Source organism: Myiozetetes cayanensis, unplaced genomic scaffold, assembly GCF_022539395.1.
Source record: "Myiozetetes cayanensis isolate MyiCay16 unplaced genomic scaffold, myiCay2020 scf2-11, whole genome shotgun sequence".
Taxonomy (NCBI): Eukaryota; Metazoa; Chordata; class Aves; order Passeriformes; family Tyrannidae; genus Myiozetetes; species Myiozetetes cayanensis.
The window spans coordinates 81,300,835-81,372,923 of record NW_026087411.1 but is presented as its reverse complement, the minus strand read 5'-3'; the positions used below and the strand labels follow the sequence as shown (position 1 = coordinate 81,372,923).

Sequence of the window (72,089 nt, the reverse complement as noted above, 5' to 3'; positions counted from 1 at the left end):
GGGGAGGAAGGGAAACATCAGCTTTCTTTAGGTAGTCAGTGTGCAAGAGCCAAGTGTGACAAACAGCAACATCAATAGAAATTCAGCTGTAAGTTCACGAGGCACATTCAGCTTTCCTGCTTCAGCATCAAAGTTAAAGTCAGCAATAAGTAGCTCAGATCCCCTGTCAAACACATGTCAATGCTTGACTTTCTCAACAGTCATAAAGATGTTGGGGTTTCACTTCACAGAACTGTAGAATCATTAAGGTTGGATAAGACCTCTAAGATCATTGAGTCCAACCATTAAACCAGCACTGTCAAGTCCTCCACTAAATTGTGTCCCTAGGTGCCACATCCACGTGTCTTTTAAATACCTTCAGGGATGTTGACTCCATCAGACTGCCTAGGGTAGCCTATTCCAATGCCTGACAACCCTTTCAGTGAAGGAATTTTTACTAATATCCAATCTAAACCTCCCCTTGTGCAACTTGAGGCCACTGTTGTTCTACCACTTGCTATGTGGGAGAAGAGATAAACCCCAACCTTGATACAACCTCCTCTCAGGTAGTTCTAGAGAGGGATAAGGTCCCACCATGGGCCTCCTTTTCTTCCGATTAAACAATGCCAGCTCCCTCAGAGGTTCCTCTTAAGACCTGTGTTCCTTGACCAGTTCCATTGCATTTCTCTGGATATGGTCCAGCACCTCTTTCTTGTGATGAGGGGCCCAGAACTGGACACAGTACTTGAGGTGTGGCCTCACCAGTGCTGAGTACAGGGGTACAGTCACTTCCCTGGTCCTGAGGACCACACTGTTCCTGATACAGGCCAGGATGTCTTTGGTCTTCTTGGCCACCTGGGCATACTGGTGTATCAGAAGGTCTTATTTGTACCTATTATGTGTTATCTGGCTATGATCACAGACAGCAAAACAGGAAAATGTTACATAAACACAGAAATATTCTTTCAAGTTTTTCCTGCAGCTTCCTGGTGGGGAGGGGCTGGGGGGGGAGGGGAACAGGGAGAGGGAAAGTTGCTATGCAAATGAACAAAAGAAAAGTGAAGCAAAGGAGGAAAAGCACTCCACTCCAGTGAGCAGCAGACACAGCCCACAGCAAGAGGTGCTGCTACGGTACAACCCACTGACCCACAACGGAGGCTGTGAACAACAAGAGCTCGACAGGGTCAGCCTGCTCATTGAAAATGCTTTCTTCCAAGTCAGGGTTCCTTGCATTTTAACAAGGGATAAAATAGGAAGGTCGTAACACTTATTATTTAAAGTAATAACAAAAAAGAGGCTAATTCATATACTTGCAGAAACATATATAATGCTTGATACTATTCAGCCCACGTATGAGGTTTACAAGTCCAAATTTTCCTCTTGTTTTTTTTTCCTGTGGTGCAACTTTTCATTTATCTTATGTTTAACAAGCAATTTGGGTTATTTTTGCAAAGGTACTTAATCTATCCATGCAGAATGAAGAAAGGTAGCAGATGGTAAGTGCAGAAATGCTATGTGAACCTTTCCTCTTGTGAAAGACATGGACAGACAATGAACTGACCTCTGCGATATCTATATCATAGAATCATAAAATACACAGAGTTGGCAGAGACCCCCAAGGATTAATGAAGTCCAAATCCTGACTCTGCAGAGGACAGCCCCAAGAATCACACCACATGCCTAGATGTTGGACTAGGGAGTGGTGTAGGAAAAATTCAAGGGAGATAAATTATATATTTTGTCTTCTATTCCAGCACTGAGTCCTCTTTCTGTGGCTTGAACATAGTCTTTCCCCTCATTTTTCACCAAACTCTTTCAGTGACACTATTTAGATGAAACTTCTCATGTGCTATACATAACAAATTTTAAGACAAAGCACGCATCAAGGCAGGGAATAACAAGGCAGCCTGGGAATCAATGGATTATTATTCAGTGTGATTAAGACAACAGGGTTATGTTAAATAACTATTTTAAGATGCTATGATTCACTTTTATTTTAATTGCTTCTTGTTGAACTTGTAACCTTTCACTCCACCCTCTCCCTCTTGGTAGTTCTCTTACTGAAGTCACTTGGATCTCTGCCATAAAATATACAGGCTGCAAGCAATGGTGTAGAGAAAGCATTACAGAAAATTTGTGTGATGGAAGAATTTGGCATCGATTTCAAGGAGAAATAGAATAATCACCAACTTGGCATTTGAGTTTCTAGAAGCTGCTCCCCCCTTTTCTTCTCCAATCTTTGATCAAATACAAAGAAAAAATAATCTTGATTTAAATAACACTGCTTATAGAATCACAGCTTTTGCTACAAGGAGAGTCTCACATCTGGAACAACAGATATGTCAAACTTAGGAATGAAGTTCACTGGCACATGTGAAAAATTAATATAGCCTCTATCCATACTTGGTCTGCTGCCTCTTAGCCAGTGCTGTGTTAGTAATCACTCATTTTCAAGTACTGCCAGCATTTTTACTTAAATATTGCAGAAATCAAGGGTATGAGTACAAGGAGACCTCAGAATTGTATTCATAGAATCAGCTGGGTTGGAAAGGACCTCTGAGATCATTAAGTCCAACCCTTGATCCACTACCACCACAGTTACTAGACTATGGCACTAAATGCCACATCCAGTCTCTTCTTATGTACCTCCAGGGATGGAGAATCTGCCACCTCCCTGGGCAGCCCATTCTAGTGCCTGATTACCTTCTCTGTAAAGAATTTCTTCCTAATATCCAACCTAAACCTCCCCTGGTAGAGCTTAAGACCACACTCTCTTGTCTCACTGATAGTTGCCTGGGAGAAGAGACCACCCCTGACCTGGCTACAATCTCCTTTCAGGTAATTGTAGAGAGTGATGAGGTCACCCCTGAGCCTCCTCTTCTCCAGGCTAAATGTATGTTCACCTTCTATATCTAATAATAAGTGTTTTTAAGGCACACCTCCCCTTCCTTACCTCCCAATAAATTCCTTTAGGATTCAATATGGAACCCAGGGAAAGGAAATGGCATCGAGTTAAATCCTTACTCACATCTCTAGATGTTTGGTTTTTTTCTCTGCCTTTGATTTTTCAATAGCTTTAGCTCAAGAAATAACAAGGAATTAAAATGGACAGAGATATGGGAAAGGATCTTCCCAGAGGAGGAAAAACATCTAAAACAGTATTTCCATACAGAAAGAAAATGAGAATTTCCCAGTCTTCTCACCAGTTCACAAATACCAATCTGGTGAGAGATGGGAAGGTATTGCACACATAGAACTTTCTAACCATTATAGATTTAACAGGGGATAGAAAAGTGGTGTTGTTTCAGTGAGATTATTTTGATCTAAAATGGAAGTAAAATTTCTTTCAACACCTAAAGTCTCTGAGCACAGAGACAGCAGATATAGTTTGAAAGAATCCACTTTACAAAACAATTTCAAATGTTGCTTTTAAGAGGGTAAGACTGACTCAGCCCTCCCTGTTTCACTAAGCCCTCACCACACCTCACTTGCTTGGCAAATATAAATAAATAATGTGATTTTTGAAAGACTGAAGAAAGCCAGAGAAAGGAACTGTGCAACTTGATAACTTTAAACCACAGCACATTAGGTCACACTCAGAGGGAAAAGTAGTGAAGATCTCTGACTTTAATGCAACCAGCAATACAATTAATTTAGAGAAATCCAGTCAGTGGGAAGACACCCATATGAGTGAAAATTACGAATTGAAAACATAACTGGGGGAGAAGGGCTGTCAAAGAGAATATTATAGAACAGTGTTCACTATTGAATTATTGATTAATAATCTCACTTGACCTAGAATAATCCCAGCTCCACATGATGCCAGGTATGAAAGGCTTGAAGTGATAGCCAGTTGGACGGCTGCACAATTTCCAGGTATCTTAAACTTACCTCTACCTCAAAATATGCATGAAGCTGCAGTTGAACAGCTGATCTTTATTTTAGACTCAGATGTCCCAGCAGGCTCATTTCCTTTCAGCTCTTCAGTCATCCCACTTAGCTACATCTTGAGATATCGCTCAGCCAAGAGAGAGTATTCTAATCATCTGCTCTGATCTCCTGGGTAAGACATGCCCATATACCAGCTCGCACAGGAACTGAACTGCATACCCTGAATTCTTCACTGAGACAAAATTCTAATATTGCCTCATTAATGAAAGCATCTCTGAACTGTACACTGTTGTTCTGCAACACGCACTTCATAGAATTCATCTGATACCGTTATCAACTCTCTTGGGAAACTATAAAGGTAGTTTAAAAACTTGCTGATCTTTATTTCTCTAGCACATCTGAATTATCAAAATGTCCTGAAGCAGAAGAAAATCCTGTGTCTCAAAGCAGCAGTCTGGTTCAACAGAAGGAGAACTACATAAAAGAAAAAACAAAAAAAAAGGAAAAGGCAACAACTGAAGTCATTGATCTAATACTTGGAGACTTGGGCTGGACTTGGTGAGTGCTCTTCACTCCAATAGCCTGTGAAGTTAAAATGACAAAGATTTCATTTAGACATCTTTCTGTTGGCACCTACAATAAAGCCACTCTTGACTGTTGCTGTCATGCTATGAACCACGGGTCCATAAGACTTGAGAATTCATTTTTCAGTTCAGTATCTAAGAATCCAAATGGCAGAAGTTAGAACTGAGAATTTGGAAAAAATTTGAGCTCTGAGACTGGAAACTGGGAAAAATAATACATCCTTACCACAGATGTTATTATTACTTAGCAATTAATGGATAGAACACAAAAATTTTGGGCACAGTTTACTTAATGCAATCCATTTTTTTCTTCTGAATACCTCAGTCCAGGTCATTCATCTACTTAGGCAAAAAACATCCTTGCAAATCACATAAACAGCAAGAAAAGTATTTTCCAAACATAAAACTAATGGCACCACTTGGGTTTTGGTGTAACAGGTAGAGCCAAGACAGAGAAAGTGCCAGTGCCTCTCAGAGCAGCTTCTGTTCCAAATTAATCCCCAGGAGTTCCCAGGTTGCTTGATATATCAAGAGAGCTACAATGGTAATTCATCCTTTCCGAGTGCTGCTGACTCCAAGGCTGTAGCTGCTCTCAGCAGGATGGCATTTATTTTTCAACAAACAGGAACTGCATTTTCAGTTATAGTTTTACCTACCACAAGAACACTTAGAGCCTGATCCTGTGAAGTGGTTATTGATTTCTGCAAGGTGAGAGAATAATCCCAAGGGAAACAAGAAGTATCTCTACTTGGTTTATTAAGACTTGAAGTTTTAGTCACGATATTTTACCAAGCAGATAGTCCACCTTGATGACTGAACTGCATAAAACTTCTTTGCATCACTGAGCAGGGATTCTCATTCAGCCCGAGCTCCTGCTGACAAAGTCTCATCAGGCATTTATTCTAGCTACTAAGAGCTATCTGTATCATTTCATAGACAGTCTGGATCAGCAAATACATATACTGATCATTAGGAAATTTAAGAACACTGACTGGAAAATAAGACAGATTTTTTTTTCCTCATTCCTTAGCTTCTTGCCCACCAGAGGTGTTCTTTTCACTGTATTGGTAGTTTTCCAATCACTGATCTGTTCAGTACATTTGGAAAAGGTTCTTTCTTCTTGAAACACTCACTGTGACAGAACTTCACTATTAGAATTTCAATTGCTTACAAAATTATTTTCTTCATGCAATTATTTCTTAGCTTTCACTGCCTTCCTCAAATTGTTCAACTGCAATAACAGTTCATATATTTCCATAGCCTGCAAGAACACAAACCCTTACAGACTCTGTTTGCCTTCTGCATTGACCTTGAACTGTTGTCCCCCACCCACCTGAAGGAAAATTCTACTTTCCCATACCTATGCACCTGTAGTTGTATAGAATACATACATATTAAGCTCCCTGAATGGACACAACATTACCAACCAAAGCACACATTATAGATGCTATTGCAGAAAGACTTACAAGAACAGGCTTCATCCCCAGAGATCCAGGAAGCAGATGGAGAGGACATAAGAGCAAGGAGAGCAGCCAGCTGTAAGAGGTGATAGGAGTAAACTGCAATTAGCTGCTTTGAGTGTGTCTCCAGGAGTTACCACTAAATTTAAAGGGCTAGCACTAAAAACACCCTGTTGAAGGAATGCTTCTGAAAGAGAATAATTTTGTGTTAATTAAATGTATGAACCAAAAAAAGGAATAAAAATCTGTCAGAGGAGAGAAGAGTGCAGAACAATGTCTCAATGTCATTACACATCCTAAAAATGGTGGTGGTGATTCTCAGGTTTTACAAAAATCAACAGGAGACACAGCATTATATTTTGTACATTGCTTTAGTTATGCTTACCCTCATCATTATCTTATTTTCTCTATTATTTTTATTATAGTTATGTTTAGACAAGTGAATACGATTTACACTTCTGGGAAGGGCACTTTCCAATAAAACTCCTTCTTCCTCCTTTTTTTTATGTGAAGACTTTTTCTGTGTGTTCTGAGAATATTAGCAGTGGGAACAGGTCATGTGTAGTTGGGCAGGGACTTTCAAGTCTATTAGTATAACTCCTTAGACTTCATATCCCCAGCAAATTCTAAAATGTAGAGAACATGGTGAAAACATAGACCTCTAAAACGTTTGTTTCCCTACATTGAGGTCACCACCAAGTGCTATTTTTTGAATACCTTCAATTTAGACTCATGATGACATCCCTGTTGAGGATCTGGCTCAAAAATTACTCTGGGTCCTGAGAAATTCAAAGACAAAGGCAGGAGAGTTGCTGGTATACAGGGAGTTTGCAGTTAATCCAGCTTCATCAAATCTACCTCTATGAATCATGCAGTTTATCAAGTGTAGGTCTCCTCCAGGTCATTCATAAAAGTGTTAAACAAGACATCACCTATTTGTAGGAAAAGCACCTGATATTCCTTCCAATTGTTGCCATTAATGAAAAAGAGGAAGGAAAATATGGTTTGGCATACCTGACAAAATTGCTGGCCATCAGGAAAGTCTGGAGTTATCATAAGGTGTGCATTTACAGAGAGCTTTACAGTCCACGTGGCTGATTTCAACCTACAGCAGTCCCTTGCAGACAGCTTTGTTGGCAGCCTAAGAGTGAGTGGAGATGAAGCCTGTAGAGGTGGTACAGTCAGGATGTACTCCATACTGCTTCCTGTTCCTACTGCAATAACTTCCCAGCCTATCCATGCTGACCTACTATAGCATGAAGGCTTTTCTGGAAGACAAAGGTTTTTCAAAGCAGACATGGGCCTCTCATTCTCACAATTCTCTTGCTTCTGCTTATGAGTTAAAGGACAGTGATTCGCAATCTCAAGAGCACAGAAAAAACTCACATCTGGCCGATTCCCACCCAAGCATTGTTACTGACTATCCTTTGGGTATCTGGCCGAAGCGTTCTAATTCAGTATAAAAGGTTATTTGCTTTATGTTTTAATTTAGCTTTCTTGTATATCTTCTGTGCAGCCACAAAAGCGCATTCTTCTATTTTAAATCAAGTAGAAAATCACCATCTTGACTCCAGTGTAGAGGGTGAAATATCAAAAATATCAGTATCCACCTAAGTAATTTTTAATGAATTGAGTCCTTTGTCCAACAACAGATGAATTTGCCCCTTTGGCAGAGTAATACAATCTAATCTGTTCTTATTTTTGGATTAATTTCAAATACTGTCTCTCTGCATTTGAAAGCTTTCACTTATCTTTCTTTGTGCTATTTTTCTTTCTTAAAATAAATCTTAAGCCCTATTTTTACCTTCATTTCTAATTTCCACTTGGGGGGAAGATATCTTACTATAAAAGGAAAGAGTTAAATTGTTAAATACTTGCCAATGTGTAGTTTTGTTTACATTTACCTTGCAGAAATATAAATAGCATGTTTCTTGTCCAGTCTTAAAGGATGCAGGCCTTGGGATATTCAATCCAGGAGTTCTACTCTGACACACATATTTTTTATTAGACCACGCCATCCTTTTACCCTCTAGACCTTCAGGGAAGTAGAAGATGGACATTAGTGTTGTTAGATTCCCAAAAAAAATCTAATGTTCACGGTTGATTTATGCAGGTTTTTAATCTGAAAAGTTTGGGCTCCCTCTTTTCATTGTATATAACAGCTCAAATAATAAAAACAAATAAATACATATTTTATATGTTAAATTATATATCATAAAAGTCTTTTAAAAAAAAGACAAAATATATTTTGAGTCCATCTACTCTCATGAACCTTTTTAGTTTTCCTGTCACCTCACAGTTCATGACAAATTCTTTTGTCTCCTTTTCATGATATGCAGCTATTTCTGTTTCTGTTCACCCACTGCCAGACTCTGACCTCAGTAACATTGGTGGTGTTCCAGTGTAAATCCAGAGTGGCCCCCACTGTCTGGATGAAAGTCTGATACTCTTGGATTGATCCAGATAAAACAGTAGTAATGCTTGCTGGCAGAAGGCAGCATTTTTGGGGATTTGACAAGGACTGTGACCAGACTTCAGACTGAGGGCAAACATGTATATCCATCTGTTGTCAAGACAATCTGCAGTCCCAGGGTCTGTTGGGTTTGGCTGAGAAGGGTCTGCTGTTGGTCCCTTGGGCAGGATTCACAGGCTATGTTCTCAGGATCCTGCACTCCAGCTTTCTTTCCCACTGCTCTCTTCTGTCACGGGACCAGCCCTAACCCCAGCACACTGTGCAAGAGCTCTCTGGACCAGCTTCTTCCTCTTTGGCACAAGGCCTGTCCTACCCTTAGGCAATCATCTCTTCCAGATAGTGCTCTGCAGTGGACTGAACAGGAAGGCTGTGCCCTCCAGAAGAAGGGGACTTTTTCAGGATGTTGCAAGACATTGTAGCACAGATATACAAACTCCAATCCAAGCTGCTTAATTATCTTAGTCACACCCATGAAGACTATAGAAAGTGTAAGAAACTTTTAAAAAGTGGAACCAGTATAGTATCATATACATTAAGCAACACAGACATTAACTCCAAACTATAACTTTGAGCTTTCTGACTCACTAACGGCACCATCCCATCAGTGTCTACAGAGGCCAAGACAAACAAAAACGGTTGTGCTCTGACTAAACATCTCACTCTTCAAGGAAGGAGCTACTGATGTAGAAGTGCATCTTGGTGGGATTTTTTATGAGAAACTGGAACCTTTAACAAAAGCCATTTGACCATACCTGAACGTGAGTCAACATTAACAGCCTGGGACAATGAAAATCTGTCTTTATGCTGCCCCGTCTTTTCAATTTCACACAACTCTTTCACTAAAGAAAAATGTTACCTATTATACCTACAAGAGCATTGATGCTTTTCCTGCTTGACACATCCAAAGATATACAAATTTATCTCATCTAATGTAGCCTTTCCTTTTCTGGTATTCCCTACAATACTGTTTGTATTCCACAGGGCTTTTAAAACGTCTTCTTTTACTCATCTTGCCTTCCTGACTTGCTGAGCCTCACTTCTACTCTGTTTCCATTTTAGTTTGACTGTGTACACAAGTCTTGCTTCCAAGGTCCTCACACAATTTTCATTTCCACATAGATCCTGAGTCTTAACTGAAGTCTGTGTCAAACTGTAATTTTTCCATTATGTTTGGAATGGACTTCTAATTAAGGAAGAAATTTGAGCTGCTTACATTGCTAGTATCTCTATGCCAAATAAAATCAATATTAGAATAATTATATCACAATAACCCAAGAAATTCCTGAATCTGTGGGCTGGCAGAGGAAATCCAAGGCCACTACATGAAAGTATGACATGACTGTCATTTCTATGTTTGTGCATGCCACCCTAGTGAACAGTAATAGCTGACAGGCACTGGCTGTTCTGGCACCCTCAGAGGGTGGTATTTCTTACCGTGCTCAGTGAACCCATTACTCATCCGGGAATTGTACCCCTCGCATGTTTCTGCTCTTTTCCAAGGCACTGTTCCATGAGTCAAAGGCCTGACACAAACCTATTCTGACAAGTCTGAAAGGGAAGGGCAACTTCACAGGAATATCCCAAACTCCTGTCCAGGGTCTGCATTCAATATCTCAGCCAGGGATTGGCCCGTAACCCTCACACTGTGAACCACCTGCTCACATGCTAAACAAAACTTTCAGGACTATGACAGCAGCATACTCAAAATGTTATTAAGCTTGAAGAGAGTCAAACTATATGTGTCCTCCTGTTTTCATTGATTATTTCTTAAATATCTATCAAATTACCGTAAGCAATCAAAAGATATCCAGTGCAATGATTTTTATACCCATTGACCTTCAAAAAGTGTCATGGACTCTAAAAACCAGAATCACCCTCATGGCCTGTTACTGAATCCCTTGCTGTTCCTCTGCAAACAGACATCAGTCAGGGTAGCTGTCTTGCATTTCTGCTGACTTTGGAGCTCTTAAACTCTTTGTATGGCTCTAGGTCTGACTACTGCAACTATCTGGATTAAGATCTTGCAATGTGCTCTGTAGCTTCAATGACCCCACCAGCCTGACTGCAGTCAGCAGAGGACAGCCCAGTTTGACTTGCAGTGGAACACCAGTGATGCTAGTGCTTAACATCTGCTTTGATTGTCTAGAGACAACATAAACTGCAGTTTTGTTCTGTAAATACTGGATGGCTTGGACTCATTAAATCTGCCACTGGGGTGCCATCACTGCACTGGGTAATGTGGCCACAGGAGCTAAAGTCCCTACAGTTTAAAGAGAAGAACTTACCATTATGATTTGGGAGGCCTCTTGTCTTTGCAATTTATTCTACCCATTGGAAATACAGCATCTTCTATCATTCACTTTCTAGAAAAATTTCATTTACAGGAGTAGCCAATGGAAGACACAGGCTGCTATTTATTCCTCACCAATGACGTACTGTTTAGATGATTTTATTTCTATAGAAAACCTATGTGAAGACTTCTGCTTTACTGGTCCTGTACCATGATTCCACAGTAGAGTACTTGAAGGGAAAAAAGAAGATAGAAACCTTTAAAACACTTATAACAGTTAAAATCAACATAATACAGAGGGATGCCTGCACACATACACTGCAGACAAGAGTGCAGAGGCAGCTCCTGGTGCTGTTCATCTGCACCCTGAAGCACGACCACATACCCACCTTCACCCCACCCATCTCCACCATGCCTCTTCTTTCAGAGCCCGAGCAGGCAGAGACAGCTTCTCTCTATCAACATAGATCCACCTTCAGACTGCCAAAGTCTCACAAGGGCTGATTCAAGCAGTGTAGGGGGAAGAAGGATAACATACACATGAAGTTGCTGCAGTCTGGTAGCCTGACTCCTGATCTGCACTATTCTTTCAATCATCACTCAACAGGATCAACTGCTCATTGCATCCATTACACACTCCTCTTTTTCTCTGTCCCAGTTCAGGAATCTATCCCTATTTAGCAGAATATTAGTATGCAAAGTCAAATGTCCTTAGAGCTGTCAAAGGTGGAGGTGGACAAGTAGGTGCAAGGAGGTGTCATTATGGTACACAAGAGCTGGCTACAGAACTTCAATATGAAGTGAGGCACCAAAGTATCCTAAGAACTGAAAATGATCTTTGGAGATAGCAAATAAAAAGTCCAGCTTTACTCAAAAAAAACCCAAAATACTTTATGACAGGTTAGCAAAAGAAGAACCAGCTGTGAAGCAGAAATTAAGTTACTGATTAGAACAAATCAGTTGCCCATGTGGGCAAATACAAGCTATTTCCTGTTCATGCAGTCCCAAAATAAACCTGAAAAATGTCAGAGGATTAAACTCATCTCACTTCATTTTAGCTACCCAGAAGCTTGATTTCTAGTATCAGTTGCACAAAGATGCACTCTGTAGCCAAGAGGAGACACACAGAAACCTCCAGCTCTGTGTCCTTCCCTGCTCTCACCTGTCCTGCTGGAAAGGATTGGGTTGCCTCTTTGCTCTCTTCTTACACTCTTTTCATGGGAGTAAGGGACTGCAAAACTGCTGTTTCTGGCTTTCTAAAGCTCTTATGTAGGTGTCTGCAAAAAGTTATGCCACTGGCGCATTACATCCTACACACCATTACTTGGTGGCTCTATGTAGTGCATTTTTTTGGAGTCACACCAGTCAGAAATCCCAGGAGCAGAATTACATTTTAATTTTCATAGTAGCTATGTTGCAGCTAATTGGAAGATACTTTGCAAACTTCAAGGAGATAACTGAAAATGCCAGGAGGAAGCACACTGCAGTGACTGTTAATGTCTGAGGGGCTTGTGTTTTTTAACTCCAAGACCCATTTCACAGAAGTGGCAGTAAGCAGTACTACTGCAAAGCTTTGACAGTGCGTCATTCAGTGGTCTCATCATGATTCTTGCTCTCAACATGAGGTCACAGCGTCACTGGTCCATGTGCTCCCCACTGAAGCTGGCCAGGGAATCCTCACTGCAGGCTCACAGCTGTCAAGAGGAGTCTTTCAGCAAAACGAGTAACATGTCATCTGCATCTTTGCTCACACTCCTATTCCCTGGGGACACAGAGGACTACAAATGAGGCACTCAGTGGAAAGGGAGAATAATTGGAAGGGAGCATGAATTTCTGCATCTTTGTTCTTGCTTCCAAACAAGCAGTAAACTCACTCTGGGATCCCTTGCAAAGACTGCATGAAGCAGAGGAAACCAGAAAAGTCTAAAAAACCATCTTGGCTCTGCTAATATCCATGAGTTAAAAAGCAAGACTGGGAAAGAGTCTACCAGAAAGTTGTTCACCCATCAACAAAGATGTTGTCAAACAGATTTGTCTAGAAGACTAACATCTCCCAAGATAGGTGGTGACAAGTGTTCACCTCTAGAGCCTGTCTATGCACAAATTAAACTCAGCAGGCTTATGCTTTGTGCTGGAACTTTACATAACGTGTAAATACACACATAACTGTCTTCATCAAGAGATTACTTATTTGTATTCCCCCACCCACGCCTTTCGCAGCAACAAGAAATCTCTTCTATATTGAAGTAGAGGAGTGTGAACTTTAGTCCCAGGCGTCCTAGACAAACCCTTCAGTCTGCACAGGTCACTGCAGTTTACACAAGGCCCTGCATGTCTCAAATCTGTGGCACATGCACTGATGGTGTACAAAGGACCAGTGAGACAACTCTGTCGCACTGAAGTCCTCTGTACTACTCCCACAGCCCACCAAGGTACATCAGACATGCATCACCTGTAAATATAAGACCTACCTAAGTGAAAACCCCCTTTTCCCCACAAATCCTTACACCTGAGTCCCAATCCATCTTGTACAAAGCTGCTGTTTCTAGCCGTTTTTAATACTTTAGTTATTAAGGTAAAAATATTTGTCCCTGTCTTTCTAACAGTCTCTCTTTAGGTACTGGAAGGCTGCTCTAAGTTTTCTCCAGAACCTTCTCTTCTCCAGGCTGAACAACCCCAACTCTCTCAGCCTGTGTTCATAGGAGAGATATTACGGCTCTCTGATCACTCTAATGGCCCTCAGCTGGACCCACTCCAACAGATCCACGTGTTTATTGTTCTGAGGACCCCAGAGGTGGACACAGCACTCCAGCTGGGGTGTCATATAAGAGCAGAGTAGAGGGACGGAATCACCTCCCTCAACCTTCTGGACACACTTCTTTAGATGAAGCCCTGGAAAAGGATGGCTCTCTACTATGTCTGGTATACAGCAGCACTCAGCAGTGGTGTGACTTTTTTCAGGCTTTAACAGTCCACTGTTCAGATCCACTCTTCGTTAGATTTTTGCACTGATCATCTGGAACTATTAAAGGACAAACGAGTTTTACTGATCAATTCTTCGCTCTCCAGTGGTCAAATCAGCTTCTCCAGTGGCCAAATCAGCTTAACATGGGAACCTAGGTGTCTCAATTTTTAAGATACTGTCACCAGTAAACTCTCATGAAAGCAATCAGCCCCTGCTGTTGTTTAATACCCAGCAACCACACCACAGAGGGATCTTCTGAGAGACCAGGCAAGCTAAACAGATGTTTCATCTTCTTCATACTCAGGAGAGCTCTATCAAAAGCCTACTGGTACTGTTTTTGTCTTTGAAGTACCCTCTCCTGAGGTAGTCTATGCCAAGGATGTACAGAACCTTTGGGCCAGTCACAATGAGTTGTTTTTACCACTCATTCCCAGTTAGGCTTACCTCAGTTTCCAACACAGACAGGTCTTGGAATAATCCCATCACTCCGGAAATACAACTGGATTCTGCCTTTTTGCAAGCTGATTTCACTAGGGCACACTATATGCCAGTGTCCACTAGAGCTTTATGCTTCCGTGAGACTAATGTGCCAGACCATTGGATTCACACAGTTCAGTAAACCAGGTTGTCCCTTTCCTCCACCTGGCTGCAGGCAGGGCCCCTAGTACTGGTCAGTCTTCATTATTTCCTTGTTGTAAATGCAAAACAGAAGTCCCTTCAACAAGGTGAAAAGTACCAACAGCTCCACTCAACAGATACTGGAGCAGTAATTTTCCTGAATGGATAGTTCTTGGCTGTTGTTTTTCCTTGCAGTTCCTTTATCCAAACTTCTAGTCTCCATGTAGGTTCCCCATCCCACTTCATTGTGCACTCTACCTGGTCACTCGGGAAGAGTCAGCAGCATTTTAATCTTTAGGAGGAGAGAGCTGCAAGCACAGAGCAGGAAGACCACATAAGGTAATGGAGACTGAACATACAAATGTTTGCATCCATTCACTACCTTCATCAGGCAGTGCTGGTGTGGCTGAGGTGTGGTACAGCCAAGGTACCCAACTTGCCAGTGCTCTCAGCACCTTGGTTTTTTCATCAAGTGCAAGAAGGAACCAGGGTTGGGCATTAAGGAACATCTTCTGCTTCTCTATCTATTTCTTCACATCGCCTTTGTCGGCCCAAATGGTCAAGCTGTAAATCTTTGCAGCCTGGGTGTGACACCCAAGTTGTGACTAACAGGATTAGTCTTCAGTCTGACAGGATCAGCTATCTCCAACTTACACAAATGCACCTCAAAAGGTTGGAAGAGAAAAACCAGTTAAGACAGTACGGTTATTTCCCCCAAGACACTGTACAGTTTATTAAGTGCATGATTGGCTTTTTTCACATTACAATGCATCCAGCTCACAGATCTTTCACCAAGGTAGCAGAGAAGGAGAGTCAGTAACCATGATGGTGCCAGAAATTTCAGGTTCATATGTTGAATGATGGATCCTGCTAGTACAAAGGCTTCTGAAAAGAAATCCAAAATGTATGTATTTCCAGAGTTGAGAACACAATGAAACACTGCTTAAATGAAACCCTCTTCCCACCCTAAATCTCACACTCAATACATCTCCTAAAAGCTCACCTAAAGCATCAGTTTCAGAAATGTTTCTAGGAGGGCATGAGTTATCTCTTTATTTTCAGGTAGACTATTCAACACTTCTACCATCCCCTGAGCTGGCTAGTATGAGGATGTACTTCCCTGATCTTCTAGGAACAAATTATATAGGACTGGCATTATTTGGTCTTCCAGGCTAACAGTAACAGCCATTAGTGAGGGTTTTGCTACACAGTGTTGGCCTGCTGACTTGGATCCAAGGCAAGCTGTGTAACTAAAGAGTAAATCACCTGCACTGCACCTCCAGAAGTTTTGCATAAACAGAAATAGGGTTTTTTGTTAGTTTCTTCTAATGCATTGATGACTTTTCTGTGAGCGTGTAACCAGATCTTTATGAAATGATTGTAACAGCAGCCCGGAGTAATGGGGGGGGGCGGGGGGAAACCAGTTTTTATTCTCTTGAATAAAATGTCAAAGCATGGATCAGACTGGCTGAACATCCAGAAATTCTTTCCATCGGATCACTGGATTTGCCAGCCATTCTAGGATGTCTTTTTCAAAAAATGAAGATGACTTATGAAATTGTCTAGCTTGAGTAAAGACAGATACTGTTTCCAATAGGAGGGGTGAGTTTATTTTGGATTTTTATATTATCTGTTTTTAAAGTCTTACATTTAGGGATGGTTTTTTTTTCCCAAAATAATCAAAGACACTTTATACCATAGCAAAAGGTCCCTAAAATTATCTTGTTTGTTTGTTTAAATGACACATTATCTTATTCTTAGCATTTAATATAATCCTTTTGCAGTTCATCAAATCTTGTTCAAATTGCTGATCACATAAAATTCCAAAATATTTAAACAGAGACTAGGAACAGCACAAAGCTTAATAAACAAAGTATGAATGACCAGCTTTATGGGCAAAGAGAAGTGCTCATTTTGGGGGGAAAGTTGATTATCCTTACAAAGGGCAACTGGAGAAATTGTAGCTTTCATGGTAAATGGCTCTTTAGTAATGAAACTGAGAAGGATTAAAATAAATGATGTACAGTCTTCAAAGACTTACCTTAACCTTTCTCTTAAGGATCTGTGTGTCCATGTGGCAATCAGAACAACAACTGACAGGTATGAATTACTTACTAAATTTGATACTGCATTTAGCAACTATGGATGGTGGTGACAAAATTGTCGGGTTTCTCTGCTCTGTATGCACACTCAGCAAAGCTTCAGGAAAAAATGAATGAACATTTGGAGAGCCTATGCTGTGCATGCTTACAAAATTTGAAGCTTGAAAAATTAGAGAAGTGGTCAATGAGAATAAAAGCTGCTGCACATATGCATATATATGCATATTCATATATGCATATATGAATATGCAGCATATACATATACTTGCTGCACATACATGCTGCACTGAATAAACAAGAAATATTTGCCATCTGGAGAAGTCATAGATGAAAACTGTCTGCTGGAACAGCCATAAACCAGTAAATCTGATATTATTTTTCCTACCTTTGTCACTAGAGTTTCTCAGTGTGTCCTTCTTTGGCAATGCATTGTAGTGTCAAGACACTCAACCTCCAAAGCCCTCAACGTCTTGAAGTTATTGACTCTCAGATGAAAATACAGCACATCTGGCAGCATTTGCTCTGCTGGATGCAATCAAATATCTCAGCCTGAACCCAAAGGAAAACTGCACTCCTACTAAGCAGTCACCAAACCCTCAAACTAGTTCTTTACAGAGAGGATAATCAGGCATTGGAATGGGCTGCCCAGGGAGGTGGTGGATTCTCCGTCCCTGGAGGTATTTAAGAAGAGACTGTGGCGCCTACTGCCATAGTCTAGTAACTGTGGTGATAATGGATCGAGGGTTGGACTTGATGATCTCAGAGGTCCTTTCCAACCCAACTGGTTCTATGATTCTATGATTCTGGTTAAACCAAGGCTGTCCTTCCACTTCACTGTGCCCATGCCTTTTAATGCCTATGAGGATCACATCAATGCAATATATCTTATACAGCAGCACTTCTGCACTGCATCCTTCACTGCTTAGCTCAGGAGGTGACACGTGGTTCAACTCAGCCTGGCTACCGCTGTTTTGGCAGTTCCTATGGTAGTGCACACACACTCCTGTTTCACCTTTGTGAGAGGCTGGATCTCTGCATCAAGCAGGTTAGGAACTGAAGAGCTTTTGGCCTGAGACTCCGACTTTTAAGGGCAATGCACTGTGCCATGGTGGGCTGCACCAACCAACCTCTGAAACCTGCCAGACTTCAAAGCCGTGGGGAGCCAAGGCTTTGCTGAGTAGCCTGGTGAGTGGGAAGAAACATCACTTCTCTGCCAGCCTAGCCAGAGGATTCCAGCCTGAACAGAAGGCAAGGATGAGCTACTTTTATAGGACAGGAGGATTTGGAGAAGTAGAAAATCACATGATGGAAGAACAGGAGAGGCCAAATCTCAAGAATCTCATGCTTTTGCATTCACCAGAGGAAGAAGATGCTAGGTTACTCATTGTAGGTAGCAAAAAAACTTTTCTGTAACAGGAAAGTTAGTGCATGTAGTGTATGTAGTATATAGTGTATCATACAGGCCATGATTTTCCCTTGTTGCCTGCTTCTCCAGATGCACTTTTCGGACTGAAGATAAAAAGTCAACTGCATGAATATAGCAGTAGCTGCTTTTATTCAGTCATTCCCAGGAAAACCAGTTGGATGCTTCAGCAAGGCTGGTTTTGTCAGAAGATAGATTTACAAAAGAAAGGTTTACCTCAAATGACCTTAGACTAAAGATGAAACCCACTGCCCTCTGTCCTTCAGTTTTATAACAGTGGATTTCTAGATGGGTAAACAAGCCAAGACCGAGCTGTTGACACCTATTCCAGAACGTTACAGGACAATGTTTTATGTGCAGAGACCATCTAAGCTGAGTACTTGAAATAAACTTAAGTTTCTAAGATTTAGTATTAGCAACTTGTCCATAAGAAAGGTGATATTTCAATTGGCAATTTTCAATTGCAAATAAAATACTAGAGCTGGAAAAAATACATATTGGAATTCACAAAATTCCCATGAAAATGAGAGAGGAAGTCTTCTCCTAGTTTGAAGTTGTATGTGGAAAAGACATTAGATATTGTCATAATCTGAATTGAAGCCCGATATCTTTTCTCCTGTCATTAATGTGGAAAAATCAGTGACTTAATGGGTAAAAATAATGTCTATATGAGCTGCCTTCAGCGTTTTATTTCAGCTTCTCAGAATGTGGAACTTCAGGTACTGCAGTGGAGCACATCACTGGAAAATTCAGCCTAGAAATGCAACTGTTTGAAGACACTACACTAGGGAAGCATATAAAATCTGCCTGCTTTTTTTCTTTTCTTCCTTTTTTCATAGCAGGATTATAAGTTCATTGAGATCACAAGGAAAGACAAATAACACAGTCTTTTGGTTAAGATTCAGGTATTTAGACGAACACTAGATAAAGATCCAGATTCTGAGATGGCAAACTAAATTCAAACATTCTCATATCCACCTATGAGGTAGGTGACAGTCGGTATCTCACACAATAAATCACCAGAAGAAGGTCCACAGACTCTCATACTGCTTTAATTTTATTTGCCTACAGTGTCAGAAGAAATGCCAGATGTTCTCATCTAACAGAAGGCAGTATGCACTCCATATTGCATGAACATTATGAGTAAGAGCAGGAGTGTAACCAGAAATCCTACTTGGAGTAACCAACAGTCAAACCAATTGAGTTCAGTAGGTTTTTGGGTCCAATATCTGAGTCCTGTGGATTCTTCCAACTCCTGGTTAGCAAGAGAGGAGAAATTAAATGCATATTTGGCTCGAGGAAGAAAAGACTATTGTGGCAACTGAACAGAAACGATCGTGTACCAAACACACTGAGATCTGGAATACGAGGATGTTTGAGGACTTCTCAAAAGAACTGTGGGCATCTTTGAGGAAGCTGAAATTACCAGGAGTCTGCAAGTAACCATGCCCTGGAATACTGGACATCCATCACTGGCAGTGAGGAAGCAGAGAAAGCTGAGAGCACTGTGCTGTTACCAAAATTGGTTTCAAAAAAACCAAAAATAGTTGTTTCAATTACAGAACAAGAAACAACTCCAGATCTCATCGAAGCCAACACAAAAATCATTGGGTCTGGGCATATAGATCTGCTTTTCTCACTATTGAGTTCTCCTTGCTTTTCAGAAAATTCAGATCGCTTTTAGTGATATTTTAATTTCTCATCAACATGCTACTGTTACTTCTTATTTTTAGGCAATTCAATAACTATTCAATTTATAGAATTAAATATTGTCCTTGGTGCAACTTTACGTTTTGTGCTTATTATTTTTCAAATTTCTCAGTGCTCATATTTACAGAACCATAGTGATGCTCAGTATTTCACATTCTCCTATGTAATGCCACCTGCTACCATTATCATTTTACCAGTAAGAGCTCAGGATTATATCATACTCTCCAGTACACTCATCTGTCTAAGGGAAATTTTCAGCTCAGTTTTCACTGTGAAGAAAAGAATTTGCTGGATGAAGTTCCAGATGTGACAAAGTCTGGCACTCAGGCTCCCCAATGCAAAGTACAGCAAAGTGTTAATAGATTTTACTGAGTAATAAGCTTGAAAGGAATAGGGGATTTAAGCCATCCTTTACTGGTAGAAACTCCAGACAAGCGGGTAACTCTCAAAGGTTTTTTGTGAGGCTTTTTGGTGTCTCATGTCCTATTGAATTTTGCATTTGTATTACCCTGAGCAAACTTCTGTGGTTCTCATTACAATTTATGTATAACCTGCACTGTTTGCAGCCAAGGCCTAAAGAGGGGAACAAATCTCTGAGGAGTTAAAAGTGGCAAAAGGGTAATCTGACCCCAGAGGCGAACAGAAGGAGAGTGACTGGGAACAGGGCTGGTTCAGGTAAAATCTGAACTGCTACCATGACAAATAACTGGGGACACTGGAAACAGTCTCCATCAAGCCTGTTAGAAAAGGGACAAGACTAAAGATGCCATGTCATTGGAACAGGCTCTCAAAATTAGACTTGTATCCATAAAAACCCAGATATTGTTTTGTCCTCTTTTCTACTCCCCCTGTGAAAGCCAGCATCATCTGTGGAGAGTACCTGGATCTGGAAGAGTGATTTTGTGAGAGTGAGATGCCCCTCTGACAGTTTCCATCCTTTAGTCCTGTTCTGTGAGGTCATGGGCCTCCAAAGACCTGTTATTTTTTAATAGGTAGTTGGTTCTTAGGTTCTTGGGTCAAAGGCTGTGAGTGGAATGACAGATCCAATGCGCATTGTGCATATCAGAAATGAACACATTCTGCTCCAAGAAATGGTTTCAAAGTCTGCTCAAGCATCTAAGGAGGAGGCAAACAAAATCCATTGCGTGACTGGGGTTCCTGGTGTAGCTGGAAGTTAAAATGCAGTGTGAAATGCATTTCATGGGTGAGCCTCTGCAGCATCTCATAAACTGCACCCACTGCTCAGTGTAGTAGCCTGACTTTGTTGTTCACAGGTTACTAATAATTATACTTTCTTTGCAGTTTTCTTCAGCAACAGAGACCTTCAACCACAAAATAACACTGCAGAAATGGGAGGAAAAAACCACCTCAAATTCTGTTTGGGGCAACTGTCGCCCTCAAAATAAATGGGAGAGGAACACTTGGCAGCCAGGCACACCAAAACCATCAGGACACCCTATGCAGGACATGACAAAAGAACTGAAGGAGAAAGTTTTGTTACTGAGCTATGCTGGGCAGCATGGGGAAAATAAGAAAAGCATAAAAAATTATTTCAAGTCAGAAAAACAGCAAAAAGTGCAAAGAGTGGGAAAGAAAGGGAGAGATGGGCATTTATTGCACCCTTTTGGGGGAGCTAATGATCAGGACTAGACTTGGCATGTAACTAAGGAGCTTTCTTTTAAGAAAGGGTCCACAGTACAATATAAGAGAAACCGTGTAGGGGACATTGCAAAACAATTTCAAAAACAGAACACGATGCAGGAAGCAAATCCTCTGTATCTATCTTCAGTAACTATATGCAACTCTGCAGGATTGAGCTCTGATATGCCAATTCTCACACCAACATAGTTCAAAAGAACAAAAACCCAGACAAGGAATGAGTCACTTTGATATTATCAGTTCGAGTCTCATCCCTGCAGTCTTCCCCTGAACTAGTGTCCCTTGCTCAATCCTCTGCTTCTGGATTTCACATCATCTCTGTGTCTTCTCCTGGGCAAGAATGAGCTTGAGGTGGAAGGTGCTGCAACAGTGCACAGGTACACAGCCTCCTCCCTGGCAGCCAGACACTTACTGGTGCAGCCATGCCAAGCAGACAGCTGCACACCAGAGTCACAAGACAGAGGCATTAGGAAATGAAAACTCTGCAATAACATTTGATGTCACTTCTCTCACTGCTTTTTCTCAGTGCCTTAAGCAAAAGGCCTGTACCTTAAACTGGTTTCACCCAGTTTCAGTGTTGAGGCTGAGAAGTGCTCAAATTCCATGGGGCAAACAGACCTGCTGGCTTGAAGTCCTTATTCTGCTGATCCTTTCTCTCTGTGTCTCCTGCACAGTTTTTAAACAGAAATCTTTTCACTCTTCATCTCCTGCCAGGTCCTGATGATCCCTTGCCTGTACCTATCCTCCGCACACATTTTAGTTTGAGATATGAAATGTTAATTATCTGTCAGCTTCAGAATGTGATGGATCTCTCATGGTTTAACCCTGGTTGGCAACTCAGCCCCACACAGCCACTTGCTCATTTCCCTTAGCTGGATGGGGGAGAAAATTGGAATGGTAAAAGTGAGAAAACTCATGAATTGAGATAAAGACAGTTTATTAGAGAAATCAAAAGCCATGTACACAAGAAAAGCAAACCCAGGAATTTATTCACCACTTCCTATTGGAAGGCTGGTGTTCAGCCATCCCAAGGAAAGCAGGGCTCCATCGTGTGTAACAGTGTCTTGGGAAGACTAAAGCTGTCTCTCCAAACATTCACCCTCTTCCCTCTTCTTCCCCCAGCTTTACCATAGGGTATGGGATGTTCCTTTGGTCAGTTAAGGTCAGCTGTCCTGGCTCTGTCACTTCTCAAACTTCTTGTGCCCCCCCAGCTTCCTTGCTGGCGGTGTGGGACAAGAAGCAGAAAAAGCAGAAGGAAAACATCCCTGAATTATCAATTCTGTTTTCAGCACAAATCCGAAGCATAGTCCATAGTGGCTACTCTGAAGAAAATTAACTCTATCCCAGCCAAACCAAGCACCATCTCCTTCTGCCTGGTACTGGCAAGGCAGTGTAGGACAATTGCTTGTAGCTGCCTGACCAGCCAGAGAGGGCAAAGGACTCTCAGGGCAGAGGAGCTAACTTGAAGGGTTTGCTACAAGAAAATATTTTAGATATTTGTTTGCTCTAGCTGTGAGGGCTCAACAAAGAAGAGTTTAAGGACAGCTGAGCAAGGGGACGTTGTAGAAACACTCTTTCTGGCTCTTCCCACCCCATGGAAATCTCATGCAGTTTAACAATACCATAAGCAAGGTCCGGCACCTAGGTCGGGTAACCCCTGCTATCAATACAGTCCAGGTGGTATACAGATCAAGAGCACACCTGCCAAGAAGGATTTGGGGGTGCTGGTAGATGGAAGGCCACACACAAGACAGTAATGTGTGTTTGCAGTCCAGAAAGCCAAGTGTATCCTGGGCTGCACCAAAAGAAGTATGGCCAACAGGTCCAGGAAGATGATTCTGCCCCTCTGCTCTCATGAAACTTCACCTGGAGTAGGGTATTCATCTCTGGGGTCCCCAGCACAGGGAGGACACCTGTTGGAGCAGGTCTAGATGAGGGCCACTAAGATGATTAGAGGGCTGGAGCACCTCTCCCGTGAAGGAAAGCTGAGAGAATTGGGATTGTTCAGCCTGGAGAAGAGAAGGTTTCTGGGTGGCCTAATTGCAGCCTTCCAATTCCTGAAGCGAGCCTACAAGAAAGATGGAGAGAGATGTTTAACAAGGGCATGTAGTGATAGGAAAAGGGGGAATGGCTTGAAACTAAAAGAGAGCAGACTTAGATTAGATTTTGGGAAGAAATGGGCCCAAGTTGCCGACCAGGGTTAAACCATGAAAGATCCATCACATTCCAAAGCTGACAGTTAATTAGCATTTCATATCTCAAGCTAACAGTACACAGTGTGTGCAGAGTATGGGAACAGGTAAGGGATCAGTATATCTCATCTTTACTGTGAGGTTGGTGAGGCACTGGAACATGTTGCCCAGAGAAGCTGTGGATGCCCTGTCCCTCGAAGCTTTCAAAGCTGTGTTGGATGGAGCTTTGAGCTCCCCACTAGTAACACCGAACACACCCTCGGAGTGGAGGAACAGCCCTTCACTGCTTTACATCCGTCCCTGCCCAACAGATACTCCCAACAACTGGTTGGGACCCCTGAGAGGAGGAACTGAGCAATCCAACAGTTGTGCCAGGTACTCGTGGGGTTTGATGTGGTTTCTGTGCACTCCCCAAACCACCTGGCTCCTCGGTGGGAAAAAAAAATTGAGCGGCAGCATGTTTGCAGCATCATGAGGGAGGGGGCCAAAGTCTTCGGCACTTCCTTGGAAACACTTCCACAGACACGGTGATTTCTTGCTAGGAAGCTAAAAATCTCCATGTGGTTTTTGTGACAGGAGACGTCCCTTTGTGGATTATTGCCAAAACTCAGAAGCCTGTAAAACAAGCTGGGAAGTGTCCGCTGGGGAAAGAAATCCTCCCACCTTTCATGAGAAGTTAATAAATGTTAGGGAAGAAATCTGAAGACATAATAATGCCTGTGAGGATTAACTTTCTCTTACAGCAGCAGTGCCAGATTATTTATTGGAGATATATTTTTCCTATTTGAGGTTTGTTTGAGGGTTTTTTTCCTTAAAAATAGGTAACCAAAGATTTATGAATGAAAGGCATACTGGGGAAAAAAAAAATCAACCTAATACACAAAATTAGATTTCAGTGTCAAAAATCTTAGATTTAGCACAGAAAGAAGAAAGGTATTTCATTCAGGCATCCTGCTGCAAAAAGGAAGACCACTGAAGATTAATGAGGAAATAAATAGGATTAATATATAAGGACTAAATAGGGAGGAGGTTTGGACCATAAAAGAGGAACATACAGTTGCTCTTGCTTTGCCACCACAGGTATGAACTGAACTGTATTTTATGACTTTCAAGGTGAATTGAAAGTGATTGAACAGCAAAGAAACTTTCTGAAGAGTTTTCACTCATGGTCCTCCTGGGACTCTTTCCCTCAGAGGTGGGAAAGGCTTCATATGCTAACTCTGCAGACAATGTGTTGAACAGAGGAAGTCCCTGTAGAAAGCTTTGTTGGCACGTTTTCTTCCTCTGAGTGCAAGACAACCAGTGAAAAGGACTTGGTTTTGCACAGAAGTTACTGAACTTCTGCTGAATAGGCCTTGCCTTTTAAATCATATAATTAAAAGCAGTAACAAAAAACTTAAAAGACATTATCCAGTCTTTATATTCTCACTGCCACGTGTGCACACATACACTTGCTGTCAGAAAAATTTGCTATTTCAAAACAAATTTACCACACAACTTCAGATAAATATTTAGACTATGAAATGTCAAAAAGCTTAATATAATTTGTAGTCTAGAAATTGCATTTTTTATTTCTATATTGACTTCATTTTTTAAAAGAGCTGAAGTAAATTTAAAATAATTTGTTCTGTTTCAGATGGAATAAAATAATTCAAATGAAGTTAAGACAAGATGAATTGGGTAATTATCATTAAATCACCTGTTTCAGTACCAATTTTCTCCATCCTCTACTCCTTCTCTTCATTTTCAAGTGTGCTAATCTAAGCCATTTCCCATTCCCATCTGCTTTCTGATATTTTGTCCCAGAACCAAAAAGTGTTTTGCTGACCAAGCTCTCAACTTACTCACCATCTCCACTCGTGACATGGGTTGCCCATAACCAGGGGTGCCCCCCACGAGTGTCTGAGACTCTCAACTCTCTGGTATGGTAGTCCACCACCATTTCCTTTGATCTCTTTCCCTGCATACTAGGGGATGTTCTGGTTTACTTCAAATCCCTAGCTGGGTGCAAAGATAGGAGATGTGTTTTAATTGCTCTGGTCACTATATCCAAAATCAGGGCTGCCATGGGGGTAGCTACTGGCGTGCAGTGTGGTCCAAACATGAGAGTGGCATTTCTTGTATGTCCAGTATAAGAAAAGAGCTTAGGCAGGCCTGCCTGAGAACCCTGGCCACCATAAGTCCCATCATAACCATATCCCAGATTCCCATCGAGTAACACCTAGTTTCTTCCGACAGCTCCACCAAAATCCAGCTCTTCTTTGTAGGAGGAAAGTTGGCATAATTCAGGTCTATTGAAAAAAAAATTTCATAAGTCACTTTTCCCCTGGTGCACATCTAGCTAATTAAGTGTACACCATGGCTACTGCAGGAGTCAAGGCCAACCGCGACTGATGACTCTTTGCCTGACCACACCCATTCCAGGCTCTTCTTGCCAGCACTCTGCAAGGGCTGTACACCCTGAGAATGAATACTGCCCACAAAGCTTTGAGGAGAGCAGAAATAAATAACAAAATAGCAAGCTGTACTTTCCATTGCAAGGACAGGGCAGGAGGCCTTCCTCAGTCGGCATGCTTTTTGCTCTCCTCTGTCCAGACAGAGTAGAAATGACATCACCTTCAAACTATGTAGGGAGTCTGAGCCATGAGCTATCACTGGTCTTTGGGAAAGACAGCTTGGACCAGTATGAAAAGGACATTCTCAGTAGTAGACTGGCCATACCTCTGATTAGTGAAGCAGTTGCTTCCCAAGAAATCAGGGTGGGTTTGTTTAAATTTGCCAATTTTTGCTTTTACTATGTCTATGAAAAACTGAATCAAAAATTGTTGGTGTAAAATAAATAGGTCTTGGCCCAACCATTCCAAACAAGAATGTTTCTGTCTATTGCACAACGAAAATGAGCAATATTTGAAATACTTTTTTTTTTTTAAAAAAAGTTCTCTTTCTGGTCTTCCTTGGCATGCTATTCAAACTATACCTAACAAACGGATTCATTTAGAAAGCCATATGCCTTTCACAAAGCAAATACAGTTAGCATTTGAATAAGTTTCTATATTTGATGCTAAACTGGCAGGGAAAAATGTCCAGTAATGTTTATCACAACATCAGAGACATGAGCCAAACTTTTGTCAATGCACTACATTATACTTTGGGGTGGAGGGGTGGAGTTATATATTTAGAAATAGCTTATATTAGCCTGAAATTTTACTGTGAAGAGCTACATGGAGGAGATCACCCACAGGCTATCATCCCTCCCAGTGGGCAGCACAACACAGTGCAATGGACTGGCAGGGGCCACAGCAGGGAGTCCCAGCCCTAATTCTGAATATCTTGCCTTTTGTGGGTTTAAGCCATATGTGAACTCACGAATTTTTGATGAATGTTTCACACCTGAAATGAAAACCCTGAAAACAGGGATAAAAAAAGGAATGATGAGGAAAACACAGACTACATCATGACCACAGTCCACAGCTCTCATGGAAACTGCCATAGTCACAGGCTTATAGCTGAGTTTCAAATCTTCTATTGAATTACAGAAAGGGCTGCTATTAGGCTCCTCACCCCTCAACAGTGGTTTGCCATCATTAAACCATCTTTCTAACAAGTTTTGTCCATAAACTACTTGGCATATCAAGATTTTTATAAACAGTTTGAATTTTTCTAAGCAATTTGATATATTCAGGAGTTAATACACATTCAGTGAGACTGTGTGTCCCAGGATAATGATTTCTTCCTATTAGTTTAGGGTTTGGACATTGTAGATTTGTGACAGTATTATGGGGATAATACTGCTGGATTCAATTGTCAGCTGGTGAAGGCAGCCCTGCAGAGTGGTCAAGGTTGGCTTGTTAACAAAATTCCTGAATTTCATGCATTTGTCTAGTAGCCAGCCTAAATGAAAAAAAAAAAAGAAAAAAGAAAAAAGAAAAAGAAAAAGAAAAAGAAAAAGAAAAAGAAAAAGAAAAAGAAAAAGAAAAAGAAAAAGAAAAAGAAAAAGAAAAAGAAAAAAAAAAGAAGAAAAAGAAAAAGAAAAAGAAAAAGAAAAAGAAAAAGAAAAAGAAAAAGAAAAAGAAAAAGAAAAAGAAAAAAAAAGAAGAAAAAGAGGGGTGGCATCACCTTCACAGAAATAAAAAGCAATAAACCCAGTCAGGACACCCACTCATTTAGGGGAAGCTCAGTTTCAAGAGATGAAACTTATGGGTTGTTTCTTCAGCAGATTTGTTGTATGTGGCTCTGCAGTCATTTAATGTTGCTGCACATTACCTCACAGTTGTTTCATTTCACCTACTGAAGTGATTGCAATTCAAGATGGAGGGAAGAGAAATGCACCTGTGTCTGCAGTGACTACAGAACTGATTTCAGGTCTCTGATAAAAATGTATTGCATCAAGTACACAGCTTTTTAAGAGAGCAACTAAGTCTGGTTATTCATGAAGGCAAGCTGAGATTATGACATGACAGGCTTAGCAGGTGAGCAAATTTACAGAATTCTGTAGTATTTCATGAAAACTGCCTCTTTAGAAACACTTTCTGCAGTGTATATCCCATTTCTCAGAAAACAAGAGCTTGCCTTAAGCAAATGAGTTGACTTACTGTGAGACAGCTAAAGGAAAAGAATAAGCTCATTGAAATCTCCACAGCAAGAAGCTCTAAGGGAAGGGACTTACACAGGGGTGTTTGCACAGTGCCTGGTACAATGGGTCCTAACCTGGTCATGCCCTTTGATTACTGTTGCAGAGCAAACATTCGACAACAAAGAACTAGCAAGTATTGCTAAGGTCAAGCTCAGCCACCAAACCTGCATGTTCCCTGAATGTCTTCTCAAGTAGAGGCAGCTGCTACAGCTGCATCCAAAGGCTGGCTAGAGCCAAAGGAAAAATCTACTGTCCCCACCAGCTTCTGCTCAGGTGTCTGGTGCATTGGCCAGAATTTCCTGTGATGCTTCCTGTCCCCCGTGGATGTCCCAACTACTGTGGGAGGGCATTTTTGTGATGGTGAAAAATCATTATTCCATAGAAAAGACTCTCATGGAAATTTATTCAGACACCAGTGATGGAACTTTTGGCAGTGGACAGCACCTAGTGGGCACCTTTCTGCTATGGAGAATATCCTCTGAGCAGTCAAAGAGCACAGTTTAAAGAGCCCTTCCATGTGCATTGGTCAATAATGTTTACCAATAAGAACTAAAATGCAAGTAATGCACCAGATGATCTGTGGCAACTATATCTGCCCACAAAACAAATGTATTATGTTCAATGTTGAGTCAATACTGTGTGCATTTCATTGAAAGATTGACAGTAGTTCCTCACCAGCACCTGAAGCATAGTAGATTATCTTTGGGATGGCTCACCAGTCCAGCCTTGCAGAAGCTCTGCACTGTCTTCATAAGTAGCCCAATCCAAGGCAGACACTGTAATCATCATTTGCATATAAAATACAGATAATTTTCCTGGGGACAGAGAATGATGGGTGGCAAGGTGTGTCTGTGAAACCCTGGTGACAAATGGGTGGATGTCTGGGTTTGGTTTTGGATGAAAACTGGTTAGTTTCAAGTTCTTGGAACTTCTATGACTTTTTAGTGACTTTATGAAATGTGGCATAGGTAAAGAGCTATGGTGGCTGTAACAAAGCAGATGCTGCTCCCAGAGCATCTAGTACACAGCACAAATGCCTCTTCATGAACACACAGGGGTCCACGACTTCAGCAAAAACAGTCAAGAATGGGTTCGGCAGACTAGAAAGTCCCTCCTTGAATATTTGACATTAATAGTGACAGAAGATTGGGAAGAATTGAAAAGTATGTTGGAAAGCTCAATCTACAGAAAATGTGTTATTCAATTTTACAGTTCCATAAAAAATGCAAAAGAGCTGTTTCACAGCTGGGGAGAAGGAAGACCAGCCTCTTGGTTTCACTTCCTCCACTGGCTGACATTTATAGGATTTCACTTATAAACAGCACTTACATAAATCAGTCAAGTCACAGTTCACACCACTATCTCAAAGCAGACAACGAGCATGTATTTGTTGCCTCCTAAATGACAAAGCCTGAGGTGAGGAACAAGAGACGTGCATGCTTCTTCAGTGGGTAATTTAGCCTAAAGCCCAATGCCTGGTTTGCTAAGAGTATGAACAACCTGCTGAAATCCAAATAAAAGCCTGCAAGATGAGGAAGAGCTTCACTCACTAGTTTACAAACTGACATTTTTAGTAAGTAGCTTGCAGTGCATTTTCTCACTGATTGAATCACAATTGTCATTTTGCTAAATTTTTAATTAATTCAGCTCTTATTCTGCACTTGAGATGGCCAAGTAATTTTTTGTATAAGCCTGTATGAGTAATTCCCTCTGTCATGAAGAACTGCTAGTAGACAACTTGGATTGAAGCATTTCTGAAGAGCATTTCACAGGACACCCAGAACCCCTGGTTACATAGAAATGTTCCACTTTTCTTGCTGAACCTCAGCTAATGACCCATCTAGCACCAACCTTACATCAGTGGCTCTCAAACACCAGTGACTAGCAGGATTGTCGACAGCCCAAAGAGCATGTGGTGCTGGTCTCTCCACGTCTGCTGCAAGAATCAGGATGCACAGAAGCATCTAGGCAGCAGAGAAGCAAGCACAGAACAGCAATGCAGAAGTGAAAGTGAGAGAAATTACTCAAGAACAAAAGAATAAAAAACAGAAGGTCTGTAGCTTTATCCTTTCATCAAAGCACGAGTTAAATTAAGATTGTTTGCAATATAGAAAGTTTTTCTTGCCAATACTTTTCCATATTAGAATGCAGTGCAGGAACTCCATGGATGTCTTGGACTGAGAGAATAAGCCAAGGAAGGGAGTCACAGTAAAAATTAAGGCCATGCAGTCATTGCAGACATGCAAATCCTCTTTGAACACACATTCACTAAGGAACACGGTCCCTTGAAGAAAATTATCACAGAGCCATGTACAACTCCCTCAGGAATGCCTGCCAGGAAGGCACCTCTCATCACCTTTTTTCAAACTGCAGAAAGGTAACCAGATACACACACTGACAAGGATGAGCTGGATGTCTCCAAAGTATATTCATTGTCTACTGTCTTCAGCTGTGACTTTAGAAGTAACTCCATTCTACACACTTCAAGTGAGGAACTTTAGAGAAGAAACTCTGCGTGGGTTGGATACAGAGAGTTTCACTTTTTAAAGGTGCTGGCTGTTCTGGATTTCTCCTTTTTCAGGAAGAAAACTTAACTCAGTAGAGTTGTCCACCCAGAACAGTTGCCCACCCCCAAGTCAAACAGGAGGAAAAGTATGTTTAAGAATACTACTCTCTTGAAAAGCATCAATTTATGTCCTCAAAGCCATACCAGGAATCTAAGAGATGTTTTTACCAAGGAGAATACCCATGTTTTGCATATAATATTTAGATGTGTACATAGGACATAGTTTTTTACCCAAACAATGCAAAAGAAAAACATTCTGGCATGTACTGGCATTGCACATCCTAGTGCAACAGCCACATGAAATGGTGGAATTGTGCATCCACGAAACAAACACTCTGGACATCTTAAGGTTGTGTAAGTGTTTTGGAGATGAGTCTGTTCATCACATATTATCAGGCCTTTGAAGGGTGAGTATTTCTAAGTATTTTGAAGTGAAGATTTTGATTTTGTGCTCTTGATCCTTACATGCAGACTAGAGCCCCACTACAGAGCTGCTTCTGACATGCATCTATAGAGATTTAGGTAATTGTTGCAAAACTATACAGCTCCAATGCAACTAATTTAAAAGACATGTAGATGTGGCACTTAGAGACATAGTTTAGTGGTGGACTTGTTACTGATGGGCAAAAGGTTGAACCTGATGATCTGAAAGTCCTTTCCAACCTAAATGATTCTGTGATTCTACGAAAACTAGAAACTCAGCCTCATTCCTGCATAAAGGGGTTCCGGGAGAATTTTTTTTAAGACAATAAAATAAAAATGTGCTGCTGCAGCCAAGAAAAACTGCAGAATGTTACTTATCTCGACAAGAGACAGCTTCTCTGATCAGCCTCATTTTAGCAGGGTGAGCAGAAGTTAAAGACTTGAGCCATTTCTCCTCCCTTTCTGTAAAGGGAGCATGTGCTCCAGCTTTCCACTGTGTTGTTGTTCAGGTGATTCCCATTCTCACCCTTTGCTTCTGTCCTCCCTCTTCTTCAGTCCTGAACGCTTCCTTTCCCCAGAAAAACACAACATTCTGAAGTAAGCCATCAGTTGGCTGCATCCTCATCATACTCCTCTTCATCCTACTCCCTGGGAAGGAGGACTCAATGCTCCAGACACTCAACTGGCTTTCAAAAAAAATCCCACAAATTTAAGCAGAGAAATGGGAATTAACTCATTTCAAAACATAAGAGCATCCAGCTTAGATTTTGAGAGACTCATTCCAAAGCATAAGAGCATCCAGCTTAGATTTTGAGAGACAAGCAAAGACATTTGGATTTAGGTGGTTTCTAATCCCACAGTTTCCATCTGTGTCTTTGGGCAGTCGCCTTTGTCAAACTGCCTAAAACATTTTCTAATTCAGCAAGTTAACAGGAGGAAAGGTTAGGCCACATGCGCCTCCGTTTCCTGGCATTAACCTGGGAGAAAGTTGATGCCGTATGGTCAGGAATGCTGAGAGCGTCCTCCTCTCCTGTTCAGGCTGGACAGTTGTCCCATCATATGCCCAGCAGGTTTCAAAGGAGACAATGGGCAGAAGGCACACAGCAAGGGGGCTGCTCTTGTGCCTGGAAAAACAAGCAGTCCCAGCAGCTTGTTTGTCTAGGTTTTTTTCCCAGAGGAATACAGGTTCACTCATCATTACAATAAGCATATTCACACTCACACTGAGCCAGTCTGAGACTTCCAAGACCAGCACCGTGTATGAATGAGCCTAGTAAGAGCTACATACTGCAGAGTCTAAGTCAATGTTTTTCAAGTTTGGGTCAGTCTGAGGCACCGTGGCTGAAAAAGTATTGCAATGAGCATTGTAAATTAATATTTTATATTCCCTTGAAGTGCTTTTTGAGGAAATTAGCCTTCATTACTGAGGCATCTCTCCTGTAAACACAGAAAACAGAAAATACCTTTGCTGACAAGGACAGCATTGTAGGGCAGGGAAGAAGAGTAAACATTGAATCTGATGGGAAGAACTGGGCTGATTCAGCAGCTGAATCAATGAGGCATATGAATCCCTAGTCCCGAGCAGCTCCCCAAGCTGCAAAACCTGCACCACCCATTAGAGATGGCCCCACCTCTACAACCAGGGAGCAGCACCCTATTGCCCCCCCAGACCTACCAAAATGGTCAGGTGAAGACTTTAGCCCCAACTGAAAACATCTCAAGGACACCAGGACCCCCACATTACTGCCAGCATGGTGGTTAGTGGTGCACAGGTTGCAGGCAACACAAGATCCTGGTCCCGGGATCTAAACTGTGAGGGCAGCATGGGCGTGGAGCTGCCACGGCACTGTTTTACTTTCTGTGTTTTGGACCATTTGCACAGCCCGACCAGTGCTGGAGTGAGTATTTTTGGCACTGGCTGGGGAGGTTCCTCTGCAGCTGAGTGCAGCCAGCCAAACTTGGCTGGCACAAGGCAGGGTTTTTCAAAACGTTCTGTGCTCCAATCGGAAAGCAGCCGAATGCTACTCTTCTCAGAAAAGTGCTGCCCTTGTCCTTTTTTAATGAAAGCAAACTTGGTATTCAGTAGGAGCAGGCCAGAGCTATTTCAAACACGGAAGACAGCAGACACAAATCAATAGAAAAAAATAACTTCTTTTTATTTACAAAAAAAAAAAAATCCAAATATTGGATGCTGTAAACAAAATTCACAATCTGTTCCCTCTAGAGTCTGTTTTCCATCAGCTCTTTTTCTGTCTGTGACAAAGCCTATAGTCAAAATGTTCCAAAAGAGCAATCCAAGGAGCAGTTTGCTGCAACAGGATGCCTTGCAGAAGGCAACAGTTATAAGGAAATTTGAGGGAAAGCAAATCTGCACAGACTCCTACAGACTGCAGGAGCCTGCAGTGCCTTTAGCCAAGCTGTCTTGAAATTTGCAGGCTTTTTTTTTTTTTTTTTTTTTTTACTATTTATTTTGTTAGCAAACCACTATTACAACAGCAAAACAGTACACTGATTTTCTTTCTTGAAAGGGAAACTCTCTGCATAAAGAAAACCATACAAAAGAATATATGCAAATAGGAGTTGAATATGCAAATACAGTTTTTTCTCTTCTGTGCAGTTTTATCTAACACACTCTTTATTTTCCCAATTTAAAAAAGTGACTTTTTTGAACCGGTAGGAGCTTCTGATGTGATGCAAACCAAGCATTTAATAAGAGCTGTTTAGAGGATTTGTGTGAAGGCCTTTGTGCAAGATAAAAAATATTTTAAGTGCAATAAGAGAAACTAGAAAAATATCATCTTTTTGGTCTTCTAATTGCCCTTCTATTTCTAGAAGAAATGTTCTTACATTTGGGACGACAGCTATATCTAAGGAAAAAAAAGAAAAAAAATCCCATTTCAAAGCTCTTGGTTGTTTCACGATCGTTACATTTAACCAAGTTTAGTGCCCCATTGGTTAGCAGGAAATTCAGCTGTGGCACAAACAGTTTTACTGTAATCAGGTCAGTGTCTTTAATCAGTTCAGCTCTTTAAAAGGGGCACTGTCTCCTGTAGCACAAGCTCTAACCTTACAGCTGATTGGATGGGATAGATGAAGTCCACAAAGCAAGAAGGCGGTTGTTAACTTTAAAAGTACCAGTGTGCCGAAGAGGAGGGGGAAAAAAACAGTTAAAAAGAAGTCAGACTTTATGGAGTGGAAGGTGTACAAACCACAGAAATAAGCCAGCTTTGAAAAAGGGTTCTTATTTTACTCTTGGCCTGAACTCATACTTTCTTCCCACCTCTCACACCAGGTACCTTTTAAGCTACCAGTCACAAAACAAAGCTCCAGCAGTTCCACCACTTGATCATCAACATATGCAAAACAGATCTGGAATACCTATATAATATATATAAAAACATATTATATATGTATCAAAATGCAAATACCAAAAGGCGCAGTTTAGCTCAGAGCCCTGCTGTATGCACTATAAGGTAACTAGATGCTGTCAAACAAAACAAAACAAACAAAAAAAACACAACACAACAAAATTTGAGCTGAGAGAAATTAATTCAAAACTTTCTTTCAAGCAATGGCAAAAAAAAGGGTCCTTCAAAGGAAAAATTTGTGTCATGTATTATCAGCATTCTGTGGTTGTGGCACAGCTATAGATTCTCCAACCCTTTTAAAGAGTGGATGACTCATTTATTTGCTGCAAATAGTTGTGGGAGAGAAGACATACCACATTACCAGCTGATCCTATTTCCCCAGCCCTCCCCTCGCTTCCGCTAGCAAACCGGGAGCGGGAGGCAAGGGGAGCCGGTGGGCCGGGAGCAGCCAGCCCAGACCCTCCAAGGGACTGGAGGGAACCTCGCTGGGACAAGAAGCCGGTGGGAGGTTGCAGCCACCACCAGAGGAAGGGAAGGTGGGGACAAGATCTGCACGTCAATGCCGGGAACGGCAATAAACCAGCTTTTACGTTTCCTGAAGGACTCACGGGGAAGGTGCTTCAGTAAACAAATCGGGTTCCTATTAAAGTGCCTGCAGAGTGAAAAGTACAAAGCGCGACAAAAATAGATGTACCTTACTCTCTCCATAGGGAAAACACACTGCCAGAACGCGAGTCCTTTCCCTCTCCCTGCCCCTGACTCCAACAACAGACCCTGTCCGGGACCAGACAGGGCACAACCGGTTTTCCTTCAAAAGCCTGAATTCCCTTCCCCCCCCCCGACCCCGCCTCAGCAAGAAAAAAGCAAAATATCAGAGTCAAGTGTCACTTAGTCATTAGGTTTTTGAAGCCCAACAAAGAATTTAACACCTTCAGAGATGGCACTGAAGTGAAAACAACAGCAGAGGTTGGGTTTTTTACCCCCTGCTGATCTTAGGGAGAGGAAATGAAAGTGAATAGTTATTGTTCCAATGTAAAGTGATTCCATTTAAATAAAGTACAGTACTAAAATTGTAAATGCAGTGTGACAACCAGATCAAAGATGTTTAATATTTGCATAAAAATATATATATAATATATATATAAAATATAATTTTAAGCAATCGTGCAACACTCTTAAAAAGGGTTCATTTCACATTTGCTAAATTCTAGTGGTCCTGGAATGCATAATGCATTCTATTAAAAATACTCCTTTAAATATTAACAATTAGTGTTCAAATAACCAACTAATACAATATTCTTTAGCTGTCAAGGGGTTTAAATAAACCTATCTTTGATCCACGTTCCACTGAATTACACATCATGGAGGTATGCAGTCACAACATTAGTGGGTTAAATGTCAAAATGGCATTACAGTACAAAACAGTTTAAAAAATCAGCTAGTCATATGTTTCTCCATCTGTGGAATTATTATGGCTCACAAGCAACCCACTGAATTACTGTAATCCTTGTTCTTGCAACCAAAGACATTATCTGAATCCCACCTTAATCCTGACTGGTTCATTTACTCCAAATTTCTCAGGTGTGGGTTAAAAATTCACTGCAAGGTGCCCACTGTCCTATGGCATCCTGTTGCAAACTGGAAAACAAGTAGTACTTTATTTAAACATTCCTTAATTGCTACATTTTCATAGACCACATTAATATATATTGTGTGTGTATATATATAGATATACACCTATAACATGTACATATATACACACACAAACATATATACACACATACACACACGTACCTAGGATAATAGCACACTGACATAACATTAACTCTATACAGGTACTTGCCGAGAAAAAAAATAGGGCATTTCCTCCACCACTTATTCACAAGCTTATGGGGTTTTTTTGTTTTTAATCCTTGTGTCCCTGATAAAACAAAATGCATGGTTAAACCACAAAACTATATTTTTTTTTCCTCACTTCAAATTTTATGAAGGTATCAGGCACTTTTGATTACTATTGGTGTGTACAAATATAGGAACATCTTTCTTTTCTTTTACATATATATATATATATATATATAATCTACTGTATTTTCTTTGCTCGGATAACCTATTTGAGAAATCTTTGGTCCTTGAGTATATTCTTTTTGCCACAGCTGGTTTTCCAGCATTCTCACATTTTTAAAATGTGAGGCATGCGCACAGCTGGAAATAATGGACTTTGTCATCGTACGTGTTTCTGTTTTTATAACTGTACCAATCCACTACCGTTCATTTGGAGCAAGCTGTTTCTGGTAAAGCATTCTAGTCAAGCAAGCTATACATTCTACACGGTCAATCCATAGACGGCACTTGCTGCAAGCCCCAAATGCAGTAATTCCAATATACAATTTTATTCAGCTTATCTCTGCTTTATGCCTCTAACTTTTAATTCCTGAATATACAAAGAATTGTTTTTTGTGATTTTTTTTCTTTTTGTTGTTTTTTTTGTTTTGTTTTGGGTTTTTTTGTGTGTTTTGTTTTCTTTCATATTCTCCCTTTTTCAGATCCCATTCTAGAGTAAGAATAAAAATAAAAGAAAATAAGGCTTTCCCACCTTCTCTATGCCAAAGCTATGGGAGCAGATATTGCCAACCCATATTGTCATCAAGCATTCCTCCCTCACTTATTTCAGGGGAAGCTGGTTGCTTTTAATGACAGGCCTCTTGTGCTCTGGGGTAGGATCCAATTATTTCGGGGTTCTTTCTCGATCATGCTCCCATTATTTATTAGAAGAACCACAAGCTTTTCCCAAGCTTGAAAACTAGAGCAGATCATCATTGCACAAAACACCCCATTTCAAAGGGACCCGTTGCCCCTTCCTATGTATTAGAAAACGTTCTCCCCACCAGGTCTACTAATTTCGGTCCTTAATTACAGGGCAGCCAAGTAGAGTATGTGTGCTGCTGGCAAGGAAACACCGTCTGAACCTGGGCAATATAGTAATTGCTGAAGTTGGCATCTGCTACGTATGGGGCTGGCTGGTAATAGCAGGTGACATTGGCCACATTGGGGATGATATTTTGCTCAGCTAGGACCCGGATGGCCAGCATGGTGATCAGATTCAGAGTCTGTCTCCTCTCATGTCCCATCAGGCACACTGTGCTCTCGTTCACCACACCGTGAAGGGTCATGAGATAGTCATACTTGCGGTCCTCTAATCCCACAAAGTGGTTCTGCAAGTAGGACTCCAGCTTTCTCTGCTGTTCTCCAATGTCTGAGAAGTCAATGAAAAACCTCGAACACATGTATCTCTGCAGGGACTTAATCTCAGATTCAGAGGCAGCCCTAAAGCCCCTTACCAACAGGTTGCAGTACTTCAGAAGACCACCTCCTCTGATTTCTTCTGGGTTTCTGGTGGCAATTATCTTGTTGCAGAGGTGATCAAAGGCTTCCTGGAAATCCCCATAGACGCTCTCACCAATGATAGTTGGGTGAAAAGTTTCAGTCATCGGATTCTCTGAGCACTCATAAAATAGCAGCAGGGAGTCCAGCTTGATTTGAAAGGAATCGACACTGAATTCAAACTGCCGCCTCAGAGAGTCCACAAATTTCAGCTCCACATTTTTGCCACTGTTGTTGGACAGGGAGATGAGACTCCATCGGTCTGAATCATTGCATACTTTTACCATTTTCTGCACATAAGCCTCCTATAATTGGAAAGACAAAATGAGCAAATCAAGACACAGATGCAAGGAATCTCCCTTTCACTGCATTCGCTTGTACCCTAAAGCCCCCCCAACCCTTGCATTTCGTGAAAGATTTCATGGAGCCTGCAGATACAAACTGGAGAAGAAATGCTTAATGTAAGAGCTCAAAATGCTATCACTGCAAGAGGATGACAGGGAAGGGTGTTCTTCTGGGACTGTGGCTTGCAAGGGAAGCATATAGCAACACTGCTCCTTTCAGTCACTTTTAAATACATCTACACACTAAGCCCATGGCACACATGCCAAATATACCTGCACCCACACGCAAAAGGGCGCTACTACAAGATAAGAAATCTTCTTTATCTGTTTCCACTTCTCTCTCTCCTCCCCACAAAAACAACTTTGCAAATGTTCACTCCCCTCAATCCTTCCAGTGCAGGTTCCACAAATCTGCCCCATATTTTAAAAAAAAAAAAATCCATCTAAAAATCTGAAAGACATCTGGTATTCAGCCTAATCAACTCAAGCAAACTGTCTTCAAGGGGAGGAAATATGCCTCCCCCCTAGGTACTTAGCGCACCTGAATGCATGCCTGACAGACGGGGTTTCCTTCTTGCAGATATAAAATCCATCTATGCTCCCCCTGCACCCGGGAACCGGTCCAGCACACCGAGCTGCCGCCGAGCCGGACTGGGAGAAAGGTGTGCAGCCCCTGGCACACACACGGCCCAGGTAAAACAACTGAGAGGGAGGAAAGGCTAATTAATCCTGAAGAGCCCTGGCCAGGGCACTTCATTGCAAACTCCTCGATTTTAAGCGCGAGGTGAAAAACTCGGTCAGGGTCCGCCTGGGTCGCGGGATGTGGGGGAGAGCGGCGTCTCTGAGTCCACCCCTCCATCCCCAGTGGGAACGTGCCCACTTCTCGCAGGCAGGCGCTCACACTTGCCCACTCCGGGCATCTGGGCACAGGGCAGGTTTACCTTGAGGGTGAGTGGCGTGATCTTCTCCTTATTCACCCCCTCGGGTAAGAAATCTAAGAGGCAATCCAAGACCACGTCCTTCACAGTCTGAAATTCGGCTTCCCCTTTGAGGTCGGCGCAGAAGATGAGGTCCAAGTCCTTGTAGCCCAAGCCGCTGTCCTGGTGGAGGACGTGGCTGGCGGCCGAGCCATTCAGCCGCACGTCGCGCAGGCCTATGCCCTTCTCCTCCAGCCTGCTCCTCACCACCTTGACGATCTGGCGGGGCTGCATGGCCAGTGTGGGGAAGTTGCCGCGGCCGTGGATGGGGATAGTCTCGCTGAGGATGCGGTCCAACCGCTGCACTTGCTCCCAGCTCAGCACGTTGCAGTGCGCGCTCTCGCCGCCGCCCGCGGAACTCCCGCCGGGGCTGCCGCCGGCCTTCTCATCGTCTGCCATGGTGTGCCGCCTCCCCGGGCTGGATCCAGGCACCGCTCCGGCTCCTCGCCGGCCCCCCTCTCCCTCCGCGCCTGGCAAAACAGGAGGAAAAGCCAGCGGTCAGCAGCTGCGCGCACCCGGCTCAGGAGCTCCGCTCCCCAGCGGCCGTCCCTTCCAGCGGGGGACACACCTACTGATTAGACTAAAAAAAAAAAAAAAAAAAAAAAAAAAAGAGAGAGGGAAGGGTGGGAGAAAAAGCCCCCCGAAGCCGGGCGGTGCTGCAGGATAGAGGAAGGCGCCCGACCTGCAGAGACGCTGCTTGCGCCGCTCTCCGCGCCCCCGCCGGGGCAGAGGCCGCCCCGCACCGCCCAAAAGGCCGCCCCGCTCGATGCCGCCGCAGGCTGCCGCCGTCTCCGGAGCTTTCGTAGTCCTGCCCGGGAAAGGTCCCCAGTAGTTTTTATACGGGGTTTCTCCGCGCTTCCGGGGCTCCGAGTCACGGCGCCCTCGTCCCGCCCCCTCCATCTGCATGGCCGGCCCGGCGGTGCCCCCGGCACGCCCACACCCCGCGCACCCGCGGCCCGCCCGCCCCTCCGCGCCGGCGGAGCGCCCAGCGCCGCGTCCCGCACCGCCCCGCGCTGGGAAACCCGCGCAGCGCAGCGCAGCTTCCCCGGCACCGCTCTGGGGAGGCAACAAGTGCAACCCCCTTCCCTGCCCGCGCAGGGGGCGCGGCCCCTCCCGCTCCCACCGTGTCCAGATGCGCGCCCTGGGGCACCCAGCTCTGCGTTGATGTCCATTCCCGATTTTTCCCCCCTTGCCCCCCCGCTTCCTCCCCGACATTCCCGGTCATTCCAGGCGCAGCCAAACTTCATACCAGAGCGACGGAATTTGGCAAGGGCCCCTCTCCAAGCAGATGCCGAGGATCCCGGGCCGTGTGGTTTGCGCTGCTCGGCTCCTGACCGAGATTTCCAGAGCCGCCTGCGGCAGCGCAGAGACACCACGCCGTGCCTGCCCGGCCCCTGCCCGGCCCCCTCTCCCCCGCCCGCCCGTCCTTCTCCTCGGAGCGGAGGGGAGAAAGAAATCCCGAAGAGCACGAAGGAGCCGGTGCCTTCCAGGAGAGCATCCTGGCTATAGAGTATACTTGGGTAACTGCGGAGCGGGAAAAATAACGTTTAAGACATGCATATTATATAAACATTAGTATATAGTTTGTTTCAGTTACGTTTTCTTTTGAATAACAACGGATGTACCTGCTTCTTTTTCACTCCTTTAATACATGAAGATATATACAGATACTATTTAAAATACGTATAGATACTATATACATGTAGTTATTACTTAAAATACAGACAGATACTATCCAAAACATAGAGATACTATTTGAAACAGGCTAAACGCTCGCACACACACAGACACGTACAACCCGCACGCAGCAGCACCCGGGGACCCCGGGGCCCGCCACCGCAGTGTAGACAGCGGCTTGCGCGGAGAGATGCAGGGATGGGGAGAGGGATGGGGGGAGGGATGGAGGAGGATGAGGGGGGCAGGACGGTGTTGCGTCACTGCTCGCAGCTTTGTGACGCGCGGCTGGAAAGCAAATGGGGGTGCACAGAGATGTGACGCGCGGCCTCCCCAACCAGGCACCTCGCCAAAGCGGGGGCGGGGGGGGAGGGGGGCGACAGACCCCGACGGGGTTTACTGCCTCCTCCCCTCCAATTTTAGTGCCCCCCCTCCATAATCTCCTGCTTTGGGATTGAGCTGGGGATATGGGGGAGTGTTCCACTCCTCACGGGGAAACACTTGAGCCAGGCGAGCTGGCGCGTTTTATTCCCACCTCAAAAAGCAGAAGCGGGGGTCTCGCCGAGCTCGGCGCCCGCCCCGTCAGGGGAGACCCCCCGACCCGACCCAGCCCGGCCCGGCCCAGACGCGGGGCAAGAGCGCCCCCTGCCGAGCGCCGGGCGCTCCCGAGGGGGCGGGCGCAGCCGCGGCCGGAGCGGCGGGGGGTGTTTGTTCTGGGGGCGGCCTCGGCTTTGATTCACTGCCCAGATTCCCTATTATTTCAGCAGCACATGTCTGCTCCTGACTCTGGAGCAGGGGCGACTCCGCGCTGTTGCCCCACCACGCAGCACCGCCGCCCCCTCTCCGTGCCATTCACGGGACGAAAAAATTGTTTGTAGTGCTCTATGACAATGCATGATATGATTAAAAAAAAAAAATAAATAGGGCAGGAAGTTTTTAAAATCCAGATGTGCACAAGTGACTGAAGCTTGAGAGTAGAATTAGAGTCCACTGGCACACTGACTGGGGTTTGCTAACTAATTTCTTTATTTAAAATAAATATTCAGACTAAGAGGCCTGCTGGCAAGGGAGCCTGGGCCACTGGCTACTGCAGCTGGGCACAGAGAGCCCCCACTCTCAGCCTGGGTGCAACTGACAGTGCATTCAAAGAGGAGAGTGCCAGACAATGCCCATCTCCCTGCAGGGCAGAGAAATGCTCGAGTCTCCCCAGACCCAGCTGGGTCACAGCTGAGGCCAGGGGCTTATAGGGTTCCCACGGGGGGGCAGGAGGGGGAGCTGCCTGCTTGCAGCACTGAGGCATCTATGCACTGCCTTCCGTGCACAGTTAGGAAGATCAGAGAGGTTGAAGTGCAACCCCATGCCTAGACTGGCATCGCTCAGGTGAACCACAGTTCACTAGGGCACACCATTTAAACTTTCAGAAGGAATAACTATGGCCTTATTTATAAGCAAATTATCAATATCAGTAATCAGCCAGATTACTGATTTCTAGAGCAAGGGCAAAGATCAGACCTGGAGGCTTATCCCGTATTAAGCCAGGACACATCCAGGAAACTGAGACTGCTTCATGGTTGGAAGTAGTGAACCTTTCATTTCACTTGTGTTTGTCAGCATGTTGCAATGAAATTTTAACAATATTTCAAATATTGCAAAATGTATCAGTGAGTTTACACTGGATTTAATGTTGGAGTTTACACAGGATTTAATGTTGTTTTATACAGACCTTGTTTCACTTCCCCTTGAAGTGTGGGTTTTAACCTCTCTCGAGTCGCTAATTCTTACCCACTTAAAAAATCAAAATGGGCAGCAGTTCATCCTGGGGAATACGGATTTGCTAAAGACAAGGTGAATGTGTCCCAGAAGGAAGACCTTTGCACTGCTGGCCCTTGCCAAAGGAGCAAGGCCAGCGCAACACTGCCCTCACCTCACCTTCTGTTTTTCAATGTAAGCACCTACAAATCACCTCCTACTGACTGGAAAGAAGAGAGAAAATTGTTTCCAGTCAGAACCAAAGCATTTACACTTTTCCAGTTCAGAAAGGTATGTGCTCTTTGTATAGATTAATAACTATTTGCACTGATGTGCAATTCTTTTCACTTCTCTTCCCCTAATTAGTGGACACTAGGTAAAGGATGTGTTGTTTTGGGGTTTTTTAATAGCTGTCTAAATATAAGGGAAATATATACTCAATTATGAAAGCGCAAGTCACTTTAAATCAGTAGAAATCATTAAGAATTTTAGCAAGAAATTGAAATAGGGTATATCACCTTACAAGAAATGCAGAAATATTTGCATGATTTACAGCTACTGCAAATAAAAGAATTCATTCAGCCCATGAACATGCTCTGTCTCTTTAATGACAACCTTATTTTTGGAAGGAAAAGGTGAGGGAGTTAAAATTGTCAATGTGAGCAGTAATTCTTTAACAGAATTTTGATTCTATTACTCACACAGGTTGTTTGTACTGCCCAAACAATTAGTAGAAACCCAAGATGTGTGATGTGAATCATGTCTTTCTGTATGTCTGCACAATATTTTTCACTTAGTCCCTTCATCTCACCCATACTCTCAGTCCTGCTCTAGAACAAATGAAATTTAATAGAAATACATGTGTTTCTTGTGTATGCATTTGTGTATATTTCCTAATAAAGTCCTCAGTGTGAGATGTTAATTCAGCTTGGCCGCATAGCAGAGAGTGCATTCTCCAGGTGAGTTCTGCTGAATTTAAGAATTTTTTATTGACTGAACTACATGTATCGTGACTGTAATGTCATTTTGTCTCCCTTCTGCCCAAGACATGGTGCCTAAAAGAGGAACATGTTCTCTTTGGACAAAAAAAGAACAAGAAACTGTGACTCTTCAACTGTCCCTATTCTAGGAATTAGTGCCCATTTGCTGCGCAGCAGGAGCAAAACTTCCAGTTTAGTTTTTTCCAAGAGGAATTGAGTTCATGTGACACAGCTGCTCTACCAACACAGCCAACATGTGTTACCTACAGACAGTCAGGGGATTCACTTCTGAGCAGCAATACTACTTCAGTCCAAAAACTAGTGTTGACTCACCCAGAGGTGTTTGGTTTTGTTAAAAACATAACAAGTATTAATATTTCTAGGTAGCACTAGGTGTTAAAAAACATCACTAGGTATTAAAAGCAGTAGCCTTCTGTCTTGCATTGACTTGGCAGAAATGAAGAAGTCTAGGAAGTCCAAAATGTTTGGAAGAAAAAAAATTTGTCATAATTGTGTAATGAAAAGTTTAGTAATATAATTCCTCCTTTTATTTATTTCTAATCCTTCTATTAAGGACAGTTATTAACTGAGGACAGTTCTTAGTTGGAGACAAATGGCAGGTACCAGCACGATGGTTTTCCCTGTCTCTTGACAATGTTAAAAATGCATATAGATGTTCAAAAGAATAAAAAAGCAATAATCTATAGCAAGATGGACATCGAGAGCCAGGTGGCTGGATATGCAGCGTATCAAGTATGGATGAACAGGCTGTGCAAGGGGAGCTCTGGGGCCCCTCGGCAGCCCTGGCTGCAGTGGGAGCACTGGTATTTGCACAGGGATATGGCAGCCCTGCAGCTTCCCACCCAGGCCTGGCACAGTTGCTCTCTCTGTCCCTATTCAATAGTGCCTTAGCATGGCTGGCATGGTCTATCTCATACAGAGGCCAACAGCAACTAAAACATTAAAAATGAGATCTTGACCTAATTTTTTGTTCCCTGCTTGCTAGACATGGAAAGACATTGCTGGGCAGCAATCACCGGAAAACTTCTTTATGTTATTCACTGTGTTGCTACACAATTATCTTGCTGGAAACAGCAGCTGTATGAGGAAAGAATATTCGTAGCTGTTCTCTACCCAGACAGTATGCAAATGTATCAGCTCAGCTCCAGATACAAACTTGTGGAGAGTGTAGGCTGTTGTACCTTTTCACTGCCTCCTCATCACCTCATGTGCAGCTGCTGGCACATACTCTGGGCAGCTGCCAGCTCCATCCCGCTCCCCACAGAGTACAGTTGGATGCCTCTTCTCTGCCGGTTGCTACCCCAGACCAGAGAGTGGGGAGATCTCAAAGAGGCATCAGCCAACAGGACAAAAGTTCAGAAAACTTGACTTGGATGGGAAATGCTGGGAATTACTGCAGGGTTATCAGATCCAAACAGAGCCCAGCCCACGCTGAACCTTGCACCACACATACACATTCTAAAAATTAGTTTAATGAAAGTAGTCCACAGTAAATGGAAGTTTGCTAGAAATTACTTTGAGTACCAAAATGTACTGTTATTGACAATAGCACAGAACAAAGTACCTTCAAAATTAACTGTAAGGCCTTGCTTATACCAGATACACTTGTAATCCTTTCCAAATTTTTTTTTTGATTTATATATTTCCTCAGAACTAGTCTGGGCAAAGTTTGAGCATGGGTGTGGAAGTAGAGCTCAAAGGATGGTTTTGGGTTTTTGTTTTGTTTTGGGTTTCTTTAATTATTTTTTTTCTCACTAAAGTACTCAAGTCTGATTTAATTTTTTTTTTTTTCCAAGAGCAAAGCAGTCTTCTGATACCTTGATATTCTATAGTACACACTGGTTTATTTCCAAAATTTATTACCATGCTTGACATTTTGTGATGGAATAATCAGTACTAGGAATTATTACTGTAATTAGCATTGAGTAGTCAATACTAAGGTTCTTTGAATAAAATAAAAATCAGAGTCACTAGCAAATGGTCTTTCAAAGACAAATAAAATAAATCTTTGTGCTTTCAAAGTACTACTGTTTTCTCAGTTTTATTTTTCTTCTGCCAGATTTTACTGGAAAGATGTTTTACTCATCCTGGGAAAAATGTCAATGTTTGGTCTAAATACTGTGATATTTTGAAAAGGTGAAGTTTGAAGAAGGCCAAATTATCAGAATTTTCTGATGAGCCTGCCAGTAACTTTTCTGCAATTCTGCTGAGAACATGTATTAAATTAAATAGTAGTGCTCAACATGTGCATTGCTGCAGCAACCACTGGCCAAGTCAAGAGATCAGGGCACCTAAAGGTTCATCTATCAAAGGACCTATTCCTGCCTCATCTAGGTAGTTCGTAGTCTAAATACACCAGTACATAGCAGTATCTTACATTAGACAAAATCATCAGCATTTGCTCCTGAGTAGGATTTTTCAGAGCTGGAGCTGTAATCAGACACAGGAGATGGCAAGCCTCTCACCTTCTCCACGCCAGGCCAGCAGCCATTCCACTTACGCTGAAAAGCATAAGATGGTGTGCTCCTGGCAAACCCTTTTTCTCCACTTCACCTGCATAAAAATAGTCATGCTTTTAGTTTCAGTTACTTTTTACACTCAGATACTGTTGTGATTTTGCCCATATTGACCCTCAGGATCTACATGTGATAAAAATGAACTATACAAGATCTAGGTATTCCTAGTCATATGGCAGCCAAGAATAAGACTTTTCTTTTTCTTACTTTTTTTTGTTGTTGTTGTTAAAAAGGCCATATTTTTCATTGTTATGTAGGAGAGTTTAAAGCTTTGGTCTTTCTACCCCCATAAGAAAGACATCCCCTCAATATTTCGTGTCTCACGCATTCATGCAATCCTAGTTGCTTGTGACTGATAGGATTTTATGCTGATTTTACTTGTCATGTTTTGTTTACCTTACAATGCATTAAGCTCACATGGGAATACTCCAGTGTATTTCAGCATTCTGCCATTTGTTCAAAGGAGATGGAGAAACTCATCCTTTCAGATTTAAACAAGCTGTCCTGCTTTTGGAACAACAAACTGCAGAGTGAAAATACACAATGTGAACTAATAAAAATTGGGTTACTGTTCATTCAGACAGAATTGGTTTCACAGAGTCAAAGCCATAATTTAGTTTCACCTACTACAAAACAAATGCTGTTTTACCAAGTACTTTCGCTATCAGGACTGTTACTCCTGATGGAGTCAGGGCACCTTTCAATCTTGATTAAAGCCTATAAATGCTGGAAATTAACTGGTTTGCTACTGAAAATGTGTTTCATTACCTAATTAATCTCAATGTTAAAAATGTGCATTATGTTCCTAGTCAAAGGGCATATTTGCACAGAACAGTAGTGTCTGTGTTGAGTTTGCTATACACTGAAATCACATTCATATTCCCAGGGCGCAATTCTTTGCAACTACAAAAAAATGAGATATACAGATTTGGTGCTCCTCCTGTTTAAAACTACCTGTTGAAGTAATACTGACAAACTTTTGCATAGAGGCACAATAAGAATTCCTTAGCTGGCCTCTCACACAGCTTTGTATCTCACCCAAGACTACCGAAGATGGCAGGCTGCTGTTAAACAAGGCCACCTGTTCCCAGGGAGGCAAAATGTCTTTGTTTAGAGCAAATACATAACCACTACCCATACTACAGCAAATTTGGGTTATCTAGAGTTGTATGGGTGGGTCTTTTGTTTAAAGGTAAAGAGTCAAAACTCTTTCCCAAAAAATGTAATGTCTCTTCACTTTAAAAAAAAAAAAAAAATTAATCCTTTCTTCTTTCCCCATCACAGATGATTCCCAGCTCTCTACATGCTAGCGATGGCAGCTGGAGCAAGAACCTGCTTTGGAACCACGCTGCTGTTGCAAACAAGAATACAGTGGTGTGCTTTGCCAGAGCACCCACCTACAAGACTCCTTTTTTCTTTCATAGGTCTACTTTTCATTCATGGGAAACCCTGCTCCTCCGCACCATGTATGGCTTTGGTATGCTAGGTTCAAAGAGCAGAGTAGTATAAGAGAAGAGTGTTTAGTCAGAGTATGTAAAAAATGAACTAGACAATTTACCAAATACATTCCACAGTAAAAGAAGGGTATTTTGAAAAACAAACAAACAAACAAAACCAAACAAACAATACTTTTTTTCCCCCAAATTAGAAAGGGAAATATGTCTTGGGTGCAAAAAAAAAAAAAAAGAAAAAAAGGTGTTTTTTCCCATGCAAGATTTTTCCTCCAGGAATGTGAAAATTATACAGACTGGTACCCTATACAGGTTGTCATGTGGCAGTAAGCCCTGCCTCCACATCACCAGGAGGGCAGAGAGCCACCTCTGATGAGGAGAAGACTCCAATCTGTGCTGCCAGCTCTCTTGCTGACACCCTGCAGGATCCCAGATGGAATGAGCTGCATCAAGGGCCATTGCCTCTCACAGCTGCAAGTTACCACCAGTCTTTGTGCAATGCAAGCCAGGGACCCTGGGGCTCCAGCCCTTCCTGAGCATCACCAGAGCATCGCCAGCACTATTTACTGCTGGGAGGGATGGGCAGCTGCACGGCAGCAGCTGCAACCCAGTCTTTTGTCCCAGTTCAGAGGGGGATACAAACTCCTGCTGTGCAGGCAAGAGAGCTGTTGCTTTCCTGAGGAGCAGTTGTCAGAGCACAGCAATCTTCACTGCACTATGCCACTGAGGCGTGGGTTTTGAAGACCTCAGAAAGCAAGATCTAGGAGCTGAGAGCCTTTTCCTGACTGGAAAAGGACCAGACCGGCTCCAACAACCAGCTCCTGCTGAGTTTGTAGCTCAGCTGCTGCCCCGCTGCTCAAGAGGCAGAAGCAGGCTCTTCCTCAGAGCAGCAGCTTCAGCTCCTCAGCCCTGCTGAGCTCAGCACTAGCCCAGCTGAGCTCTGAACCATAAGCTGGCTTTGTGGACAGATAAAAATAGTAAGGCATGAATAACATTAACACTGAAATAAGGGCAACTGTCACATTTCTGTTCTTTTTTTACCGTGAAGCCCTCACAATGCTAAAAGGGCAGAGACTAGAAGTCCAAGTGCAAAAACTCTCTTAGCCACAGCACTCCATGGTCTGTTTAGGTCTGACTTGTTTCTGGACAGGCTCCTTGGGCATGCAAACTTTCAAGTGGGCTCTGCTAAGGAATAAGGAGGAGGCATCACAGCATGTAACCTCAACCCACCACTGGGATTGTAGAAAGGATCTAAACTGGGAATGGAACCTTCCTTTCCATCTCTGATGTTTAAATGTTCCCTGTCATCTTCTAAAACAGTTTATCTGAGCCAGAATGCAGAGAACAGTTTGTGAAATTTTGTCCTTTTGAAATAGAGCCCTGAGCTTTCCTCCTACTCATATCCAAAACTAATCTTATCCCAAGCAACAGCCTCAGCTCCTTTACAGCCCAAACTCCTTCTCAAGTCTTTCTGTGACATTAAGGGATTTCTTTTGGTTGTACCACTGTGTGTCTGAAATGAGTGTTGTGCGTTACAGTCCTGTGAGGTGACCTGGTAGATGAAAACACAGTGAATGGCATGCTAATATCATTAGTCTATTTCTTGTTCCTCTGCTGAGGAAATTTTCAAAATTAACCCTCAGAGGTTCTTATTTATCAGCATAACATTTGTTTCATTTGCCATTGCGTTCCAAATATTGTTTTGCCCTGAAGACCTGTTGTGCTAACTCAGAGCTTCAGAGAAAGATTTCTATTCCACTGCTATTATTCCTACTAGAATAATAGGGGAAGGATTTTGGCTCTAGATACACAAAATTTTATGAAGAGTCAATCTGCTTTTACACAGAGGGTCCCACAAACAACCCTGGATTATTTCTTGAGATGGTGCTCAGAAGAGAGTTGATTCCAATGCAAGAGGGGTGACTCCCCATCAGTCTCTTCCCAACAATCCCAGTACCCTGTTTTGGTAGGAGCCTTGTGTCTCTGGGCAGCCCAGGGATGAGGCAACTTCTTAACGAAAAAGAAGTTCCTGCGCTAAGTATTTCTCTGGCAACCATCCAACATAATATTTCACAGCAAGGAAGGAGAGGTGCATTGTCCCTTTTCTTCTGATTACATCACGCTGCATGCCCACTTGAATCAGTTAATACATTTATGTCTTTCTATGACGTTAAGTGTCTGCTGCATAATTTACAGCACTCTGTTACTTTGAACATTTGCACCTTAATTGCTGTTAAGCAGCAGATGCCCAATAAATTTTGGTATTGCATGAGTCCTTCCAGGATCTGTCTTAGATTACATGATCTTTGTAGGTAAACTTGTAACATCTTAAAAGCAGCTGATCCCCTGCAGGCAAAGTGACTTGGTGTTCCTGTTAATCACTTTTAATCACTCATTGCCTTCCTCACCTTAATTTCAGTGTCCCTGGCCACAGTTGTCCTGGATGTGCACGGAGACCCAACAAGCCCTATGTAATGCTGTGCCAGCACTGTGAAGAGGCAGGGGCATAGGCATCCCGCATTGCATTGCTATTGACCTCATGGCAAGTCAAACAGGAAGGCCAAAGCAAGGCAACAGGGCAGGTGAGCAGACAAACAGAGGAAAAAGCCCTGAGGCTCAGGAGAGTGAGCTGATCAAAAGGCGGTTACTAGGAACAGAGGAATCCCAGATCTAACTGAGGAAAATACCAAGGCCTTTTCTGCTTTGATGGGAGCTGCAAGTGTTCTGCCAGCTTTCATCTCTGGCTACCTCCTCCTATGTTTTCTCTTCCATGGGTGGTATGCTGGGGACTGGGAAGGAAGTGACAGGAGGCACTTCCAGCAGCTATGCTACTTAGCGGTACTTGGCTCTGATTATTTATGCTCTCATGTTCTAAAAGCAGAGAATTATCACATGCCCTTTTAAAAAACACACCTGGTGAATGCACAAAACCAGGAGTGAACAAAACTGCTGTCTGCTAATGAAAGTATGGAAGTAGTGGGTCAAAAGACAGCCAGAAAATGATTTCCCCATTTTCCCTCTAATAAACCATAATCCTGAGCTGATTTGTTTTTAAGGAGTTCTGGCATTACTCCAAAGGGCTGCATTTTCCAGAGATGAGCTATCCATTTCCTCTGGTCTTTTTAACATGGCTGCAGCTGAACTTCTAAGCCAGATCATCCCAATTTGCCAGGCATGAGATTATTGACGGTGTGCAAAATGAGGAAGAGAATTAAAAATAACCATGCCAATAGCTGTGCAGTCTGTTGGTTTAAGGCTTAGAGGTTTATGTGTCATTTGGAAGTACTTGAGTTCCAGAATAGGCTGTTCAGTAAGTCTCTGTTGTAGGGAGACACACAGTACAGATCTGACTCCTTTGCTTTTCACAGATCAGCTTAGGATATAGAGGCATGAAAAAACACCAAAACACTCATTTTAGAACTGAATAAGTCAGTGCTTTAACTGCACCTGATGAAAGTCAGTAGTGTACTTGGGTATAATAAACTCAGCTTAGCACAGATTAATTGTATTATGCACATGTTAAACTGTATCATATAATGCAGCATAGCACACACATGGTCCTCAAAGGCAGAAATGAGTGACTCCAGCCACACAGAAAAGATGCTGATGAAATTTCAAAACTCAGATTTCCTGATGGTTTATTTATTTTTGCAAAAAGGCTTTTTTTTTTTTTATGTAAGCATTTTTGGATTCTTCCTTTTCATTGCTGAGCAAATGCTCTACATTTAAGTGCAGTTCATAAACCTTCTGTACCCACTAATGAGGAAAACATTTGCAACTTCACATATCTCTTGTGCTATTGAAAAGAGGTTCTTTAAACTAGTTTTGGGCACTTTAAAATACGTTAACAATTCATCACAAAGCATGTGTAATTTAATGTATCATTTTGCATCCAGATATCGGTAGCTTTTCTTAACATTAAAAGAGTTGCTACATTTTGGTCAGCCTGCTGCCAACCCAGGTAAAGAACTCTTCATTATCTTTTGTTTTTAATTATACCTACCTAAGGCCTGGGCCTGATATGCTTAAAGCCTATGGTAACTCTTTAGCAGGCAGTGGTCCTTTAGAGGGGAAATGAGGAACGTTTAGCTATTAAAAACAGTTTTTAGTGGAGCTGATGTCCTAAATTAGTTACTTAATAATTGCCCCTTCTTTTCCTCTTGCTAGCTAACATGCATCTTCTTTTGGTTTCTGAGATGTCCAGAGTGTCAAAACCAAACTTCCTCCTTGCCTCGAATAATACAAATGCAGCAGTCACCACTAAACATCTGGCGATTACACCTGAAATATCCACCAAGGATTTGCTATTCTGATTCTAAGGAGAGGGAAAAACCATAAGTGGTTGGGTTTGTTGTTAGTATTCAACAAACAAAAATACTTCAGTAACCTTAAGAGAGGACACAGGATTTTCTTTCTGCGTAGATGATTTGACTTCTAATTATTTAGTTTTTATAGGCTTCCCCCAACCCTGTTCCTCTTCACCCTGAGCAGAGTGAACACACATCTTTACAGCCCCTGCCTGTTCCAGCCAGCATCCTGGCAGTGGCATCTGCCCAACCTTTTTTCAAAGCCAGGTACTGTAGCTGAGGTGTCCAGACACTGCTGGTGCCAGGGCTCTGGCAGCTCTAGCCAGAAAAGAACCCTGGATAGGTGACATAGCATCCACATGAGTGGGTTGTTTCAAGCAGCTCAGGCAAAAATACATCCATTGTTCAACAGTCCCTAGAACAGCTAATCTTGTTTCTCTAGGCCAACAGCTGTCCTATTAATTGTGTATTTTTCATAGACGTAGTTCTACAAATTCCATGTGATACATAAAGATTAGTAAAAAATAAGGTCATTCTTCCTCAGCCTCTCTGCTCTGCTCCCAGGATATGCCTGTTGGCAGGGTGAACCTTGCCTGTCACAGACTTTGTTCACTTCATACAGACCAAACAATAGAGCACTGAGAGGCATAATGACGGTGACTACTTAAAGGCAAAATAAAAGGGAAAAAATAATAAAAGAAAAGCACCTATGAACCTATTGGTGCATGTATAGCTCACCCAACATGGACTAGAACGACCAAATACATTTCTGCTACCTGATTTATAGTTATTGAATGCCCTACCCTTTATCTACTCATGTATTTTCCACAAGGGCTCACCTTCCATTTCATTTAATGTAACCCATTGATTTCAAAACTTGACATAGGAAAGGTCTCTCTGGAGCCTCACAATTATAACATGTTGTGCAACCTGAGTATCATCCATTCTGATAGAGACTTCCTGCCACACATTGGGTTTCAGTTCTGCAGGCCTCTGCTATGCTGAAGGACCATTTACACAAATACACCATTGGCTTTGTCTGCCTCTCCCATCTGCAGTCACACCAACCGGGGACTTGGGTTTCTGACAAGACACCTGGGCTCTGGCATACCAAAACACAATGCCTTGCAGGACAGGAAGGTTTGGGGGATGTACAATTTCAAAACCATCTGGGTGCTGTAATACCTCTGATCATGTCATGGGGAAACACTGAAGAACAAGATGGCATTTGTGTGCTGGGCCCCTTTTTTTTTTTCTCTTCTACCTTTCTGCTCAAGTACAGTATGTCAAAGTTGCAAAGGGTTGTCATTCATAAGAGTAATCTGGTGCCAATCCTGTAAAAACTTCCTTTTAACAGAGATAAGATAATTCAGTCTAACAGTTCTTTAACTAAATAGGATTAATTAGCAGGAAGCTGGCTGCTTAATTCACCACTGACCTGTAAAACCTGATAAGAATGAGGTCACTGGACATAACAGAGCTATTTAAGAGTTTAGGTCAAATTCTAATAACAGAAAACTTCATTTAAAGATCAGTCTGATGTAATCAAACTCTGGGGTAACAAAATATTACTTATTAAAGAGACATCTAATCCTTAAAATCGTGTGTGCTCTGTATACTCAAATGCATATTCCTTCCAAAACAAGCAATTGCAACATCTAAGCACAGTCAGTGGACACCTGACTTTGACATTCAAACCAAACCCATCAAGTTTTACATCCATTCCCCCAAAATTTGCTATATAAGGCTCACTTTTTGTGACCTTAAGAATTCACAGGATCTTCACATTATGAGAATCTTTTTTTATGTTTCACTCCTTTGAGCACATCCTGAATAATCGCCTTGATTAAATGAAGCTTGTTTAAGGATCAGAAAAAATAAATAGTGTGCACGTATTTCCATAGCTCCCCAATTTCCCTCCAGCTTCTACCTAAGTTTTCACTACTTTTTTTTCTGACAGCAGGTTTTTGCAAATGACAGTTTCTATTACTAATACACATGTGCATCTGTATCATTTTTACCAAAACAATGTTGCTGTTTTCCCCCAGGAATCTCCTATTTCTTCCCCAAAATTATATCCTGTCTCTTCTCCACATTAAGTCAGGAATATCAGGCAGGGTTTCAGTTGATTTGCCTGCTACAGTGTGCACCATTTTTGAAAGAACTCGGTCCAGAACCATTTACAGATCAGAAATATCACCTGAAGGCACTCTCAGAAACTAACTGGACCTGTTTTGAAACCTTGCAGTCCTGTAAAAACCAGACACAACATCTGGGGTAAGGAACTGTCAAAAGAAAAATTATTGATTTTATTAGGCCAAGGTGTGTTCTAATTCCAAAGCAGAGAGAAGAATGGTTACACCTTAGCGGCCCATCTGGGAACAAAGAGATTTTCCTCTTTATTTCCCCCCCCCCCCCTTTTATTATTCCCTTCTATCTTCAAAACCTTCATGTAGTAACTGGCTAGTGTCCCACCTTTACTTGCCAAGGAAGTTTGAACATATTCCTTCAGATAGCCAAAAAGGTTGTTATGGTTTGAAAGAAAACATTTCTTCTACCCAGGAGCTCAGCACACCATGTCCCCATTTCTCCAGCCTGCTGCCAATACTGAAAAGTGAGATTACTTTTCAAGCCCACAGCTCAATAACGAACAGTTTTGTGTGTCTACTACAAAAGATCAGGAATCCAGACCCACTTTTTTATTTAATATGCAGAGCTAGATTCTCAGCTGGTATAAGCTGAAGCTACTCTACTAGTGCAAAGAAAAATATACTGATTAACACCTGCCAAATTTCTGCTCTGGATATTATGTTTGCAGAGTAAATGGAATAAATCATGGAAACTGTACTTAGTTTTTCCATTTTGAGACATTCTTCTGCCAGTTCACCAGGGGAAAACATTGTCCCCCTTAATAAAGTGCTAAAGATTCAATTTAAAAAATGTAGGGCCAAAATGCTTCCAGAAAACTCAAAATATTTTCTGGCACCATTCATCACAACTACCTCCACAATCACAGAGACAATGGGATGAATAGTTCCTTGTCTAGGATTTTCCCCTCCTGTCTAGTATCAATATGCCAGAACTGGATGTATGTGTGAAAGGAGGGATGTATTCACACACACAGTATGCTCCTTCATTTTACCTAGTGTTGTCTTTCTCTCCAGCATACAGGGCTCAGGCTACTGGAATTCCCATTAGTTCAATCTATCCAAATGGCCAGATGATTCATCAGCAGAAAAGGAAAACATTTAAACTTTGCCTGCCTGTTATGTTATTTGTAAAAAGTGTTGTACATAGAAAAAAACCCTCCAGATGTTGCTAACTTTTACTGAATTAATAAGTCTTCCAGAATCAGAGTGTAGAAACTACATTTAAACAGGTAATGTCAAGGGTTATTAGAGATGAAAACTAACACTGCTTCTTAGTCTTATATGGAAGTTCATATACTGAAGCTCATATTTTCAGCAATCTGCTTCTCATGCAACATGGGGTATGGATGCAGCTACTTGGTGGTATATTCTTAATGCTTTGATTATTTTTTTTTTGAAGTAGACATACAAACCACTACAACATGCACAGTGAGTAAACAAGTACTCCCACTCTGCCAGAGAAGATAGAGATATGTGCAAAGTGATAGCACAGCTAGTTTACTTTGAACCTCTGATTAAATAGGCATTTGTACCTTTTAATAGATACCTGAGCTGGCAAAATGACGGGGAAGAAGGCAAGACAAGGGAAATTTTGAGAAAGACCGTGAATAGTCCTTCCAGTCACTCCTGCCTGCTTGGGACAGGGGAAGAAGGAAGCAAAGACAGAAAGGGATTATACTCATGTTGCTACAGTCTCTACACGAGTTGAGAAAACTCTTCCAAAAAGCGGCGTGTTGAAATGGATAAACTTCCAGGATTTCTGGTTCCTACACGCATACCTCTGTCATCCTAATAAAAAACCCAAACCCAAACAAACTGTCAGCTACATGAAGTCTCATTACTTGAGATTAATCCTCCCCTCCATGCTCCAGTTGCTCAGGCTATAGCTGGAAAAGGTTTAGTAGCCTTAGAGAAAATCCAGGCTATGCCAGTTGCAAAACCAATCCTAGATGAGGACCAGGAATTTAGAACCAACTGAAGTCTGCTGACATGCCTAGTTTACACAGCATCTCATGTTCAAACTGATTACTTACCTCTTTCCCACTGACATAAGCAGGACTCAGACAGCTTGGAGATTTTGTCAGGTGCCAGCAGGTTCATCCATGATGATCTGGGCCTTGCACTCTGAATTTCTGTTGTCCAGAGCAGGCTCATGCCCCAAGCCACAGCCAGGACTGGTAAACTGGATCACCTAATGGGCAACCTTCTGCTGGTGTCACCCAGACTCCTCAGACACTTCTCTTTGCATTCAAACTGTTGTTCAGGCTCCCCAAAAGCACAGGTCCCCATCCTCCCCTAGCATGGCCCATGCCTCAGAGATACCCTCTCAATGCCCTGAGAAGGGACATCCACCCCAGGCTCCTCCTGGGCACTGTTAGGGCACCTATGAAGTAACTAAATACCCAGTGTCCAAAACCTGGTGGGAATTTTGGACTTCCATGGTGGTTTAGTTTCAGAGACACACACACAGCTGTTGGGAGGTCACTGCTCCAGCTCTTTCACATCCATGTCTATTTTTTTACTTCCCTCCTGCCCAGGACGTGTTACATTTGTCAGCTCTGTCAGCACCAAGTTTTTATTTTCCCATTTCGTTCTGGTCCCTTGTTACCCAGTTCACCTATTTTCCTCCTGCCTTTTCTCTAGCCTCATGACATCAGTAGCCTGGAACAAACACTTACTTCAAAGGTGGTGGTGGAGCCATCAGCTGAAAGCAGATTTTTTTCCCAAGCCTTGAACATCTGTCAGCAAACATTGTGGGGGAGTACTTGTTAACGTAACAGGTTGTATGGAAAAACACAGCCATGCCTCTCTCCTCTCCCCACAGTCTTCCTTGGTTTTGATCCACTGGGACTGTCCTTCATCTAAGGCCTACAAAATGGGTAAACAGGGATGGTTATCAAATCAAAACGAGAGGGAACATTTTAGGGAATAGGCTGTACAAAAGACTGCAGGCAAAATCCCCACACTGCTCTGGCTAGTTTAAAGGGCAGAAATCAATGCAGCATGCTGCTGCTGTCAAATCTATAAGACATAACCTCATTTATTACTCATCATGTTACCCCTTATGAGAAAATGAATGAAAATAGTAAAAAACATTAAGTTTCAAAAGAGAAGTCCAGAAAGGTGTGTGATGTACTCCTCTGGGCATGTGCTGGTGACTTGTAGGATCAGTTCTGGCTCAACTCACATGTGACAAACCCCAGTGGTGAAAGATCATCAGAATATACAAACCCTTTAACGTGTCTGTTGACATGTACTAGTTTTACGTGAGCCTTTAATTTACTTTCATTACCTTTTTTAATTTCAGATACAGGGTGCAAAGAAATAAGCTGCACAAGTTATTATACCCAGGAGAATAACAATCTCATGTGCAGGAGCAGCTCTGGGTTTTAACTGTAAGGTATTTGACTAAGTATAGTTTATTTAACCTCGATGACCTTTCATGAAGGTGCTTTCTGTTCTGCTGCAGCAAAGGAAAAGTAAACATTGTTATTTTATTAAAACTATTTATCTTAGGGTATAAATGACCAGTACCTTCCAGGCATCACTTCTAGCACATACACTCTGAGTTTGCACTTGCACAGAAAGTGTTTTGATTTAGAAGAGATATTTCCCCAAAATCCAGGACCACTACACTATGGTGGGTCCACAGAGCACTTCACAGAGTACGCTACTCCTCCCCACTCACAGATATGTTGCAAAGCACGTTGAAACCGATGTACGACTTTCCACCCACTCGACTGGGCTTCAGACCAGGATAACTACACCTTGTCTCTTTGACTCCCTAGTGAAATTGGCACTAGCCCTACCCAAACCTGGAAATTGCCCGATACAGGCTGACTGGAACTTGCACGATCCTGGCTTAAGAGCAGTTACCTTTGCCATGCCAATATCCAGCCTGTTCTGTATGCTTAGTTTAGTGGGGGAGTTTGCTGTTGATAATGTTTTTACTGAGAAATGTTTGCTGTCATAATTCAAGAACTGGCTTCCTGAGCTATGAAATGTCTGCACAGAGGAGCTCTAGTAGGAATTACTGCTCCTCAGGGGTGCAACCAGACTTGGGACTGTGTGGAGACGGCAATGGGAAAGGAAGACGGCAGGGAAGAAAGGAAGGATGACAGGGAGGGAGAGAATATTAATAATCATATTAATTCCACTTCTCACTTACTGCTTTCTGGACAGTTTTTCTGTAGCTGGAGTTCTGTCATACCAGGCAAGGTCCACCCACTTGCACTGCTCTCTGTGTCCCAGTGCCAGAGAAGTGCTAGCAGTAGTAGATGACATATTTGTTTTGCACTGTGTGTGCCATAAATAGCATCAAGACATCTTACCATGTTCCAGGACTGATTTTGTCCATTTGCTGTTGCTGTTGTATGAGGCAAAAAATTAAAATGACCATGAAAACGAAGAGAAAGCATGTGACCTTTTCACATAGGCTCTGCCTATGTGCCACCTGCTCCCTTTTTCCTGAGACAGAAAGCAGCAAGCTTTGACTGGATTTCTGGTTTTGGTGCCAGATTAGACCTGTAGCACTACTGCAGGTGTCCAGGCTGTGCCACTCCATCCCAGATGGAATTTTTAGCACTTCAGCAGCCAGATTCTAGGGCAGCATGAGCACCTTTGTGCTCTCATCTCTGAACAGCACAGTGTTGGTAACTTTTCCATTGACTTTTCTTAGCCTCCACATGTGATGGAGCTGAGTCAAATGCAGACCTTATTTCCCAACCAGGTCATGAATCCATTCATTCCTTGGCTCTGTGAGATACATATGTATAAAATTCTGTTACAGTATCTGTGTTTCCAAAACTACTTTGCTTTTTGTCTTTGTTCTGAGCTCTCCAGCCAAGGTAACACTTGGTTCCAGGTGAGCAGTCCTTCAGCCTTCAGGTAGAGTTGTTCTTGTTGGAAATGTTCCTAACGAGAGTGAGCAAAGCCCTCTTTTTACACCTGTGTTTCCTCAGTAGGCAGAACTAAAAATGCAGCTTTGATTTTTTTTTTTCTCCAAAGTCTTAAAGCCAAATTAAATTCCAGAAAAAGTAAAATCTGAAAGACTCTGAAGGGTTAAAAAAGCTGCTGTCTTCCATCTTCTCTTTGCCTCCAGAAAGGTGAGATCTGATTTTTTTCACTGGATGCCAGAATCAGTTTTTTTCAGCAGAAATCCTTTGACTGAGTGAAATATGCAACATCAGACAGTTTTCTGCCTGAGAAAAAGTGAATCATTGCTGCCTTTATTGCTCATTCTGTTTATTAAAACTGCTGGGCCAAGATTTATTTTTAATGAATTCTGATTAGTCACAGCCAGTGATTTCACAATTCATGTTAGTAATGTAGGCATTTGTTGCACTGAAAACAGCTCATTTGCTTATTTTCTGGAAGACTTTTTTTTTCAACTGACTTGAAATTGGTCACACAGACCTCTCCGGGATTTTTCAGGCTAAGTATATTTGTTCCCATGGATAGAGGCCATATGTCAAAACTCTTTATTGTCACGAAATAAAAAAAAAAAACCTCACTTTTTTTTTGCTAAGTCCTTTCCTTTTTTTTATGTTTACTGTGCCTTGACATCCTGCCTCATTAAATCATACCTCATCCTTGTGTTTTCTTTGATATGAATGTGTGTGTAAGGCAAACCACATACTTTACAGATGGGAAAAGATAACATATAAATCAAACTGTATGCCAAAACAGAGACAGTCATAATGAAGGTTGTAGAATAATGTGTCTGTATTATATCTTCTTCTAAAAAAAAAAAAGAAATGGAGAGATGAGTGGAAATCAATGTACTCAGTCTTTAACCAAGAAAAAAAAAAAAAAGCTAAAATTCTGTAGAGTTTTTTTAGTGAAACTGGAGCCTTTGAACTGGCTGTTAGAATGGTAAGCTGTTGCAAAGCAATGCAGAAGGACCACACAGCAGGGCTGGGCTGACAAGAGTCCAGTGCCTGGCCAGTGCCACTGCTGCCAGTTCCTTCACTTCCTGCCTGTGTTCCCCAGGATGCAGGAGAATGAACCCACTCACTCCAAAGGGGTGTTTAGTTTAATTTTCTGGAACAGTTTTAAAGAGGCTGCTGCAAGATGATTAAACAAAGTATTACATAAATTACTTCAGATGAGGCAAGGATCACGCTGTGTGGATCTGGCATCAGATACCCATCTGGGTCATGGCTGCAGGTACTGATGAAGCAGCAGTGATGGTCCCCAGCTCAAGATGGGTGTGCAGCTACAGGACTTTGCTCACAGCCCAGGAAGCCCAATCTCAGTGCTCTCCTCCTCTCGCAGACAGCTACCAAAGAGACATCACTCTTTAAAGAAACAAATTATACTACAACTCTGCACAAAGCACTGCTTTAAGAGTATGTTCTTGCCAACCCCCCACTATTTCCTTCCCTTTGCCTCCTCCTGGTATAGTGTAGCCTCATCTCACATGGGAAACCATGGCAATTGGATCATTCAGTGCAACAATGTTGTATTAGTCATTTTCCAAACCTTTTTCCCTCTTTTACTGTCTCACTGTCTGTGCTGAGGTTGCCTTCGCTGCCAACAGCAGTGGTATAACAAAGGGGGACAGGACTGACACAAAGATAATTCATCTCTTTGTCTATGCAGAGCAGGGATTGTAGCCAAGATACAAATTTGGAGGATGTTGGAAGTTTAAATTCCTCTGATTCCATCGTTCAGTCAAATACCTGTTTCCATCCTCATACGCTCCATCATTAGTAATGTTGACCAGCTAGTAGTGTTGATATCCACTAGTAATTTGAGTAAACTCTAAGAGAATGCAGTCTTAGCCTCCCTGTGAGCAGCCTGGCTTAGTCTAGGCCTCAAGCAGTGAACTGACCCCTCTGTATCTGGGAAGATGGGCAGGACCAATATTCAGAGCAGAGTGGAATTTCCAGCTTACCTCTGAACTATAGTCGAGGTTCTTTGTTAATGGGTTGGGTTGCGCTCCACCTTCAACATCTGACCATCATCACCCTGAGAGGTGCAGAAACATGGGTATCTATGGTGGAATCCAAGTTTCTGGCATTTCTAGCTTGTGACTTGGGCTTTGTGCTAGTTTACATTTATCTAGTATTACCAGAACAGTTGGTTCATGCAACACTACAGCTGAAAAGAAAACTTACAAGTATATTAAAATACTAAAATCCCATTTAGCACAAATATTTACCTACCAGAAACTTGTTAAATAGATAGATCCATCTATCTAAAGCACTAATATTTGCTTTTACATAGTAGCACTCTAGCACTTCAGAGATTTGAAAAAAAAAAAAAAAAAAAAATGTTGGCAGCAAAACATATGGCCATGCTTGTACTACAGAGAAAAATGGCTTTATTTTCAGACACAAAATCAGGGACACTCCTCTGTTTTGCTTTTTAATATCAAAGAATAAGGAGTTCGCTTGATATGGGAATACCCAGACAAGTTCTATTCATTCTTGCTTTGCTTTCACAAAATATAATTAACAGATACAGAGTTATTCAGCCTTTCTTTTCTAAGACATTTCATATTGACTCTTAAGGAAAACTCCACATTTCTATTTTTAGGGTTGTTTCAGAGAGAGGTTTACTTTAAAAAATATTAAAATATATAGTATAAATTTTAGCATAAGAAGTTGCTGTGGGAGGCAAATCTACAGCTGTAGCCACAGTGTAATCAGATGTCCAAGGACAAAAGAGAGGACAACTGTTTCTGCTTAGTGGGATTCCAGGACTGACACTACACCAGCACTCTGACAAAGCAATATATGACCATTGCCATTTTAGGCACTCCTTTTCTGTGAGAATAGCCTGTTAAATTCTAATGGTGTAGAGTGGCTGAGAAGGAGCAACACAACCTGAATTGTTTCTGATGCACATGTAGATCATCACTTACGAGTTAAGGGATAGCCCTCCTAAACCTCTTCTCACGTGGATAAGTCCCTCTTCACTTGGGTAATCCCATTAACTTCCCCAAAGATCTATATTCCCAGACAGTCAAAGAACCCAGCATGTTTGTACCTATGGTTATTTTTCAAGTTGGGAAATGGAGAAAGATTATAATTTTTTAGGGAATACGGGTCATCAGGTAGAAAACAGCCTCCTGTATTGGAAATTTGGACTTTGGACAGTTCTCTCAAAGCTAATGGTGGCTTTGTTTGACCTGAACTAAGCCCTGTTTGGCAAATACTGTGTTTGACTCAGTGAGAGAAAGGTCAGAAATGAGGAAACACCTTGTGCTGTGAGAGTCTCATCAGTTATGGCATAGTTCATAGTTCTCTATTGTCTGAGATAGATGTAGCTTTTAGCCAAGTCAGAAACCTCAGTTCTCACTCAGATGCTCAGCATTATTTAGAAACCAGAAGAAGATCTCATAAACTTTTCAACAAAATCCAGCTGAATTTTAAGTATGGAACAAACCAGCTGAGTTTTGGATGGTTTGGAAAGTAACAACCTCAAATCTGGAAGGATTTTATATGAAACCTGCAGATCTGTTTTAAAAGAAAACATTGCAATAAATTCAACACTGAAGTTGTTGGGCAACTTAATAGACTTAACTTCCTCCTCTATCAAACAAAACTAAAAGAAACTACTTTCTCCTTTCCCTGCTTTTTAAAAGCATTTTTTCTCACTGTTATGGAAATCCATAGGAATGTACACAACTGTTTTAATGCTTCCCATTGCCTTTTTGTCTTCACTTTCGCAAATTGATTTGTTGCTTTGTTATTTGCCTCTTAATATCACAAGGACCTTAATTAAGGCTTTAGGCTTCCCTGCTCACCAAATTTAACAAACAAGCATACAGACTAGAAGCTCATTAGCTCAAAGGGGCACATTTTACTATTCAGAGCCAAGTTTCAGGCTGATCCATTGCGAAAACACTAGCACAAAAAGAGCAGTTTCACAATGGAAATCTGAACACTTGGTCCTTTTTCTATATACTACAATGATAATTTAGTATCTTATTCCTTCTCATCTTCAGTCTTAACTCTTGTTTTTACAATGATTAGACAAGCTGTATATGACTGGAATGCAACAAACATAATTTATTAGTGGCTTGATCCCAGAAACCTCTTTCAGATGAAACTCCTACTGTTCCTACTGTCAAGCAAGGATTCAGGACAGAGTGTGTGGATCTTCTCAAAACACAGGGCTGGGCTGAGCAGTCTTCATAGGCTAAGTGGTGATCACCAACAGAGCTGGCTGCAGATGAGCTCACTAAAGGGTGTCTCATCATTAGCCACATGCCCCAGTTTCAAAGAGAAAGGAAGCTCCAAGGTGGCATTTATGGGCAGAAGAATGAGAAAAAAACACCTGGACCAGGATAATAGACTGACACCAGAAGCTCAGAATTTCAGTGCTGGAGACCATCCTGCTCCTCACCAGGCAGAGAAGAGGCTTTGGTGTGACTTCACATATCGCATTCAAGCCAAAGGCTCTGGCTATTAATGAGGTTTTTTCTTAACAAATTACTTAAACCTCTTTCATTCTACTGTAAAAAGGGCCTTTGGTGTTGCCATGCACTGGAGGCAGAATGTCTTCAGTCCATGGTTTAGTTGCCTCTCGTGTGAGCAAAGCAGCAAAGAAAATTTTGAGATGAGTCAGTGACTTCCTTTTGCAACGGCCTTTTGGTACCTTCAAGGCACCATTTCTCCATCATTTTCCCCTTGACATAGCAGTGCAGTTTGGAATCTGTATCAGAGGAGTTGAGTATCTGAAATCATTTTAATTTGCAGAAGTATATTGACAGTGTAGAAATGAGAACTGTGAGATAATTCAGTCTTAATAAACATTCACACATTTCAGTAAGCATACAAATATTTTGACTGCAGTTGGCATCATTTCTTTTGGAACAGTTAGGCAATATCAGTGTGCAGAACAGAAGTGCCCCTTCACAAGTGATTTTTTGCTGCCATAAATTAACTCCCTTTTTCCTTTCTCCACTACAAATATTAATCTGGGGCATTCTAGACAGCCCAGCAGATAATTCCACTTGACAAATAACTCCAAGAAAGCCTGACAAAACTATGGTAATTTTCCCTCACCGAATGACATGACAGTTTAGCTGTGGTGTTTCTGAATCTGTATTTAAGTGTTCGGGTCACGAGCTGCACAATAAATGGCCAAAAGAAGCAGTTTCAGCAGGCTATTGATTGCTTGAGCTGAACATGCAGTACGTTAGAAAGACACTGGGAATATAAGGCACCAGGTGGTCTCTGAAATAACACAACAGAACAGCCTCAAGCTGAAAAGCGTTTTACCATTCCCAGACTGAATTTCTACAGTTCAGCATGCTGTCCTCCAAACCTGCCTTGTTGCCCTTTGTCAGGTGAGACAGGGATATAAAATGTGCCACAGACACAGGCCAGAGAAAATAACCAAAAAATAACCATCTGCTTTTTCTTGTGCACATGTCCAGTGGCACTTGAGGAGATCCTTGAGAAATGAAAGCACAGAGCGGCAGCCTCCTCCACTCTGGTGCGGGGCAACCCTAGGCAGTTTCTGTTTTCACTCCCTAGTTTGCTTGTGGAAAAGCCAGAAGGGCTGGAGCTAGAGATTGTTGTGTCACCCTGCACAGAGACGTGGACAAAGGAGGCAGTACAGCTGCTGATGTGCAAATAGATGATGGGCAAGAAAATATTGCTCTTTGCTTAGGTTGCCTTTCAGCCACAGAGAACTGATCATGTTGTCCTGGCTGCTCGCTAAGCATGGACACTTAGATCTAGACAAAGAGATAGAGTATTACTTAACCTGTAAAAACTCAGTGCAAGACCTTCCTAGGTCTTAATCCCTGCCCTGTTTTTGAAACAATTCATCCTTTCTTTGTTCATTTTCTGCACTTAATTATAGATTTGCTCAGCCCACTTAGGCTAATTCTGTTTAAATATTAATTTTATCAAGTGTTTATTTTACTGATTTACATTGTACAGTATGTCAGATACTTGGAAGGGGTATCATACGAAATAAAACCCAGTAAAATATTTTTTAAGGGTGATTAAGGTCCTTCTCTATCTGCTGAGCTTTAGCCATCAAATGAGTGCAATTTTCTGCATCTGTACTCAGAGTCTTCAAAGCAATTTGTAAATAAGTAGATTCCTCTTTTCTTACAATATGATGACCCAGGAAATTGAACTTAATGGAAATTACTCTGTGAAAGATGGATTATACCCCTTGAAGTTTACTTGGCAGTGCTGTCATCACGAAGTTGTACTAGTAGAATTTTGTAACTAGGCCTGAGCTCCAGCACTAGTTGGAAGACAGTTTCAAAAACAGGGTTAAAGGTCATCATGGTATTTCAGCTATTTACTAGCATTTGATATAGATATAAACTTATAGTACCTGGACAGTCAATCTGTGCAGTAATCACTGAATACTCAGAATAAGTCACACTCACATTGTCTGAACTCTTTAGTCAGTGGGTAAAACCCACTTGAAACTGAGGAATTTGAAAGTCTGGCACCTTTGGGAGAAGCTACATGATCATGCCTGGGTACAGTTTTGGAAGCTAATCCACAAGCTGCAGTTTTAAACCAGTGAAATCATAATTGGGAGGAGTTTCTGCAGTCAATGGCAGGAACTGCCACACTCACACACAGGGAGAGGAAAATAAGCATAGGGAAGCCCCTCCTTGAAAAGAAGGATATTTAGGTCAGTAGTCATCCATTTAATGTTACAGACTTAAGAAAGCAAAAAAGGAGAAAATGTATTTCTTCTTTCTGCTTATGAAACATGTACCTACAAAATGGTTGTCTGAACATCACAACTGATAGACACCATCTAGTGAACTTCTGCCCAGTATGAAAGGCCAAGACACCTCTAACTTGTGAAAGTCCCTAATTTATCCCAGTTCATGTCCTGTGACAAAACACAGAAGAACCCCCAAATGTAAGGAAATCTGCCAAGATTTTTTAGAAATTACTATTGGATTCAGATGCAAAATCTGAGCCCCTTACTGAGGGTCTTGGGTTTTGTTGGGTGATCGGTCCTTCCTTAAAAGAAACTACCTTTCATGTGCCCCAAGCTGAAAACCAAACACCGCCAATCAGTTCTAAATTATACTGCAAACATGTAAAACAGACATGAGCACAGATGGCTACATGTATGTGTGCATGTCCCACACTTGGAGTGAATTTGTAATGTGTTCATACAGCGTCACTTGGTCATGTGAGAGACTTATAATAAGACTAATTATTTGAATGAAGTGTGAAGTACACAAACACTGTCAACTAATTCTGAGCAGCTACAGTATTGGCTAAAACAATTGTTTGAGGATTAGTAGGATTAGTTGTTGAGATTCAGTATAAACAGATCACAGCAACAATTGCAATTGCTTGGAGGGTTTTGCTTCAGCACGCATGCTGTGGCGGCAAAATGCACACGGAGCATAAGGTCCAGAATATTCATTCAGAGGCAATGGCAGTCGATGGCTGGATGTTGGATTTCTCTTCTAACTGAACACCAGTATTCTGAGTAAGGGATATTCACCTCCTCACATTTATTTCATTCTTCACCCTGTAAGACAACGTGCCAGTGAACCTGTAGTAAAGATATATTCAGCCTTATCTATTCCACTTAAACCTCATTATCTGCAAGGTTTCAGGCTGGACAGTGAGCCGGAGGCAGCCGTGTCCAGCTGTGAAGAGCAATGCTCGGCTCATGTCACATAAACAACAAGCAGGGATTGCCTTGGAGGTGACCTAAGACCTCTCTGGATCTGTTCACATACATGTGCTTTTTTGAAACAAAGCTAAATCCTTGGAGACGAAGTGTCTGTGTACAGAAAGGGTCTCTTTCTTGTTTGATCTTACAAGATGTGAGTTACAGTTACCAAATGCAAACAACCCACACCCGTACTTATTGTTAGCTCTAGCCTGTCTGAAATGCTTGGAGCCTGGCTGATTTTGGCATAGTGCAGCAATGTGGTGCAGCATTGCATGGGTGAAGAGCCTGAGTCCAAAAGGTCTCTTGTAGGAGTGCGTTTCCTCCATAAAGAGCACATACAACAAAGTCCAGAGTATTGCAGCTACTTACATGCAGTGTTACTGAGCTCTGAGGGGCATCCATTTCCAATGAAATACCAATGTTTGTGCTCTCAGTAGGCATAAAGTAACTCCATTTCTTTTTAGTACTTTGTGAAAATTATGGAGAGGTTGCTTGGGTTTGGATTTGCTTTTAAAAGCTGTTTGGTCTCCACTGTTTGTGCCTGTCCAGATAGATTATTTTTTATTGCGTAAGGGCACATAAAAATTTGAAAAACAAACAGAAATTCAGTTATTAGCACAGTTAGAAAAAAGAAAGCAACACAAACCCTGGATGTGTTAAGCATCTCTTTCATCAGTCCACCCTCGTGTGTTGGACTGGGACCAATGAGCTAACACGGAACATCAATCTTTTTCAAAAAACAATGTAATTCTTGCAATGTCTAGCTCGCTTCTGGGATTTGAGACTGTTTACTACAGTTTCTGAATTTTTAAGACAATGTTTATGCAAATGAAAATATTTATCTAGGTTACTGCTGTCAAGTACCCACTGAGAAACATTTTGCATTTATAGATGACCTTAAACAACAATAGCAGAAGAAATTACTAGCAGCCAACATTTGGGATAGGCATGAAATCCTACATAAATCTAAAAAACAATAGTCCAGATTCTGCTGATAGGGACCACCTGGTGCTCCTAGTTACGCAGTTTTAATTCCCATTAGAAACATAGACTTTTGCCTTTGGATTATGATATTCAACCACAGAAACTAAACTACAGCCACTTTTCTGACAAAGAGCAATGCTATTTCATGTTGTCAGTGACAGATTTATAGAAAATTATTGTCTATCCTTTTAGTCACAGGTGAGAACCTTTTTTAAACATTTCAGTATATCAGAATAATCCAATGCTATCACCAAAATAAATTAATATCAATGTACCTTCTGTGGACTTCTATGATATTGTAGGGCTAGACATCATATTACATAAAGTCATGACTATATTTAGACCAATGCAGTTTCATTAGCCTTATAAAAGGATTTGCCTGGATGAAAAGGATAAAGACAATTAATCTAAGCATTTTAAGTGGGTTAGTAAAACTTTTTTAAGACAGTGAGCAGACAGTAATGATAAGAATTAAAGCAGTCCTTACTAAACTACAGTTACTTCCAACTGAACTTTCAACTGATGATAAATCAGAACTTATTTCCCTTTTGCAAAACTTAAGGAGTGGTTGAGCCAAGTCATAGGCAGTGAGTTAAGGCTAGCATCCACTTCTGACACATGCTTTCTGGCTGAAACAGTGAAAGGACATGTAGGGAAATTATGTGTACACCTTCATTTATCAGGTGGACATAGAGTTGCTGTGAGTCTTCTTGGGAAATGGTGATGCTGTTTTTATTGTTCTTCAGTACAGAATGGATTGTAGTTTCAGACTAGTGATTAGGGAGCTCAAAGCAGCTCCTGCACGAGCAAGAGAAGAGAAAACAGTATGGAAGCGCACCTACATGCCTGTATCCATCCTTACAGCACAGAGCTGCTCTCCCCAGACCACTGTGCAGAATACTATTCTCCTTTCTTCAGGGACCACTGGAGAGCCAAACGTGCATTTATATGTGTGTTCAGGACTAGCCCATGCAAACTTTCCCCCCACCACCTCATACTTCTCTGCCACCACTGCCAGTACAACTGCTTGTGAGGATAACCTAGACAAAAAAAGAAAAGCACATTTTTTCTCAGGTCAGTCTGTTCCTCAGCCCACAGTGGAGAAATCCCAAAACAGACTCCTGGCACTGTGAGCCAATGGAAGATAGGAAAAGAGAGGTGACAGAAGGTGTTGGCAGCTGCCTAGGTGGCAGTGCCCAGCATCAGGAGTCTTTTCACATCAGTGTCATTCTGTTTTTATCCTTGCACTCCAATTTATAATCTCTCATGCCACCACACTCTTCTAAGTTTGGTATGACACCAGGGATGTCTTTGTTACCCATATGTATTTGCACAAAGTCATCACACTCACACCTCTAATTATCATGTGGCTCTTCTATCATAAAATCATAGAATCATCAAGGTTGGAAAAGACCTCCAAGATCATTGAGTCTAACCTTTGGCTGAACACCCCCATGAAAACCAAACCATAGCACTAAGTGCCTTGTCCAGTCACTTCTTTAACATTTCCAGGGATGGTGACACCATTTACCTGGGCAGGCTGTTCCAATGCTTAACTACCCTTTCCGTGAAGAAATTTTTCCTGATGTCCAGCATGAGCTTTCCCTGGTACGGCTTGAGGCAATTTCCTCTTGCTGTGCCACTTCCTCTTGCTGGCCTGGGACAGGAGGCCAACCCCCACTTCTCTTCCTTTTAGGTAGTTGTAGAGGGTGACAAGATCTATCCTGAGACTCCTTTTCTCCAAGCTAAACACTTCCAGCTCCTTCAGCTGCTCCTCATATGACATACTCTGTAGACCCCTCCTCACCTCTGTTGTCCTTCTCTGGATGTGCTCCACTGCCTCAATGTCCTTCTTGAAGTGAAGGGCCCAAAACTGAACACAGAATTTGAGGTGCAGCCTTACCAGTGCTGAGTACAGGGGGAAAATCAATTCCCTAGCCCTGCTAGCCACATTATTTTTTATACAGACCAGGATGCCATTGGCATTCTTGGTCATCTAAAGTACTTATGAGTACATTCCCTTTGGCTGACAATTTTCCTGCCAAGATGATTCATCCCAAAAGCATCTCCCACAGCTCTCATGCCACCGTGAGAGAGACACAGCTCACCTTGATCTGTGGAGCACTGTGCTGTCCAGGCACTTCTTCATCACCTGCCTGGCAGCCTCTCCTGCCCTGTCTTGTGGCAGGCAGGTGACACTGGCTGCAGTCTTGGTGGTCTCTGGGTCTGCCTTACAGTGCCTTTACTGCTCAGAATAAGCTGTAATGTGTGCTGCCAGACCTGTTTCAGCTTTAGTCTCAGTTATTCTGGTACAGCTTGTTGCAGGTGTTAAATCATTGACTGTATCTTTGCATCTAGTCAAATGACTAGACTGTAGGGAAAAGAATGCTAAAGGTCAGAAAACAGTTTCTACTCACAGCCAGCTGCAAACTGTACTATTTTTTTCATAAAAGAAGCATTTTATACATGTGTATGTTTTCACATATACATGCACTACATATATATACATAGATATATATATAAATGCATGTATGTGAATATGTGCATGGGAATCTTAGGATATGAGGATGTGCATAAGGGCGTATATATGGATGTACATATGGATATGTGCATGTGGATGTGAATATGTGCATCCATGTATGTGTACATGTGCACTTACACACTTACATGCTTTCACATATATGCCAACAAGTAAAGAAGTTGAAATCACAGTGGTGCTAGAAGTTCTCAGGAGATTTGTTACAAAGTGATTTTTACACTCCCATTTGCACCTATGGACCACTGCTTTGGCATCATAAACAGTTTTCTTCCCCTAAAATAAAGAAAACGTATCTATAATACGAATTCTTTCATAGATGATGTAGCATGACCAGAAAACCTGATGCCTAGAAGAAAATGATTGTGTCAAGCCATTTAACATTTGTGCCTAGGACACCTCCACTGGATTAAAAACAATTATTTTAGACTCTTTAAATAAACTCTCTTCCTAAGGCTGTGATTTTCTGGGAAGATGTCACACCCCAAAGAAGGCATTTTACAGAAAAGTTTTCTAGTTAAGAAATACATTTTTCAGTTATTAAACAATCCTGACAACATGTTCCTCACCACAAGGGTGGTCAAAGAATGTGGCAGGCTGCCAGGAGAGACTCTGTTGTCTCCGTCTTCTGAGGGTTTTCAAAACTGGAGCAAGCATGACCCTGAACAATTTCCTGCCAGGAGAGGGAGGCTGGACTACCCCATCTTGCACTTTTTTGTATGAACCTGTGATTTTCAGCTAGTTACCACATGGAGGAAGCATGTAGTTTGTGCTGACCATATTGACAGGCTTTTATGATTTAAAAAGTTTCACGTTCTTTCTGCAGCCCTCAGTAGTGACTAGAATATTTTCAAGCTTGCAAAGGATCTTGATGGATTCCTGTCCTTAGTTGTCATAGAATCCTGTATTTAGCCATATCTAATTTATTATTTCCTGGCTAGCAGCAGCTGAAGGAGGACAGCCTGATTGAAGTGGTCCAAGCTTTTGTAGCTCTCAGAGTTTCAGTGAGGCACATGAAATGGGAGTTGGCAACAAGCCCCTTAGAAGAAAATTCAGCTACTTCAGCACCCTGCTCAGGAACAGAGACAGAAGCTCATGTGCCACTTGATCCCTGCTCTGCTCTCACAAAGCTCTGGATGGCATATGCAAGGCCTTGTTCACCCCTCTCCAGCCTGAAATAGTTGGTGAAACTCATTCCTCAAGATCCCCTAAGTTGAGCTGAAGAACTGCAAGGATGGCTGTCAAGAGAGCCTGAAGGTCTGGCACCTCAGAAGGTCCATCAGGAGGATTTTCAAAGGCCAACCTGCTGCTGAAGAGCTCAAGTGTGAATGGTACACACCTCAGCTACACTTTACATTTTCCTTGATACTGTTGTAGTTTTCAGCTCTTACTGTCTTTTCACTTCTGTATTTCTCATCTTTCATTTTCCACTTGTGAAAATAAACAAGATATAGCATTAATACTAACTCATTTAGTATTAATTGTAGCCTTGGCAAAAAGGGCCTTTTTCAAAGAGAACTGGCAGCAAAATAAACATGGAAGAGAATAAATGGGGAGAGCTGTCTTTTTTCCTGAGCTGCCAAAGTTGCCTGTGTTCTTACTGGAGCTAATTTTGATTCAGAAGAGGAAAAGAAAACTCAAATTCAAAGTGATAGGGCCAAGTTTACCTAGACTCTGTGCATCTCACAAGGAGAAAACCATATAATTCAAAGTAGGAAAAATCTGTCATTCTTCAGACATCATGGTATTGAAGAGGGACAAATTCACAAGAGAAGTAATGTAAAGGAATGAGCAGCCCAGCACCAGCCTCTAACCACTCTTTGTTCTGCCCTTCTTCAACAAGAAATGAAATAGTTTACTAACAGCCAAGAAAATCCTGGCTTGCATATCACCATATAAGCAGGAAATTCCAGTCATGAAAATATAATCCTGCAATAAAAGAACACGCAGAGAAAATAAGAAAAAATATTTGCAGTTGAGAGGAAGGAAGGATAATTATATAAAATTGAAACACCTTCCTTGCACCTGTTAAATGAAGTAACAAAAT

The 72,089-nt window shown here is 42.0% G+C and overlaps 1 protein-coding gene across 2 annotated transcripts; it reads right to left on the bottom strand.

Moving 5' to 3' along the window:
* Nucleotides 1-33,099: 33,099 nt before the first annotated feature.
* On the bottom strand, nt 33,100-40,348 carry TENT5A (terminal nucleotidyltransferase 5A). 2 transcript variants are annotated; one of them, XM_050316152.1, is made up of 3 exons: nt 40,288-40,348; nt 39,003-39,508; nt 33,100-38,022 (listed from the first exon to the last, which is right to left on the bottom strand). In XM_050316152.1, exons 2-3 carry the CDS (start codon nt 39,435-39,437, stop codon nt 37,243-37,245), a joined length of 1,215 nt encoding a protein of 404 aa, XP_050172109.1. In that variant the 5' UTR covers nt 39,438-39,508; nt 40,288-40,348; the 3' UTR covers nt 33,100-37,242. The 2 variants fall into 2 exon arrangements, with proteins under 2 accessions (XP_050172109.1, XP_050172108.1); XM_050316151.1 differs by lacking the exon at nt 40,288-40,348 and adding an exon at nt 39,721-39,831.
* Between the last annotated feature and the right edge of the window lie 31,741 nt (nt 40,349-72,089).

Coding starts and splice junctions, on each gene's coding strand:
- TENT5A (XM_050316152.1), bottom strand. CDS start 39,437: ATGGCAGACGATGAGAAGGCCGGCGGCAGCCCCGGCGGGAGTTCCGCG. Junction 38,023..39,002: donor TCACGCCACTCACCCTCAAG/GTAAACCTGCCC, acceptor TTCCAATTATAG/GAGGCTTATGTGCAGAAAAT.